Here is a 72,089-nt window from a genome sequence, read left to right as displayed (position 1 = left end):
ATTTGAGTAAAAATACTGTATGTTAGTTTGACCATAAAACCTAGACATTACTATATTACATGTAATCCCGTATGTAAGAGGCATGTGGTGATATGTCACCCCTTCCTTCACTGATGTCGGTATCTGTGTACACACATAACAATCTTTTGCATCCATAGTCTCAACATATTCTGTTAGCAAGCGATAGAAAACGTTATATGAAAGCTCTTTCTTATCGTGCAAGAGTCTCTCATCCAATGCTAGTCTTTTCAATGCGGTTAGTTCAGTGACAGTAACAGGAGCAAGAGTAGAAGCATCAATTCTCTCATTCTCAGTCTTACCATGTGTTCCAAGCACAATTGCCATTATTATTAGTACACATGCAATTATCAAGCCTATACACACATATTTACAATATTTCTTTCTATTGTTTTGCGTCATGATCTGTATAGAATCAGAGAGCTGGAAGCGCCTGTAAAAGAAACTATTTAGCAATTCAGTTACAAAGCTGAGCGAGCGCAATGTTCACACCGTCTTCTTCAAAAAGGCCAGTCACTTATCGGTTAGCAGCATTTGTCTCAATTCGGCAATAACTCAGTCTTTATCAATTCAGCAAGTCTCATCCGGTTTAGCAATGTCTCAGCTGGTTGTTTGTTTCACGTTATATTGTAGCAAGCAATATCATTTATTGCCCTTTCAATCGACAGAGTCCATAAAACTTTTCTTTTCTATTGGTATCTCTTCTTCTTCTTCGTTCTCGATGCTTAGAGATACAAACTCGTCAGTCCAATCGTCATTGACTACATATGCCCATTCAGGACCGGAATATCTCCTGTTTGGTATCCTTTTCCTTTTCAATTTTGCTTCTCTTTTTGATTCTGCTTCGCTGGTACTTTCCTCTTTTGTCAAGTCTTTTTCTTCACTTGAGGATTGTTCCACAACAGTCACTTCCTTTCTTTTCTCTTTCACTTTTGGCCTTTCTCCGTCGTTCAAACTTTCTTTAGTCCTTTCTTTTATTGGTGATATACTTAGTCTCCTCTTTGCACCGTGTCCATTTGATGGACCTGCGATCTTTTCTGTGGAAGCTTTGACTTTTTCGTTCTGTTCTGCCTTGTCCCCTTCTTCTGGGGAATCAATCACGTTCTCTTTTTCCTTTTCTGTATCGTCTGCTTCTGGGAAAGCCCTCCTCTGATCAGGCTCTCCTGCCTTTTCACCTTTTTCGAGCCCTTCGTCACCGTTACTTTCGTCAGGCTCTTTATCACTTTCAGCTGCTTCAGGTGCTTTGTCACCTTCAGCTGCTTCAGGCTCTTTGCTACCCTCAGCTGCTTCAGGTTCTTTGTCACCTTCAGCTGCTTCGTCACTGTCTGAACTTTCTCCTTGGTCTCCCCCAAGCGAGTTGGTCTCTTCGTCGTCAGAGAATATCTCTCTCTCTCCCGTTTCTGCCTGTTCGCTTTCAGTTCGGTTTTGCTCTGTCTCAGCACTCAGCACTGCCTTGTCAGGAACTGGTAGTTTCAGCGCTTCAACTTCCTCATCTGTGGGACACAACACCTTCTTTGTGTGACTGGCGTGAATCCAGTTGGGAACCCCCGCACACTTCACAGCGGTAGTTGTCGTCAGGATCACTTGGAAAGGGCCTTTCCAACGGGGTTCCAGACACGACTTTCTCACGTGCTTCTTTACCACGACCCAGTCACCTGCTTTCAGTGCGTGTCCTGGACCTTGGATCGGTGGCAAGGTGGTCGCTTCCACCTGGTGAGAGAAAGAGCGAACCACGTCAGCCAGACCCTTGCAGTAGTCTAACACCATATCATCTGTAATATTCAAAAGCGCGTTTGCGGGAACTGCAGGAAGTCTCATAGCCCTGCCCATGAGGATTTCGTGCGGAGACAATCCAGTCTTTCTATCAGGGGTGTTTCTCATTGACATTAGCACTAAGGGCAATGCGTCAGGCCATTTCAAATTTGTCGATGCACATATTTTCGCCATTCTTGATTTCAGTGTACCATTCATTTGCTCCACCAGTCCTGAGGCTTCAGGGCGATAGCTACAGTGCAGCTTTTGCTCAATGTTCAGCGCTTCGCAAAGTAACTTTATCACCTTGTTATTGAAGTGACTTCCCCTATCTGATTCTAAAGAGATCGGGAATCCGAAACGTGTTATCAACTCTCTCAACAATAGCTTTGCAACTGTAAGGCTGTCATTTCTACGTGTGGGGTATGCCTCAATCCAATGACTAAAAATGCACACAATCACCAACACATATTTCAGACCTCCATGCACAGGCATCTCAATGAAGTCCATCTGCATACGACTAAATGGCCCGCTTGCCCTACCAATGTGGCTCGCGTTCACAACTGTTCCCTTTCCTGGGTTCATCTGCTGGCAAGTGACACATCGATGGCAAACTGCTTCTGCAGCTTGACGAAATCTGGGGTTAAACCAATCAGTTTTGAACAATCTTATCATGGCATCTCTCCCTAGGTGAGCCTGCCCATGATAGAACCGCGCAAGCTGTGATAAGAGACTGTTTGGCAAAACAAATTTTCCCTCATGTGAAACCCATAGCTCGTCTGGTCTCTTTATACATTGTGATTTAATCCAGGAATCTCTTTCATCCTCTCTGACGCTATTCTGTAATGCTTTTAATTCATCTATTGTGTCTACGACCTTCAAGGCAAATGCTTCAGCTGGTTCGAGTTCTGGCTCACTTATCGAATTCCAATCATCCCTGAGTAATATACAGTTCAAGGCACAAAATCTTGCGACTTGATCCGCATATGCATTTCCCAGAGAAACATAGTCCTGTCCTTTCGTGTGAGCACTGCACTTTACCACTGCAACTTCGGCTGGCACTTGAATGGCGTGTAACAATTCCCTTATCCTCTCCCCGTTCTTCACTGGGGATCCTGAAGAAGTCAGGAAACCTCTCTGGGACCATAGTTGTCCAAAGTCATGCACAATCCCAAACCCGTATTGACTATCAGTGTAAATGGTGACTTTCATCAATGCCGACAGTTGACATGCTCTTGTGAGGGCTACAAGTTCTGCTACTTGTGCAGAATAGACTCCTTGAAGCCATCCCGCTTCCAAGACCCCTGTTACAGTACATACAGCATATCCTGCTTTCAAAATCCCCATCCCGTCTCTTAAACATGAACCATCAACAAAAATAATTTGGTCATTTTCATCAAGCTTAGTATCCTTAATATCAGGTTGAGGTTTTGTGCAAAATTCAGTCACCTGAAGGCAGTCATGCTCGACGTCTTCAGCGTTCTCAATTTCGGCATTTTCTCCAGGGAGCAAGGTTGCTGGATTCAACGTAGTGCACCTTTTCAGCTGCACATTCGGTGAGCCCAGAATTATCGTTTCATATCTTGTGAGTCTTGCTCCGGTCATGTGCTGCGTTCGGGAGCGGGTCAAAAGTATCTCAACTGAGTGAGGGACCATGACTGTTACTGGGTGTCCCATCTCTATTCCTTCACTCTGAGTGAGGCTGATACCAACTGCTGCTACGGCGGGCAAACACCCTGGGAGTGCTGCTGCGACCGGATCCAAAGTAGCTGAAAAATACGCTACTGGTCTGTTTACGCCACCATGGGCTTGAGTCAAGACAGACAAAGAACATGCATCACGTTCATGACAAAACAATGTGAAAGGCTTTGTGTAGTCAGGCATACCTAAAGCTGGAGCCCTGCACATGCATTCTTTCAGTTCAACAAAAGCATCCATCTCATCTCCTTTCAGCTCAATTTGATCCAAGGCATCCTTCTGGGTCAATTTCAGTAAAGGCTTTGCTAGAGTCGAGAAGTTGGGAATCCACTGGCGACAGTAGCCCACCATTCCCAAAAACTTCCTCACCTCCCTCCTTGTCTTTGGTGGACTCATTTGAAGTATACTCGTTATTCTTTCCTTCATTATTCTCCGTGACCCTTTCTCTATCTGGTGACCCAAGTATTTCACTTTCTTCTGACAGAACTGCAATTTGGAAGGAGACACTTTATGTCCATTCCTTCCCAAATGATTCAACAGAGCAATGGTATCGGCTGTGCAGCCACTTTCTGTCTTTGATGCAACCAGTAAGTCATCAATGTACTGTACTAGGGTTGACTCGAATGGCAATTCTAATGCTTCCAAGTCTTTCTTTAGAATCTGATTGAAGATTGACGGTGACTCATAAAACCCTTGAGGAATTCGACACCAACTGTACACTCTGTCTAAGAATTTGAAACAGAAGAGAAATTGGCTGTCCTCATGAAGAGGCACTGAGAAGAATGCTTGTGACAAATCGATGACTGAGAACCACTCAGCATCGCAAGGGACCTGGAACATTATCACAGCTGGATTCGGTACTACTGGGCAGCATTTGACTATGATGTCATTTATTTTCCTCAAGTCCTGCACGAGTCGGACCTTTCCACTCGGCTTTATTAGTCCCATTATTGGTGAATTACATGGACTGCTTATCACTTCTTTCAGTACTCCCTGTTTTACAAATTCGTCAATAAGTTGAGCAACTTTCATGAGGGTGTCTTGTGCCATGTGGTATTGTGGGGTCTGGGGAAAAATTGCATTGGGCTTTACAGTCACTTTCACTGGTTCCACTCCTTTCATCAATCCCACCTCTTTCCCTGTCATATCCCACACTTCCTTTCCGACTGTCTCCCGTAACTCGGCTGGAATATCCTCTTCAGTCATCGGGAAAAGACAAATCAGAGGATACTCTTCATCCACAGTTTCCATCTCGTCCCCCTCTACACTGTCTTCTTCTTCCCCATCACTGCTCGTCTGTATTGTTATTCCTTCGTTCGAACACATGATCAAACAACCCAATTTGCACAATAGGTCTCTCCCTAATAGTGCTATCGGGCTTGAGTCACATACCACAAACTGATGTACCCCTTGATAGTTAGCGATGCTGACTGGTACCAGATCTGTTATTGGGTTCGTCAGATGTCTGTTTGCTACTCCCACCACTTGAACTGTCCTCCCTGAGAGTGGCAAATTTGGTACTTCACTGCTCTTAACAGTTGAACGTGTGGCTCCCGTGTCAACCAAGAACGAGACACGATGACCCATGACTCTTCCCTCTACGTACGGACCCTTTTGATCAACTTCCAAGGATGCTGCAAGCACACAATCTCCTTCTTCTTCTGAGCTTTCACTCTCCCATACATTGTTTATTCCACTCTCACTGTGTAGTGGGAACTGTTGCACGGTGCCATTTGTACTCATTACCTGACCCGAGACCTGTGGAGGAACCATCACTTGCTGCTGACTCATTGGTGCCAAGGGTATTTGCATTTGCTGATTAGGTACCATGGGTAACTGCTGTTGCATTGGCTGCATTTGCGTCATCTGCATACGGGGCATCTGCATCTGCTGCGGCTGCATAGGTTGCAATCCCTGCAACTGATTTATGGTCTGAAAATTTGGGTTTGGACCTCTCATTTTCGGTCCCTTCATTGTCTGAAATGCATTGACATCATTGTTTTGCTGACCAACACCTACACCTGCACCTGCACCTTCCTGCACCACCATCGGGCACTCGCGTTTCCAATGACCTACGATTCCGCACACGTGACACGGCATCACCTTCTTCATTGCCTGCACACCCGTCACAACAGTGTTCAAATCCGGACCATTATTCACAAAACCTCCTCTGCCTCTGCCTCTGGCTTGTGGCTGAAACGCCACGTTTCCCTGCAACTGCGGCTGCGGTTGCGGTACCTGCTGTTGGAACCCTTGCATCCCTTGCAAACCTTGCAAACCTGTCTGAGCTGCCTTAAGCTGCATCATCATCACCTTCTCTTTCAGCTTTTTCTGTTTCACCTCAATTTCGTCGCTACAGTATTTCGCATAATTCAAGACTTCGTCAATCGGTTTAGACTGCCAGCAAATCAAATGCGACTTTATCATCTGACTTATCTCTGGCCTCAGCCCTTCCACAAATCTGAACACAAAATGAAGCATGTCCTTTGCCTCTATTGTTTCCGTGCCACTGTAATTCTTGAACGCCTTCAACAACCTCTCATAGTAACTGTGAATCGATTCTTTAGCCTCTTGGGCAGTTCGATCAATCTTCTGCCAATCCACATTTTTCGCGGGTACCTTCGTCTTCAAATGCTCAATCACCTTATAGTACAAGCTCATCACCATAGGTGATGGTGCACCCGTCTCCCTGTCTCTCTCTGGTTCACTTGTCGGCCAACCTACCGCTCTTTTGCAATCCTCCCACAAATCTGCCGGAACCACAATCTCAAAGAGAGTATTCAGGTCTTCCCAGAGACATTTTGCAAGCTTCACAAACCTGTCAGTCTGCTGATACCATTCAATCGGCTTCTCTCTCAGTTTGGGAAAATCGTCCGTAAAAGACTGAATGTCACTTCTGTGCCATGGTACATGTATTAATTTTCCCCCTGCTGTCTCCCTCATTGGTAACATGGTTACTGTCTCGCTGCTTTGTGGTCTTTTCTCATTGTGCTCTGTAGCGCTGTCCCTCCTCTTTTCCTTTCTCTTTACCCACCTGCTTTCCCACTTGTCTAAACACCTCCACACTTGTGCACTCTGCAACAATTCTCTAAGGTGCGCCTTCATGCCTGCTGACCTCATGTGTTCAAAATCTGTGGCCCCAAAATCCAACCTGTAGCTTCTGCTCAAGTGTTTTGTCTTGTCTATGTCAACCCCGTTTTTGTCGGCTATTTCCTGCAAGCTCTTATGTACCTTGTTCACTTCCTTCGTAATCCTGGGACATAGATACCTCAGCTCCTCTTCCGAGTAGGACTCTAACCTATTCACACCCATAGTCCCTTCCACCAATTCTTGTGCTTCCATATTCAGCCTCATCCTGTTCATATAATCTTCTCCCTTCCCACTGGCTGAGCTTTGTGTGGAATTCAGACTGTTGAACCACTGCGTCAGCTGTTGCGCATTCAACCCCATAAGTGTAGCGTTCACATCAACTGCCATTGATGGTTGCGGCAACCTTTCAGTGTTCGATGTTAGAGGTATTATCAGGGGGGGGCTCGACCTCACCAGTGTTGACTGAGCACACATGGGACTAAACTCCATCAAGGACCCAGATCCATTTGGCTGAGCCGCTATCGGAGTTATCCCTGGAGTGTTTTCTATGCACCTCCTTTCGGTCCCATTCTGCAGCATTGATCCCTGACCGCTCATACCTAAGTTAGGCTGACTATACAAAGGTACCGGTGGACCTACAGTAATGGGTAGTGATATCGCATCTGGGTTTTGTCCATTTCCCATGTTCTGAGGCACGTTAATTCCCTCACCATGGGTCATCATTGTCGGCATGCCCATCTGACTCCCCGTCATCTGAGCATGTGCTGTTCCCCCCTGCATCTGCTTTTGGGGCATCAAAAACTAGGTTGATTCGGCTTGTGTCAATGTTGGGTTGTGACCATTCTGTCCTCCCCTTACGGTTGGATCTAGAATCATTCCTGCACTGTTATCACTGCTGTAGTACCCTGGCATCTGCGGCTGATAATTTATGCTGGTTTCAACATGGGCACATCTGGATATATTCTCCTAACCTGCGGTATCTGCGGGGTGAACAATAAACTCGGGTCCTTAGATCCCGATGACGCTCCTGAACTCTGGGTTTCACTGTTCTGTACCGGTGCCGGAGGGGCAGAACTAGTACTTGGACCTTGTCCATTCTCCGCATAAGGTGGTGGACGGTCGTTCAGCAATTGCATTATTAACTCCTCATCCTCTAACTCCTCTTCTCTTCTCAACTTTTCCTCGTCCTCTCTATCCTTGGAACACTTCATGTCTGTCTTACAGGCAGCCTTCTTACCTGTCTCCTCTTCTTCCTTAGTAATTGCGGGAAACAATTTTATCCCCTGCAATACATCTGACCTCCACACCTTCTGTGCATTATCCCACCTAGCATCCGCTAGTGTCTTTTCTACCTTTCTCATCCTGGTCTCAAACTTCTTCTGCTGTTGCTGTCTGGCCATTAGTTCCCAAATTGCTAGAGCCTCAAACTGGGCTGGCTTTGGAGGCACCTTCATGTCGTACATCGTGAATCTCAAATTCTCTAGGATCCTTATATTGAATGTCCCATGTATCGGGAACGCTACGCTCCCATGTTTCTCTGTCAGTTTGTGCCATTGCTTTAGCCAAAGACACGGAGCTACCCCCTTCTCTTCCATTACAATGTAAGCTGGTGTGCCCTCGGGCGGCGTCTCCTCTCCTACGCTCGCTTTAATGTAAGACTCCCCCTTCATCGCACTCCTAAATGCTTTAAAGAATTTCATTTTCTCGTCTTTTATTTCACAAAGTTTGTAATCAATAGGTGACTTTAATTCCCGGAATACTCTTCGCTTGCCTTTCCCCTTCCAATCGAGTCCCACGGACTGCGTCCAATCCGTGCGCGACCCTTCTCTGCAACCAACCTATCCCAGCGCGGCTCCTAGTGACGTCACACTCACACACACTGCGGCTGACAAAGCCTTGTGGCTAGTCTTCCTTCACTCACCTCCTCTTGTAACAACTTCTTGCATGTATCGCGAGCTACCAAAAAAATAAAACAGATCTGTCGGTTTACTACAGGAAGGGTAACACAATCGCTTCAGGACCTTAGGGACTTTTCACTAGCCTCGGCAGTTATTCCGTCTTTCTCGGTCCCCACGTTCGCAAGCAAATCTGACCCGCAGACCTACTCTCAACTTGTCAATGATCTGTTCTAGTGCACTTAGAATCTTGTCAGAGCCCGAAGCCGAAGTTTCTTTCACTCCCTAACACACGTACCGACTCGTTGACCACGCCCGATCAACCTACTAAACCGCCCAGACCACAACATAGATCAACATACTCCGGAGTCTCTTGACCTCGCAGGGCCCGTCTCAACAACAACAACCACGTGGACCTTTTTATGCACAAAGCGCCACACGCACATGAAGTTCGACGACTTCCCTACTCTCACACTCGGAGTCGCACCTCCGCTATCTCTATGAAGTTCGACGACTTCACTACTTCTACACTCGGAGTCGCACCTCCGCTATCCTCTAAAAAAGAAAAAAAAAAAATCCTCGCAACCTTTTCACACACCCTGCGGCAATAAGCTGTGCAAGCGCAAAACCCTAACTTCACTCATACCATCACTAGTACCGCCAACGCCGATTCCACACCTCCATTCTCTCCATTCGCAAGCTCCGAGATCCCGGGAATGTCGCGGTGGACCTAGCCCATCATCATTCTGTCAATCTATTTTATCCAAGAAAAATCTAATTCAACTTCTCGAGTGGGGTCTCAAAATGCGTAACCGTTAATTCAACACCATGTACTTTAAGAGTACAGGGTCCCAAAAGACGGAACCGTCCTCTGCTACCATCTACTGATAGAGCGGTCCGTACTAATAATTTACCTGTATTCGGACGCTCTTTAGGCCGATGAATCTTTTGACTAAGTGGGACTCTCCGTACTCTAGATCGATCGATTGCATCAAATCAATAATCAATAACGAACATAAGCAATACCTTGATCAACATAACACTTAACAATTAATCCAGAATACATTTCGGCGAACCCTGACCTTTCAGTCAGGAATAACCACACCAGTTTATTCAAAGTTAGTGAATTTTATTTCCCTATATTAACAAAGCTAGCACAATGTAGATGTGTCTCAACACTAAATGATAAACATATATGAACATTAACCCCTTCGCTGCCAGGCCTTTTCCCCCTCCTGTGCCAGGCCTTTTTTTGCCTATTTGGGGCAGTTCGCGCTTAGGCCCTCATAACTTTTTGTCCACATAAGCTAACCAAGCCAAATTTGCGTCCTTTTTTTTCAACATCCTAGGGATTCTAAAGGTACCCAGACTTTGTGGGTTCCCCTGAAGGAGGCCAAGAAATTGGCCAAAATACAGTGAAAATTTCGTTTTTTTTAAAAAAAATTGAAAAAGTGGCTGCAGAAGAAGGCTTGTGGATTTCCCCCCGAAAATGGCATCAACAAAGGGTTTGTAGTGCTAAACTCAGCAGCTTCCTGGCTTTCAGGAACAGGCAGACTTGAATCAGAAAACCCAATTTTTCAACACAATTTTGGCATTTTACTGGGGCATACCCCATTTTTGCAATTTTTTGTGCTTTCAGCCTCCTTCCAGTCAGTGACAGGAATGGGCATGAAACCAATGCTGGATCCCAGAAACCTAACCATTTCTGAAAAGTAGACAAAATTCTGAATTCAGCAAGGGGTCATTTGTGTAGATCCTACAAGGGTTTCCTACAGAAAATAACAGCTGAAAAAAAGAAAAATATTGAAATTGAGGTGAAAAAAACATCAATTTTTCTCTATGTTTTACTCTGTAACTTTTCCCTGCAATGTCAGATTATGGAAAGCAATATACCGTTACGTCTGCTGGACTCCTCTGGTTGCGGGGATATATAGGGCTTGTAGGTTCATCAAGAACCCGAGGAACCCAGAGCCAATAAATGAGCTGCACCCTGCAGTGCGTTTTCATTCTATACCGGGTATACAGCAATTCATTTGCTGAAATATAAAGAGTAAAAAATTGCTATCAAGAAAACCTTTGCATTTCCAAAAAGGGCACAAGATAAGGAGCAGTGGTTATTTGCACATCTCTGAATTCCGGGGTGACCATACAAGCATGTGAATTATAGGGAATTTCTCAAATAGATGTCTTTTTTACACACTCTCCTATATTTGGAAGGAAAAAATGTAGAGAAAGACAAGGGGCAATAGCACTTGTTTTGCTAATCTATGTTCCCCCAAGTCTCCCGATAAAAATGATACCTCACTTGCGTGGGTAGGCCTAGCGCCGGCGACAGGAAACACCCCAAAGCGCAACGTGGACACATCCTAAATTTTGGAAAAAAACAGAGGTGTTTTTTGCGAAGTGCCTACCTGTAGATTTTGGCCTCTAGCTCAGCCGGCACCTAGGGAAACCTACCAAACCTGTGCATTTCTGAAAACTAGAGACCTAGGGGAATCCAAGGAGGGGTGACTTGCGTGGCTCGGACCAGGTTCTGTTACCCAGAATCCTTTGCAAACCTCAAAATTTGGCTAAAAAAACACATGTCCCTCACATTTCTGTGGCAGAAAGTTCTGGAATCTGAGAGGAGCTACAAATTTCCTTCCAACCAGCGTTCCCCCAAGTCTCCCGATAAAAATGATACCTCACTTGCGTGGGTAGGCCTAGCGCCGGCGACAGGAAACACCCCAAAGCGCAACGTGGACACATCCTAAATTTTGGAAAAAAACAGAGGTGTTTTTTGCGAAGTGCCTACCTGTAGATTTTGGCCTCTAGCTCAGCCGGCACCTAGGGAAACCTACCAAACCTGTGCATTTCTGAAAACTAGAGACCTAGGGGAATCCAAGGAGGGGTGACTTGCGGGGCTCGGACCAGGTTCTGTTACCCAGAATCCTTTGCAAACCTCAAAATTTGGCTAAAAAAACACATGTCCCTCACATTTCTGTGGCAGAAAGTTCTGGAATCTGAGAGGAGCTACAAATTTCCTTCCACCCAGCGTTCCCCCAAGTCTCCCGATAACAATGATACCTCACTTGCGTGGGTAGGCCTAGCGCCGGCGACAGGAAACACCCCAAAGCGCAACGTGGACACATCCTAAATTTTGGAAAAAAACAGAGGTGTTTTTTGCGAAGTGCCTACCTGTAGATTTTGGCCTCTAGCTCAGCCGGCAACTAGGGAAACCTACCAAACCTGTGCATTTCTGAAAACTAGAGACCTAGGGGAATCCAAGGAAGGGTGACTTGCGGGGCTCGGACCAGGTTCTGTTACCCAGAATCCTTTGCAAACCTCAAAATTTGGCTAAAAAAACACATGTCCCTCACATTTCTGTGGCAGAAAGTTCTGGAATCTGAGAGGAGCTACAAATTTCCTTCCACCCAGCGTTCCCCCAAGTCTCCCTATAAAAATGATACCTCATTTGCGTGGGTAGGCCTAGCGCCGGCGACAGGAAACACCCCAAAGCGCAACGTGGACACATCCTAAATTTTGGAAAAAAACAGAGGTGTTTTTTGCGAAGTGCCTACCTGTAGATTTTGGCCTCTAGCTCAGCCGGCACCTAGGGAAACCTACCAAACCTGTGCATTTCTGAAAACTAGAGACCTATGGGAATCCAAGGAGGGGTGACTTGCGGGGCTCGGACCAGGTTCTGTTACCCAGAATCCTTTGCAAACCTCAAAATTTGGCTAAAAAAACACATGTCCCTCACATTTCTGTGGCAGAAAGTTCTGGAATCTGAGAGGAGCTACAAATTTCCTTCCACCCAGCGTTCCCCCAAGTCTCCCGATAAAAATGATACCTCACTTGCGTGGGTAGGCCTAGCGCCGGCGACAGGAAACACCCCAAAGCGCAACGTGGACACATCCTAAATTTTGGAAAAAAACAGAGGTGTTTTTTGCGAAGTGCCTACCTGTAGATTTTGGCCTCTAGCTCAGCCGGCAACTAGGGAAACCTACCAAACCTGTGCATTTCTGAAAACTAGAGACCTAGGGGAATCCAAGGAAGGGTGACTTGCGGGGCTCGGACCAGGTTCTGTTACCCAGAATCCTTTGCAAACCTCAAAATTTGGCTAAAAAAACACATGTCCCTCACATTTCTGTGGCAGAAAGTTCTGGAATCTGAGAGGAGCTACAAATTTCCTTCCACCCAGCGTTCCCCCAAGTCTCCCGATAAAAATGATACCTCACTTGCGTGGGTAGGCCTAGCGCCGGCGACAGGAAACACCCCAAAGCGCAACGTGGACACATCCTAAATTTTGGAAAAAAACAGAGGTGTTTTTTGCGAAGTGCCTACCTGTAGATTTTGGCCTCTAGCTCAGCCGGCACCTAGGGAAACCTACCAAACCTGTGCATTTCTGAAAACTAGAGACCTATGGGAATCCAAGGAGGGGTGACTTGCGGGGCTCGGACCAGGTTCTGTTACCCAGAATCCTTTGCAAACCTCAAAATTTGGCTAAAAAAACACATGTCCCTCACATTTCTGTGGCAGAAAGTTCTGGAATCTGAGAGGAGCTACAAATTTCCTTCCACCCAGCGTTCCCCCAAGTCTCCCGATAAAAATGATACCTCACTTGCGTGGGTAGGCCTAGCGCCGGCGACAGGAAACACCCCAAAGCGCAACGTGGACACATCCTAAATTTTGGAAAAAAACAGAGGTGTTTTTTGCGAAGTGCCTACCTGTAGATTTTGGCCTCTAGCTCAGCCGGCACCTAGGGAAACCTACCAAACCTGTGCATTTCTGAAAACTAGAGACCTAGGGGAATCCAAGGAGGGGTGACTTGCGGGGCTCGGACCAGGTTCTGTTACCCAGAATCCTTTGCAAACCTCAAAATTTGGCTAAAAAAACACATGTCCCTCACATTTCTGTGGCAGAAAGTTCTGGAATCTGAGAGGAGCTACAAATTTCCTTCCACCCAGCGTTCCCCTAAGTCTCCCGATAAAAATGATACCTCACTTGCGTGGGTAGGCCTAGCGCCGGCGACAGGAAACACCCCAAAGCGCAACGTGGACACATCCTAAATTTTGGAAAAAAACAGAGGTGTTTTTTGCGAAGTGCCTACCTGTAGATTTTGGCCTCTAGCTCAGCCGGCACCTAGGGAAACCTACCAAACCTGTGCATTTCTGTAAACTAGAGACCTAGGGGAATCCAAGGAGGGGTGACTTGCGGGGTTCGGACCAGGTTCTGTTACCCAGAATCCTTTGCAAACCTCAAAATTTGGCTAAAAATACACATGTTACTCACATTTCTGTGGCAGAAAGTTCTGGAATCTGAGAGGAGCCACACATTTTCTTCTACCCAGCGTTCCCCCAAGTCTCCCGATAAAAATGATACCTCACTTGTGTGGGTAGGACTAGCGCCCACGAAAGGAAAGGGCCCAAAACACAACGTGGACACATCACATTTTTTTATTAAAAGCAGTGCCTACCTGTGGATTTTGGCCTGTAGCTCAGCTGACACCTGAGGAAACCTAGCAAACCAGTGCATTTTTGAAAACCAGAAACCCAGGGGAATCCAAGATGGGGTGACTTGCGGGCCTCTGACCAGGTTATGTTACCCAGAATCCTTTGCAAACATCAAAATTTGGCCCAAAAAACACTTTTTCCTCTCATTTCGGTGACAGAAAGTTCTGGAATCTGAGAGGAGCCACAAATTTCCTTCCACCCAGCATTCCCCTAAGTCTCTCGATAAAAATGGTACATCACTTCTGTAGGTAGGCCTAGCGCCCACAAAAGGAAATGGCCCAAAACACAACTTGGACACAACATATTTTTTCACAGGAAACAGAGGTGTTTTTTGCAAGGTGCCTACCTGTGGTGTTTGGCCTGTAGCTCAGCCGGCCCCGGGGGGGGGGGGGGCAGAAATGCCCTAAAATAAATTTGCCCCCCCAACCCCCACCCTCCCCCGCCGGGAGCGACCCTTGCCTACGGGGTCGCTCCCCCTGCGTGACATTGGCACCAAAAAACAAATCCCCGGTGCCTAGTGGTTTCTGCCCCCTTGGGGGCAGGTTGACCTAAACTCAGCGAATCTGCCCCCAAGGGGGGCAGAAATGGCCTAAATACAATTTGTCCCCCAGGGGAGCGACTTTTGCCTGATGGGTCGCTCCCCATCTCTAAAAAAAAAAAAAAGAAAAAAAAAAAGAAAAAAAAGATTCCCCTGGTGCCTAGAGGTTTCTGCCCCCCCCCCCCCCCCACCGGGGGCAGATCGGCCTAATAATAGGCCGATCTGCCCCCCGGGGGGGCAGAAATGGCCTAAAATAAATTTGCCCCCCCAACACCCACCCCCCCCCGGGAGCGACCCTTGCCTACGGGGTCGCTCCCCCTGCGTGACATTGGCGCCAAAAAACAAATCCCCGGTGCCTAGTGGTTTCTGCCCCCTTGGGGGCAGATTGACCTAAAATTGGCCAATCTGCCCCCAGGGGGGCAGAAATGGTCTATATACAATTTGCCCCCCAGGGGAGCGACCCTTGCCTGATGGGTCGCTCCCCATCTCTAAAAAAAGAAACAACAAAAAAAAAAAACACAAAAAAAAATTGCCCTGGCGCCTAGAGTGTTCTGCCCCCCCCCCCCGGGGGCAGTTCGGCCTAATAATAGGCCGATCTGTCCCTCGGGGGGGCAGAAATGGCCTAAAATAAATTTTCCCCCCCTACCCCCCAACCCCCCCGGGAGCGACCCTTGCCTACGGGGTCGCTCCCCCTGCGTGACATTGGCGCCAAAAAATAAATCCCCGGTGCCTAGTGGTTTCTGCCCCCTTGGGGGCAGATTGACCTAAAATTGGCCAATCTGCCCCCAGGGGGGCAGAAATGGTCTAAATACAATTTGCCCCCCCCAGGGGAGCGACCCTTGCCTGATGGGTCGCTCCCCATCTCTAAAAAAAGAAACAACAACAAAAATAAACACAAAAAAAAAATTGCCCTGGCGCCTAGAGTGTTCTGCCCCCCCCCGGGGGCAGTTCGGCCTAATAATAGGCCGATCTGTCCCCCGGGGGGGCAGAAATGGCCTAAAATAAATTTGCCCCCCCAACCCCCACCCACCCCCCGGGAGCGACCCTTGCCTACGGGGTCGCTCCCCTGCGTGACATTGGCGCCAAAAAACAAATCCCCGGTGCCTAGTGGTTTCTGCCCCCTTGGGGGCAGATTGACCTAAAATTGGCCAATCTGCCCCCAGGGGGGCAGAAATGGTCTAAATACAATTTGCCCCCCCAGGGGAGCGACCCTTGCCTGATGGGTTGCTCCCCATCTCTAAAAAAAGAATCAACAAAAAAATAAAACACAAAAAAAAAATTGCCCTGGCGCCTAGAGGTTTCTTCCCCCCCTGGGGGCAGATCGGCCTAATAATAGGCCGATCTGCCCCCAGGGGGGGCAGAAATGGCCTAAAATAAATTGCCCTCCCCCCCAGGGAGCGACCCTTGCCTAAGGGGTCGCTCCCTTTGCGTGAAATTCACGCAAAGAAAAAATTCCCTGGTGTCTAGTGGTTTCTACCCCCCTTGGGGGCAGATTGGCCTCATCAAAATAGGCCAATCTGCCCCCAAGGGGGGCAGAAATGGGCAAAATATAATTTTCCCCCAAGGGGAGCGACCCTTGCCTAAGGGGTCGCTCCCCACCAAAAAAAAAAAAAATGAAACATAAAAAAAAGAAAAAAAAAAAAAAGTCCCTGGTGCCTAGAGGTTTCTGCCCCCCCTGGGGGCAGATCGGCCTAATAGTAGGCCGATCTGCCCCCAGGGGGGGCAGAAAAGGCCTTCCCGAAAATATGCCCCCCCTGGGAGCGACCCTTGCCCAAGGGGTCGCTCCCTTTTGTCAATAACAATAAAAAAAAAAAAAAATCCCTGGTGTCTAGTGGTTTCTACCCCCCTTGGGGGCAGATTGGCCTCATCAAAATAGGCCAATCTGCCCCCAAGGGGGGCAGAAATGGCCAAAATATAATTTTCCCCCAAGGGGAGCGACCCTTGCCTAAGGGGTCGCTCCCCACCAAAAAAAAAAAAAATGAAACAAAAAAAAAAAAAATGGTCCCTGGTGCCTAAAGGTTTCTGCCCCCCCTGGGGGCAGAAAAGGCCTTCCCAAAAATATGCCCCCCCTGGAAGCGACCCTTGCCCAAAGGGTCGCTCCCTTTTGTCAATAACAATAAAACAAAAAAATTATCCCTGGTGTCTAGTGGTTTCTACCCCCCTTGGGGGCAGATTGGCCTCATCAAAATAGGCCAATCTGCCCCCAAGGGGGGCAGAAATGGCCAAAATATAATTTTCCCCCAAGGGGAGCGACCCTTGCCTAAGGGGTCGCTCCCCACCTCAATAAAAAAAAATGAAAAAAAAAAAAATGGTCCCTGGTGCCTAGAGGTTTCTGCCCCCCCTGGGGGCAGATCGGCCTAATAAGGCCGATCTGCCCCCAGGGGGGGCAGAAAAGGCCTTTTCAAAAAAATGCCCCCCCTGGGAGCGACCCTTGCCCAAGGGGTCGCTCCCTTTTGTCAATTTCAATGAAAAAAAAAAAAATCCCTGGTGTCTAGTGGGGTTTCAAAAGCCGGATTGCAAGCAATCCGGCTTTTGAAACCCTCGGAGGGACTTCAAAGGTAAGGAAATACTTTTCCTTCCCTTTGAAGCCCCTCCGGGCCTCCCAAGTGATTGAAAAAGAAATGCTTTTGCATTTCTTTTTCAATCGCGCTGGAAGCAGAGCTTCCAGCGCGACGAGGGAGGCCCCTGTGACACATCAGCGCGCGCGCTGACGTCACGGGGGGGTGGGGGGGGTCGGGGGTGGAAGGGGAAGGTCTTCCCCTTCCATCCCCGACTTGGGGGGGGAGGGGGGTGCAAGGGGGGCGCGCTAGCGCGCCCCCAAGTTCCCCTGTGCCATGGACGAGATGATCTCGTCCAAGGCACAGGGGAACTGTAGCCTTGGACGAGATCATCTCGTCCAAGGCACAGAAGAGGTTAATAGCTGTCCATAACGGCGAAACAAGTGCAATCTATGTAGCATTTGAATCACAAGACATTCGATAATAGCAATGCAAATCACTAATACGATAATCTGTAATGAACTAATTGCATACATTTAGTCAGCATAACAAGATCTCAAATTGCATCGTGCGACATATGGAATCCTCGTCTAACCTCAAATTAGCATCGGCATGTGGGACTTCATGCAAAAACAATTTAGCAACATTAATTTAGAAAAACTCCTAACTAGGGCTCTTATCAAAAATCAGCAGTTGGTTACCTAAAGGAAACACAATGCAATTTTACAATTTCCTTTCATATTTACCAATTACGATCAGCATACAAGGAAGTCTTCGTCTCACAGGTACCGTTTCTCGATCAGCATGGGTACCGTTTCGATCAGCATAGGACGGGCAAAGGGGCAGGGGTGGACGGGGCAATTGCCTCACGGCGGCAAGGTAAAACTACTACTTCATGCAAGGGATCAAAGTTAAAGTCTCTAGGGCCAGAATCATTAAAGTCTCTTTCTCTCGATTAGAGAAAGCATCAAAGTCTCTTTCAAAATGGCGTCGCAGCAAAGTGGGCCATAATAGCTACGAAGTCTGCAAAATGGCGGGATGTCCAATAATGGCCGTAATGGCGCAATGGCTATAAGGCAATCATAGCGCGTAATGGCTACCTTCTTCTCGTGCACCTGGTTTTTATAGACAATAGTTCAAATCCAGTAGGGTCTTCCATTGGAGGGTTCATAGGTTAGCTTCAAATTGTCCAATCAAAAACGACAGTTCTCAAGCTTTTACTTAAGCATACATTATCCTTGGAGATGGGTACGCAAGTTGCAACATTTTATACCAATTAACTCACTTTCAGAGTCTCCATTGTCCGCACCTGCAGATCGACCTTGGAGTAAAGAGAAAATATGCCAGGCTGGCACGAAACCTTAAGATAAGCATGTGAACGGTCTCAGTGGAAAAGTACAGCTTCAAGCAAAAATACACGTTTAATAGCACATTGGAAAAATACGAGCATCTAAACCGTGAGACCAGGCCACTAGGCCGAAGCCTGCACTAAAGTAATGCTAAGCTAAAACATTTCAAACAAGCAAATCATAGCACACGTTTACGATTATGTCGGATTAGTACAATTCTAATACACCACGTTATATAAAGCACGCTTATAAATGTTGGCAAACTACTCTGAGGGCACATTTTGTCCCCGTACAATCTTTATTAGTTTGGTTAAAGTCACACATGATTATTTCACACTACGTTTACGCGTTAATAAATGTAAAACCTTCATTTTCTGCTTCATCACTCCCCTCTAGCAATAATTGTCTATGGTGGGGCACCCGGTCTCGGCGGGAGCACTGGTACGATATGCACCCTTTCTATGGAGAAGTTGTTGGATAGTCTCATGGGTTGAAGAGTGTTCAGTATGACGTCTTCCAGGAAGAGTTCAGAGCTGGGACCCTCCGCCTCCCATCACCTGAAGTTTGTTACATCTCTCACCTTCCTTCCTGGACTTCCGAACTGGCCGCATTAGCAGCATTCTGTTTCGTTAGATTAAAACTGTATATAGGTTCTGTGGAATGTACTCTTTTCTGTGAATAAAGAAAGAAAAATTTGGGAATCCTACCCTTTGTGTGTGCAAAAAGAAAAACAAGGTTGCGTATGTTGACTCAGTGCTGAAATATTTCATAATGGTTTATAGCATGCTAAAGATACGTATTTACGACCCATTACTGTTCAAGAGGGCAATATAATATAATTTTCCGTATGTACATTGTTGTATGTCTAGGCCTTTAATTTAATTTAATCATCTATGAGTTAACAACACTAAAAATAAATCTAATACAACCAGTGACCCTCCCGTAGTCTGATGATTTTTTTTTCAGATAACTGTTTCCCGGACGACAGCAAGATATAAGAATAAGAGAGATTTCTTTGGAATTTTGAGCCAATTAGTCAAAGCGAGGCCCTATTATTGAGACATAGAAGAATTCACACTTGAATTATTCCATAACTACATGAAATCCCATAAGTATGAGACATCACAGATTCCTCATGTGTCTTGATTGAAGCAATTGAATTTCCAGAAACCACAACAAATTAGTTGAAAGATTTTATAATCATACATTATTCAAACAAAACTTACCATTCTAGCTTTGCCATTCATGGTAAATGGCCTGAATGTTCAACCAACACCGAGGGCACTGAAAGGTGAGTTACTGCTGGAGGAACTCCCCATACATTGGGTAACCTATGAAGTAGATCGAAATGCTTTGATGATTCTAGGACATTTCTTTGTCGCATTCTGGAGCTTATACAAATTATTTTCACAATCAAGGAAGCTAATAACAAATTAAATGATTGTCTTCTCAAAGTTAGGTTTTCCCAATTACAGGATTGGTTGTATCATAATCACAAGCACAAACTAGTACTCTGGCAGAAATGGGGTGTGTCTTTTCTATCCCTGCTGGCTGCTTTAAGAAAAACCTTCTTTTGAGGATGAGAGCCCTCAGCCACGTTATGTGTGGGCTGCTTCATCATAGGGCTCCTCCTCACATTGATTCTGGTCATAACAAAAGTGGGCTACCACCCTTCTAACCAGGAGAGCTCTAGATTAGCTTACGAGTGGTATGAACATTGATTTGTCAACATTGCAGGGGAAGCGGATGTGACATCGAACATCCGTCAACATTAATGACATCCAACGAATTTACAACATATGACCATTGACCCTGAATCTTCCCAAGAAGTGATGTCAATTGACGTAACCTAGTGACATTGAAACGATTGACATTGCTAAAGTACTGTGATAACTCCCTGATTAATATAATAGCTGACACAAACATCTGTGTTAGATACCACCTATACTAGGTGCTGAAATGATTTTCAAAAGTGGTGATAAGCGTTCCCTATATTGTAGGAAGCGAGTGAGCAAGATGACTTCTAAAGGCATTTCTGGTTGGGGGTTCTTCTCTAGAAAAGTTTGAATAAATGTGGTCAAATAGTACATTTTAAGGCACAATTTGTAGATATTTTAGCTAAAAAGTCATGGGCTCCGAAAGAGCACAGATTAAATAGGCAAGTCCTCTCATGAGAAGCCAGTGAAGCCTTAGGCTTCCCAGCAGTTGACCTCGTTTTCGTCAAAATGTACTATGGCTTCACCCATGTGTCAAAAAATAATTCAATTGTGCTAGGCCAACATTTTCTTATGATTGTCCCCTCATGTATGCCACAGGTCTGCTCCCTTATGCCAAGAATTTCCACCAATGTACTAGTGCCACCGTTTTGCCATGGGCTCTCCATGCCAGGCATTTCCTTGAGTAAGCCAATATCAGCACTTTTCTACTGGTCACCCATATGCCAAGAATCACCTCTAGTATGCCTGTAGCAGGGGTACCTCCTATACCAATAATTACCTCCAGTTTGTCAGCACCAGCTTCTGTCCAAGTGAGCCCCTATGCCACGAACATTCTCCTCTTTGCCATTTGCTATGGATTTCCCATATACCTAGTATTATTTCTAATATACCAGTGTGAGTACTTTGTCACAGGTGCTTGTCATGTTAAGAATTGCCTTCAGTATGCCAACATCGGTATTTTGCTATTGGTGCCTCTATAAACCAAAACATTTCCTACGGTAAACCAGAGCAAATGGCAGATTATCAAGCATAACACCACATTTTCACTCATGCTCACTTACATTCACTCTCCCACATTCATTCTCACTCAAATGTTCACACTCACTGGCACTCATTCATTCTCGCTCTTGCCCTTTCACTCCCTCAGTCTCCTTTATTCTCATTTACTCTAATCTTTCATACTCACACATTGTGTTACTCTCAATGTTCTTACTTTCATTCATTCATACATTTTCCCTTTCAGTTGCACACATTGTCACTTATTGTTTCCCACTATCTAATCTACTCTATCTCATACATATTTACCCTTGCTCACCCACTCTCACTTACTTTCAGTCATTCTTTCATTTACTCAATTCTCAGACAACATACATTTAAAATCATTGTTTACTTCCCACAGCTGCGAGCGAAGTTCCCGTTGTTCTTCCATTTTTTATCTTTTTAATGAATAGTGAAAAATACACTATTATTCACTATTTTTGCAATAAAAATAAGTTAGAAAGCAAGGATGGAGAAACCCCAAGCTGCCCCTATGTACTTGGCATTGATTTTGCCATCTCTGAGGCCAGGAGTTCCAAGTGCCAATCTAGGGGTGGCATCTTTGGTCCCTGCACCCATCCCTAAATGAGGTCTATTAATGATGGGGATCTAGTATGGGTTTGCTAACTTGAAAAACAGAGAGGAAAGACGATTTAAATAATGTATCTAAAAATACATACTGATGGACTAATTAATTTATTTTCCGTAGCCAATGTGTAAGATTAAAAGGAAAAGAAAATACTTTAACCCTGCAACAGATTGACATGTTCATGCCATATGTAATCAACACAACAAGGTTTACAGGCTTTCTTCACGACCGAACCCTGTCTGTTGATGTATCCACTAGTTGTGATAAACAATAGAAATCATAACAATGAATCTTTTAATACCTGGGTGGATAACTTTCATCATCCCGCAGGAACTTGAGGGAGAGAGAATATGTAGAGGAACAATACAAGTTGAAAACATTAATAATAACTGTCTATGTGCACTCTAGAACATGGGTACTCACAAACATTTTCCCAGGGGCCACAAAGTTTGGTCTGTTGTGCGACCGAGGGCCGCATTTATGCTAGCAGCATGCGATCAAAGGGAGGAGGGGGCTCTGGTTGGGGAGGGGTTGTGGGGTTATGGTGGCGATAGGGGGCAGCAAAGCATATAGATCTAGTGGCTGGATCACACAATGTGAAACCAGAAAACCTGACATTAACCACAGCTTCCTCACTTTACCAAACTGCGTGATCCTAGGCAACTGTTTTATGTGTAAATGAAATACACTTTTTTAATTTTTAAGAACACTTATCATAGTTGTAGACATTTGGTGCAAGATTTCTTAAAGAATGAAAGAGTTCCTGCAGTTAAAGCGGTGCAGGACAGATTCCTTACTTCCTTTCTTTATCTTCAATCATGTTTAAATAACATGAATAACACTGCTCTAGAACCTCCATGCTCAATTGTACCTTGGTTGTGCCTCTCCACTATTTATTTATAATGAATTAAAAATTACAAAAAGTTATGTATAGAATTATTTAAAATTAATGTAATTATGTGTTTATTTTATAAACAAGGTTACATTTATTCTTAAATTACAAAAGGGTAATACAATATTTTACCATAAATAATATATATTTCCCATTTATATATAATTATTTTAATATGAAATTGAATGTAGATATACTTTTCTGAAAGTCAAACTAAATTCATTTATTTTAATATTATTTTAATTGGTGTTGTATTTTAAGTCCTGTCCCCAATGTTTTATATGGTAGGGTGTTGCAGTACCTGGTTTTGGTCATGTGTGGTGCTGGACTTACTCCAGGTCTAAGTGTGAGTATATCTACTTGCTATTTGGCTATTTGGATGTAGTTTGTCACTAGCAATTGGTTTAACCTTTTGTGGTTAATTGTCTAGCCCACCCTAAGACTTTCCTAATTCCCCACTAAACCCCTCCTTACCCCTCAAAAAACAACTCCATATTTGTGGTATTTCCCATTTTTCACCCATACCCCTCGTCCCTCACATTCACTTCTAAGTAGTAAGCTTTGGTGTGCATTTCTTCATGGAAAAGATCGGAGAGGTGGGTGGGGGTGATTTCAATTTGCACGTTTGTTAATTACATTATGTAGTGATTAAGTGGTGATACTGTGGTACTACATTATGTTCAACAAATTGCCGTTTGTAAATCAGGCACTGACTCCCAAAACTGTACATGTGCACAAATGTGCACTAGGCGCTATCAGACGTGTGTCTACTGCAGTGCAGTGGGCATTAGGCAAATTGTCAAAGGCATTCACGGATGAACAATGTTCATCCGTGGCCATACCAATGGAGACCCCACTCACCATATACATCAGCAGTAGCCCAGCAATATAAAATACGGTATTAAATGAAAACGCCCATGAAACTGGTTTGGGGGAAGCAGAGTCTGTCAACAAACTCTAGGATTAATGCTTTCTTTCACATGTTCTGCCACGAAGCACGAGATTGTGAACTCTAACTTGTAACTTAAGATATGCATTGCCGTTGACTTGATGATTCAACCCTTAACTTGGCCTCCTCAGTCCTTTATATCATTGGTAGTGTATACAACATAACCCTGGTGATAAAAATGCAATAATAATTTAAAACTCTTCTTCATGAACTGATGAGTCTACAGCCATGATAGGGTACAACTTGAAAGCGTATACTTTGTTAATACTTCTGCACCAGCACATTGGCATTTTACTGATACTAAAACTCACACAGAGGTCACTATAGAAAAATGTCTCAATTCCTAATGAAATTCCTTCAATCGGTGATTATTTATTTAATGGTCAGCCATCCTTCGATTGTGGTAAAAAGTGAAAATGTCCCCATGTTTAAGAAATATTTTAATTCCTGAGAACCCCTGCCCCTGAGAATCCGTCGGAGCAATTCAGTCTCACTTGTTTCACTTGCAAACTCGATGGAGTTTGAGAACAACATTTAGCCCACGTTGCTTTCAGAGACCACCATTGTTCAAGACAGACCCTTTTTGTTCATATGAAATCGCATTTGCCATTATTGGCAGATGTTTCATTGTGCACTGGAACATACTATCATTATACAATCAGTTAGATTAAACCTAAATTACACATTATACCTTGTTGTTAAAGGATATTACACACTAATTGTATTAATGTGTTAATTTCTTGAGGGGAATTCTTTGAACTAAGAACTCCCAAGACACCACATTTTCCGAATCCACCGCTTCCTCTTCTGTGACTTACAGATAAAACTTACCTATTGTATTATGTTCTTTGTTTCAATCAATTGTATAGAAAAAATCCTTTTTATTCCAGTTGTTGGGAGATCCCTGAACCATCCATTTGTAGATCATGCAAATGCCCTAAATGACTGACATCAGTCGTCCTCTACGCTCAGTTTTAAGATAACATACTGCTGCAGGAAATAAACTCTTGAATACCTTTTCCTTAATACTATCACTTTTAATAGATCTCTTTTTGCTTTTTATTAAATCTAGGGTCATGCTTAAGATTATGTGCTGGTTGTTTAAATGGTGGAATGGGATAGCACCACAATATTTGTAACGAAATATCTGCTTCTCTAAGCTTTCAAGAACTCTATGGTCAGATTCCCTACACATGATGCATCTGGGTAAAGGCCCTATCTCTTCATCCATATTATCGATGGGAGTAGCTCTGACATCCAGTGATGGAAAATAGGGCAAGATGTACCAGTGCTTAATTTGTAAATAGAAAAGTTCTGGTGCTCAGAGCTCTCCTCTGAAACAACCGGCTGCTGCAGTTAAATGTGTGAGCATGGAATACGGAGGCAGCGTAATCCTGAAGCCATCTCGGGCCTCTTTAATCCATTTAAAGCCACTCCCAGCGCTTCAGCTCACTCTTGCAGCTTTCTGCTTTCTTCCTTTGTGACGTTTTTTCGTGTTTCCCTTTCTCTGTATTTCACATGTGTATCTTTTGCTCGCAGCAAATGCTTGAGGCAGAAGACTAAGCCCCAGCCCCCAAAAATAAGTGCCGGTGCTCAGCACCGGAAACAACAAGCACAAATTAAGCACTGAGATGTACTAAGATACAGGTCACAAAACGTTGTCACAAATTAAGCAGCAACATGTCGCTATTTTTTGTGAAGCAATCTTTGTATTAATAGGTTGTATTACAAATTGTACAGCTGCAGAAAACCGCAGCCTGACCTGCCTAATGAATAATTATTAGGCAAGTCAATATTTGAGACCGTATGTGACTACTTCAAATACTAGGATTGTGGCCTGCAAAGAAGAACAGACCACTATCCTTGTGCTTGCCTTTCTAAACAGTAAGGGGCATGTTTATACTCTGATTGCGCTGTTTGTGCATCATTTATTTGACAAAAATGGTGCAAAGTTAACTCCATATTTATATTTTGACGCTAGACCCATCTAGCTTGAAAATATAGAAGTTAACATAATTTTTTGGATGCGTGAACCCACCTCGCATCAATAGATGCAAGGCAGGCGTTTGCCAGCTAAAAAATGGTGCTAACCCCATGACCCCATATTTATCCCCTGTGCTAAATTGACACACGAGTGGGAGGAGGGGCTCAATAATGGTGCAATGCTTCCATCCCATCCTCTTGTGTCAATCTGATGCAATGATGCAAATTCGGCGGAAATGGAGTATAAATATGCACCTACATTTTTTACATTTTTTTTTAAAGCAGTCCATGTTTCTTAAAGAAGCCAAAGCCAGCAATGCTATTCTGATTCACAAAGTGGATTTAATACATAACTAAAAGCCATTTTGCAGTCACAAATGCTGTGATTTTGCACATTGCGGGTTTGCATAAAAAAATTACTTTATACATCTGGCTCACAATTTTGTAATCCACAAGATTTCAATAGTGCCATGAGGGAACATTTTTGTAAAAGCAGTGTGCATAACGCTGCATCAGATCTGTAACAAATGAAGACTAAGCAAAGGGAATGAGGGCCATTGTCCCTTTTGTGCAGAGGAGTTTACAGATCAAATGCTAACTGCACACATGCAGCATACTGTATATACCAACAGATTAATTTTTATTAATCTGCATTTTTAAAATGTTTTTTCAACCATTTTCAATAGTAGATGAGGAAATCAATTGGTGAACTTGCCCTCCAATGTTTTATTATTTAAATAATTTACTGATTTTCCCACAGTATTGCAGATGAGCCAAAAGCAAGAAGGAGTTTTGATTAAAATCAATGTGGGAAAAAACAAATGTTTACATATAAGGGCATGTTAAGTTAATGGAGTTAGTGGTCACAAAGACTTCACCCCTGCAGTTTGCAGAATCATATTCCTCTGCAGAGCTTATTTTGAGCTGGTGGTTTTTGGTGCGGGCACTGACACATATTTTTAAAGGGCCGGTACTTAACTTAATTTTCTATAAGACATTTATTGAGAGCAAAAGACAGATGGGCAACGTGAAGGAAGAGAAAAACGAAAAAGTGTCACAAAGGGAGAAAGAAGAAAGCTGCAAGAGTGAGCTGAAGGGGAAGGGAAGGGATTTGCTGTAAATAGATTAAAGAGACTCGAGATGGCTTGCGCATTTCAATGCAGCAGTCGTATTTTTCAAAAGAGAGTTTTGGGTTTATTTAGAAACTAAGCACTGTTCTTGTGACTGCAAAAGCCAAAGCTGTAATGTAATAAAGGCACCTTGGAATTTACAAATGCCCTTCTATGTTACAATATTCATTTGTGACCCATTGGGAATATATAGAAAAAGAGGACATGATTTGCAATGGAATGTAACAATGGTTTAAAACAGCACCTGCTGTTCCATATTATCTCCTGAAAGGGTTATTGTATGAATTAGCAAAGTTATCACTGTCTGTGAAGGGTTGCTTTTTTGTGAACTTTAACCTGTGGTACATGGTGGGCGCACACAGCAACAGCAGCCCAGGGGTCATTTCCTGGTCACCACAAAGTCCTTTGGATCATGTAAGTTTTTAGCTGGTTGCGGAGGACGTTCATAGAAAATGCGCCATAGAGCTGCTTGGAATGCAGGGAAGAAGGTCTGATGTCACTTGCAAGCCCCTGATATGCATTCCCAGCCCACACTGGTAGGATTCATAAGAAGAAGCATGTCTTATGAATATTAATGGTCAGAATGCTTTTGCAACCAGGTGATATGTATATCAATCCCAAGATCATAACATTTCTGCTAAGAATTTTGTTTACAATGCTAATTAAAGATTTATAATATCTCTGTAAATTAGTTCCACTCCAGGATATCTTGCCTCTGTCTAAAACCACCAAATGAGAGAAAGGCAGTTGATCATAGTCCACAAAATAACACCAAGGCCCTAATCACAAGCAGATCCTGAAAGCCTGATCTGTATGTAAATGGTTTTGCCATAGATAGGAATACCAAGTAGCGTAGAGTGTTCTGCACTTAGTAATTATCATGTATGATAAACTCTTTCCACATTTCAATTTCGGCAAGTCAAACTTGCTGTAAATATTGAAACATGCAAAATTTGGTGCAATAGGGACCTAGTTCTTGTCATGCCCCCTTTCTGAGTTTATATTCAGAAAGGAAGGAATTAGGTGAACACAGCTAATACCTCACCACCTGGGAAAATTCTTTACCAAGTCTAATAAATTTCTCATGCCCCTCCATGAAACTGGTGACCGGGCTTCAAAAAACAATTTAGAAAAAAATGATCACTTCCTTAATCTCCCTATTTGCATTTGTCAAAACAAATGCATAAGCAGGCAAACATTTACTTGAAGTGTAACTCTACTGCTACCTTAAGGAATTTTGGGGTCCTTGGCAACACATATTTTGGCATCTTTTTTTAAACCATTTTGCCCTATTACATTTGCATATAATTAAACCCCATGTGATGCCAAAAATATTCAGTTATGCATTATACTTTCTGAAACGGGAATCGCAAAAACAGCTACAGTCCACTTTACTGGCAGGCAAGTAGTTCTAAAAACGTTATATTAACTTCAACTTTTAACCAGCCTGTCCTTTGTATTTTAGCAAAGATGTGGCAAGGATAACTCTGTGGATCTTTAGTGAACTAGTGCATGATAATAAAGTAGTATACATATATGTTGCACTTTTAACAGTTTCAAATATAGCATTAGGTGTTAGATAACGTAATTGCAAGTAAGGCCCTCATCATATTACATCAGCCGTAAATCCCGCTTACTGCCGAGGTGACGGCCGCCAACATACTGCCGCGGTGGCGAATATCCATTCGCCATATTATGACACACACACACGAATCACCACGGCGGACATTCAACGGAGGTAAATCATTGGCGGTACAGACCGCCGCGCTCAGAATGGACACCCACATACATAACAACACCACAACACCACATTCGCACATACTAAAGACACACACCTGACACTCATACACACACCACACCCACACACCCACACCACTATAAAACCCACACCCACATTACCCACAACCCGTTACGAATACAAATCATTGCCACCAGACTAACACCAAGACCACTGCGACAACTAGACACACACACCACTTACACCCATACACCCCAACACACTCTCACCAACACCCACCACACAACACCCATGTCCCCACAAAGGCACCCCTGTTTCACTGATGAGGAGTTGAGGGACATGGTGGAGGAAATTGCAGGGTAGAGCCACAGCTGTTTGGAGCACAGGTACAGCAAATATCCATTGCCAGGAAGATGGAGCTCTGGCGGAGAATCGTGACAGCGTGTGCGCCGTGGGACAGCATCCAAGAACAAGGGACGACATCAGGAAGAGGTGGAACGACCTACGGGGAAGGTATGTTCCATAGCAACAAGGCACCAGCTCGCCATACAGAGGACTGGCGGTGGACCCCCACCTCCTCCCCCACTGGTCACAGCATGGGAGGAGCAAGCCTTGGCATTACTGCATCCTGAGAGACTCACTGGAGTAGCCGGAGGACTGGACACCGATAAGTCAATATTTAACACTTATCACCCCCCATACCTGCATGCCATCTCACACCCTCACCCTAACTCCCATCACTCCACCACATCCCACATACTGCACCTACACATATGACTAACCCCAATGCCAAGCCCTGCATGCTATACCAATGCATGGACAGTCCTCCCAGCCCTGCATGGACACCCATTAATAAAGCATGCACAGCATAGAGAAACTAACTATCACACAATACATCACCATACACAAGCAAAAGGTGGCAGAGCAACACCAACGATAGAGGGGAAGACAGGGATGTACAATATGTCACGCACATGAAGCATAACACATCACTTACATCCCCACTGGTACCCCAGCCAATGTCAACGGAGAAGAGGTGCCATGACTATCCAGTCCCCCAACAGAAGATGCCCACAGTGATGACAATAACTCTGGACTTCAGAATCTGGATGACCTACCTGGCCCATCAGGGACCACTGGACAGCCGGTCACCCAAGCCCACTCACAGTCCACCACAGAGCCTCCCCCATCTGTATCCAACACCACAGCACCCTCCCAGCGTACCCACACCTCTGTCCCCAGGACACGTCAATTAGCAGTGTGCCCACCTGTACAGGGACCCCAGTCCACACTTCATACCCAAGACAGTCATGGATCTGGGGTCAGTGGCAGTGGGCACACTGTTCAGGGAGCACAGGCCAAAAGGGACACTAGGAGGCCTGCTGTGCACCAGGGGGAGGACAGGACCAGAGAACCGACTCTCCTGGAGGCACTCTCCAAGATTCTGTGACCCTACCAACATTCCCAGGACATATTGGGCAAGATCCTTGACCACATGCATGAGAACATGGGGCTGCTTGAGGGACAGTATCAGGGGAACAGGGAGGACTTGCAGGCCATTACCACCACCCTGATCTCCATAGCAGGGGTGCTGGCAGACAAGGCCAACATCATGAGGGTGACAACAGCACACCAGCGGGCCCCTACCACTAGCCAGTCCATTGACCAGCCCTCCACTTCCACTACAGCTAGTGGGCAGGAGGCCCCACCACTGGTCCCACATGCCACCAGCACCCCTCCACCTGCAGAAGGTGAACCACCCCGCAAATGTTCCCTGTAACCCAGACAGAAGCCAGATACACTTGCCAAGACCAGCGCCAGGAAATGAGACTCTCCTGATTGTCCCTCTTGTGTTCCACACTGTCACCTTGTCCACTTTGAACTGCCTTTGCTCCCCTTCATATGGCCACCAGGACACAGCACCTGTGCTATAAAAAGACTGGAACAATACCCTGGACTTTCCTCCATCATCACCCCATTCCATTGCACTTTCCCCTCAACTTCTTAGCACTACAATAAACACCTTTGAACACAACTTGACTACTAGTGTTTCATGTTTTGAAAATGTGCATTTATGGAAGCAGTCACATCTAGTGCGAATGAACTGTACACTGTGAGAGCATAAAAATAATCACCTGTGGCTGGCTGTAGTCAGCACATTAGTACACAGTTGTTATATCACCAATATCTGTAAAATGACAAGCCATAGGTGACAGTAAGTTGAGATGCAAAGGAAGTTAATGCTATCATGCTACAGCCACACAGAATACACCGATAGTCATAGGAATGTGCAGTTGCTCTGTCTCACCTGTGTGTCATTGGAAGTTCTGACGGATAACTGATGTTCTGTTGTCTGCATCCTCATCCTCATCCTCAGCCTCTTCATCCTCACTTTCCTCAGAGTCTGTACTCAGTGGCATTTCCAGTCTCCTCCTCCTGCAGAAATGGTACATGGCGTCTGAGGGCCAGGTTGTGCAACATGCAACATGCCACTACTATCTGGCACACCTTCTTGGGTGAGTAGCACAGGGATCCACCTTTCAGATGGAGGCACCTGAACCTGGCCTTCAGAAGGCCAAAGGTCCTCTTGATGATCTGTCTGGTTCACCCGTGTGCCTCATTGTAAAGTTCCTCAGCCCCTGTCCTGGCATTTCTTACAGGGGTCAGCAGCGACAATAGGTTTGGGTAGCAAGAGTCACCTGCAAGTATTGAGGGACCACATTTAGCCTCACACAATCCTATGAGGGAACACATGAAGACATATGCTAACATACAGTGGGTGGGGACCAAGGCTCACCTATTAGCCACACCCTGTGCCTCTGTAGTTGGGCCATCACATTTGGGATGCTGCAATTCCTCAGAACAAAGGCATCATGCACCGAACCTGGATTTAGCATTGATGTGGGAAATGTACTGTCCCGTCAGTCGCCCCAATAATATTGGGGATATGTCCCATTGCATAGAATCCAGCCTTCACAGTGGCCAAATCTTCCACCTAGGGGAAAGAAAGGTTGCTGCACATGTGTCTCACCCGGGCAGACAAGACTCTTGCCAGTACGATTGAGAACATTGGTTGTGACATTCCTGCTGCCACTGTCACTTGGAAAGGACCAGTTGGCAAGAAATGGAGCATTAATAGCACTTGCACAAGAGGGGAAATCCCAGTCGGATGGCGGATAGATAAGTTCAGGTGTGGCTCAAATTAGGACACAGCTCAGTGATTGTGGCCCTCTCCAGTCTATAGGTGAGGATGACGTTCCTGTCCCCCAGTGTAGCCAAGTCCACAAGGGGTCTGTATACAGGAGTTTGTCTCCAACGCCTATTCATCCACAACGGTAGGTGTCTAAGGGACACAAGAGTGAGTAGGCTGTCGCAACTGAAACAATGGAACCACAACTTCAGTGTATTTGGTGCACTTATGTAAAGGGACAGTGTTAATGGTGAGGAATGTGCCAATCTAATCTGTGATGCAGTTAATGTTGATATGGCCGTTGTGCCCCCCAACTGAAATGGCGACCACCTGTCCTTTATGGAGGGACAGGTGGAAGTGAGGTAATTCCGCCGATGTTGGGCATGGTGGCGCAAGGCAGTCTTGCACCGTCGTGCAATTCCTCATTGGATAATATGGGGCTCTATGGAGTACACTGGCGAACGGGAATCTGCGCTGGCAGTGACGGTGTACACCGCCGCGGATGTGACCACCATTTTCTATCTGATTCCTCACTTGTTTCCTGACCTTCAACAGGAGAAGACCTACACTGCGTGTGTTGCTGTGACCTGTGTCTGGAACCCACCATGGCCCGTGTGACCGGGGAAAGGGCCCCTGCCTTCACTTCGGAGGAGTTGAAGCAACTGGTGGATGAGGTCCTACCCCAGTACGGACTGCTGTATGGGCCTCCAGACCAAAAGGTGAGTACACATTGGGCACAATGCATGTGGGAAGGATGCATGGAGATGTGTGTGCAAGCATCGTATCATTGGGGGGGGGGGGAATGTCTTGTGGTGGTGTACATGGTGTGTGCCGGGTGATGTGTATGCCAATGGGGATGGAAACGGGTATTGTTGGCCATTTGTGTGACAGGCTGGATTGTTTTGTTAATGGTGTTCACCTGTCTGTATTGCCTCTGCAAGTCAGCTATATCACTGGCAGTGCAATGCATAGTGTTTAAGGCTGATCCCTGTGTGTGACGGTGCTGTGTATGCCAACTGTGGTGTTTGTGCAATCATTTACCCAGTGTTTTCTTTGTCTCTCTCCCACCTTTTTTATTCTGTTATCCTGTCCTTCTGTGCATTACCATCATCTGGCCGAGGAGCAGGGCCACTGGCGACAGAGGGAGTTGCATCCCACAGGACCCAAGAGGCAGAGTCCACCGACTCCGACGAACCAGTGGGACGGAGGGCGAGGGGAGCACCACGGTGGAGACAGGAGGTGACAACACAGACTCAGATTCCTCCTCCGATGGGAGCTCCCCGGTGGTGGCGGACACCTCTGTGACCACCCCAGCTGCAGGAATAGCTGCCACCCCCTTAACAGAACTGCCCTCCCAGTAGCCCCTCAGCGAGTCGCCCATGCCTGCTCACCCAAGAGGGCATCTCCTTCGCCCCAGGCACCTCAGGCCCTGCCCCAGTGAGTCCTGCTGCCCTGAGTGAGGAGGCTATTGACGTCCTGAGATTCATCTATGTATGGCAATCAACCATTGTTGCAATGCATTCCTGGAGGGCATTCACAGTGGATTGGTGGCCTAACAGAGATCGATTTAGGCTCTGGCCTCCTCTCTGATGGCAGCAATTGTCCCTGTTTCTACTGCTCCCCCCTCCAACTACCACTTCCCAGTCCCAGTCTCCTCAACCCCAACCCATCCAAGGCACACATACTGATGAGTATGCACACAAGATAACACCCATGAGTGGCACAGGCAAACACAGGCACCACACTTCACCCCACAAGCACTCACACAAACACCAGACAATTGCAGACACAACAACATCCACTGCCTCCACTGTCTCTCCCTCCACCTCCTCCTCTTCCACCTCTCTCTCAGTCAGTCCACATTCACACCTGCATGCACCGCACCAACATCCACCACCAGCATCACCACACCAAGCAGCACTCACACCTAACTGGCAGACACCTCCAAAACCTTTCCCACCTTGTCTGCCCCCCTCCCCTAAAGGACACAACCGCAAGCACTCACACACCCAACTGCCATCCACCTCACATCAGCATACTGCCCATGCACCCAAATCCAGCAGACATACACCTCCTACAGCCACTCCCTCAACCTCCACTCCCATCACTTCTCCCTTCTCCCGCCCCACCGTCCCTAAGAAACTTTTCCTTGCCTAATTTGACCTCTTCCCTCACCCCCCCCCCTGTTCTGCCCGTAAGAGCAGGGTCCCAAAGACCCAGCCCAGCACCTCAGCCAAACAGCCCACGCGGCCAGTGGTGGCACCATCTAGTTGTGGTGGGAAGTCAGTGAAGGATCCCACTCCACCAGCCACGAAGGGGAAGGAATCCACACCTCCAGCCACAAAGGGGAAGGATCCTACACCTCTTGCCAAGAGGGGGAAGGAGCCTGCACCTCCAGCCATGAAGGGGAAGGAGCCAGCACCTCCTGCTTTGAAGGGGAAGAAGACCTCAACTCCTGACCGGAAGGCTAAGGAACACGTACAACCTGCCATGGAGGGGAAGAAGCCATCAACCCCTGCCAGGAAGGGTAAGGATTCCACGTCCCATGTCATGGAGAGGACAAAGCCCTCTACTCCAGGGCGACACCTCCACCACCACCAGCAGTCATGGGGCCCCCACTGCCAGCTAAGAAAGTGCAGCCATCACCACCTGCAGAGGCTGCCCAAAAGACACCTCCATCTGCCACCACACTGCAGCCATCACCACCTGCAGAGGCTGACCAGGAGGAACCTCCATCTGCCACCACACCGCAGCCATCACCACCTGCAGAGACTGCCCAGGACGCACCTCCATATGCCACCACACTGCAGGATTCACCATCTGCAGAGGCTGCCCAGGAGGCACCTCCATCTGCCACCACACCGCAGCCATCACCACCAGTGGAAGCCATGTAGGCCACACTCCAGGAGTTGCTGTACGAGGGCCCCCCTCCAGAACCAGTGGGAAAGTCATCCACCAGAGAGACTGTTGCCTTGCACTCCCCAGGACAGAGAACTGGGCCTTGAGTCCCCTCCAGAACCAGTGGGAAAGTCACCCACCTGAGAGACTGTGGCCTTGCACTCCCCAGGACACAGAACTAGGCATGGAGCCCCCTCCAGAACCTGTGGCAAAATCACCCACTCCAGAGACTGTGGCCTTGCACTCCCCAGGACAGAGAACTGGGCATGGAGCCCCCTGCAGAACCAGTGGAAAAGTCACCCACCTGAGAGACTATGGCCTTGCACTCCCCAGGACAGAGAACTGGGCATGTTGCCCCCTTCAGAACCAGTGGAAAGTCACCCACCTGAGAGACTGTGGCCTTGCACTCCCCAGCAGAGAGTAATGGGCATGGAGCCCCCTCCAGAACCAGTGGAAAAGTCACTCACCTTAGAGATTGTGGCCTTGCACTCCCCAGCAGAGAGAAATGGGCATGGAGCCCCCTCCAGAACCAGTGGGCTTGTTCCCGACTTCGGCTGAGGTGCCCCCCCATCCCCCTGAGGTGCCTGCCCACTTGCAAACTGATGCCCCTGCAGGGTTCTATCCGGATGAAGTCAGGATTCAAGTTGGGCCTTGGACTCTGCCCTGTGGCCATGTGGGCCCTTTGAACATTGGACTGGGGTGCGTCCCTATGTGTACATGTGTACATATCTGTTTCACTGACGATTGGTTTGTTTATTAGCTGTTGATATTAATACATTCACCTTGGTGCTTTCCTGTTGTCCTTGCATAATTCTGCTGTGAATCGGGTGCAAATTGTTTTTCGTGTGCAGCTGGACGTGTGTATGGTGTGTGTGTCTGGTGTGTGTTGTGCGTATGTGTGTCACTCTCATTTTCCTCCCTCTCTCCCTTGTGTGCTAGGCAGCTGTACTCACCATTGTTGGCTTCGTCAGTGTTGGCGTTCCGGATGGAGCATAACATAGAAGATCATCGGAAAAACTTGCAGTTCGGGTTCCATGGCGGCGTTGTTCTTCTCTGTATCTCTGATGGTGAGTATTTTCTCTTCTATGATGTGTTTCTGCCAGGCTTTTGATGGTGTTGGTACCGCCCAGGAAAATGTGTCAGATTATAGGGTCTTAATATGGATGGCGGTACTTTGTCTCCCGCCTGTCTGTTGATGGTGACCACCGGCATGCGTGGTGTTTCTGCCCTAGTGAACGGTGTGGTACATTGGCTGTCTATGAGAGTTCTCACCGCCATGGTCATAATTTGCCGGTAATTACCGACAGCCTGTTGGCGGTATTACCGCCACTTTGTCACTCACCACGAGGGTCATAATGAGGGCTTAAATCTCCTTCATAATTGTCTTATTACTGCAGAAGTGAAAATCAAAGCACTGCTCTAAGGATTTCCATTATTTAATTTGGGTAAATCAGGTAATTTTATCCTGAGCTCTCCTCTTCTTGCTCCCTTCTTTTTATGTGTACGCTTCTTTGAGTATACAAAAGACTGTACATCTGTTGGTTAAAAGAAATGACAGGAGGTGAGATACAGGAGATGGGAAGAGTTGAAAGGAGAATGGTGAAACATAGAGAGGTAACATAAAGCAGTGGTCTCCAACCTTTTGGCTCCTGAGGACCCCCTCTGAATCACTATTGGAACCTGTGGACCCCCAACTAGTTTGTATTTCCATTAGTGAAATTCAGGCCATAGCTTTTGTCAGTGGATAAACAGTTTTTATTGGGTTCAGGCATGGGTATTTCTACTGTGAAATTTGGCACCACTCACTGCAGCTCTGAAGACTGTGTAAGAAGGCTGGAAATCTCTGCATATCCCAAGAAGATGGAAGGGGTATGTTTGTTCCCATGTGCCTGCAGGACTGCCCTGTTTACTTAACTGGCATACAGGAATCCATGGATTATTTTCTGTGCTTCTTATTAGATTGTGTTGAAAAATGACCCTCTCTGAAGAGTCACCCCAAACGTTTTTCCCTTTTACCCTCCACTTTTTGCTTTGTTGAATTTGTTATTTTTGGCCAGCCACAAGATCTCATTACAGACATGGGTGAATTTCTTAGACTTTGCTAGCAACGCACTGAAGAGCTAGATGAGGGACCACAAGCTTGATTATTATTCATGGCTATACAACTTTATTTTGAAGGAGCACACGCTTGACATTTGTTTTCCAGAGTTGCGCCAACACCTGGTTTACAGTAAGTTTTCTGACCCCAGAAAGCTTGCTGAGGAGGTAGACATCTGGATCTGCACCAGAGTGTCCAAAAGGTAACCTGGGGATTACTACTAGAAGGGTGGTTAAGGATCCCCGCAGCAGAGTGAGGGATAGATCAAGGGAGACCCAGACAATTCTCAGGGTAATAGGGAAGGAAATGGTTCCCATGTCCCTTCTGAGAAGGAGAGACATTCTGGTGGCCCTGGGCATCCCATTTCCTACTGTGCTGCTTTGATTGTTCTCACCTTGGACACTAGCACTGGGACTGTCTGTCTAAAGAAACCACCCACTGGTGGGCGCTCTGAAGCAGTGGCCAATGTGACCTTCGGGAAAGTAGTCATCAGGGGCATGTCATAGAACATGCCATGAGCTCCCTCAGCTGGGAAGTAGACTCAGAGGGTAAGCTGGTGATCCCTAAGGGTGGGACTTGTCACTTTCACCGGGTGGGAGTGAATAGGGGGTCACTAGGGCTAGTCACACTATGATAGTGGAAAGACAATTTCCTCAGAGCAGTACAATTGTCAGATGTGTAGGGTGACCCCAGCCTATGGGCAGGGCCTTTCCGGCCTGGGGCCATGGTATCCCCGGAGTGGGGTGGGGAGGTGAACTGAGGAGGGTCATAGTTAGTCCCCTTATGCCCATTGCCTGAATTCTGAGGAATGAGTTACCCCCAGTGGCAGGGGAACTGGGAAGGGCGCCTACCAAGGGTACCCTGACTGCTCAGTTGTCTGGAAGTACCACTCCCCAGAGGAGGGTACAGGGGCTCTGATGTTGAGGCAGGGTGAGGGAGGACTCACACCTGTCCCTCATTCAGCCTAAGAGTACAGACTTTGGGTTGAAGGACCAGTTTCAGGCTACCAACCCTGAACTGCTGGAAGGTAGAGTGGGGAAAGGGTGCAAGACACCTGGGACAACTACTCCCACTCTGAGGAACCACAAAGGTCAGAAACCACTGGATGGCCTGGGACCTGGTACTCGACTCTGACAGTAGTCAGTGGCCTCTGTGGGTTGTTGTCCTTGTGTTTGGGACAGAAGTCTTATCCAATGTGTTGAATGGGCCACATCACTTTGTTGCCATAGAGGTACTGCCTGCTTACTAAGTTGCATCTGTGACCACATTAGGGTTAGGTGCTGCACAGATGGGGTCCACAGGTGAGTAGAAGTGTGCCCCATGGGTCAGCTCAGTGGCCCCCAAGAGCATAGACAGAGGGATCCAACTGGGTTTTCAGAGGCACAGAGCTGGCAAGTGCCCCTGCAGTATTGGGCCAGTATCCATATTCTGTCATTCTAAGCATGGAAATCCAACAAGGTATTGGTTAGTCTACCCTGGCTTTAGCCTGGGGATGGGTGTATTAGAAAATGGCCCTCTCTGAAGGATCACCACACACTTTTTGCTTTTTACCGTCCACATTTTGATGAAATAGTTTTTGTTGGCCTTAGGACTCTGAGCACTTTACCACTGCTAACCAGTGTTAAAGTGCATGTGCTTCTCCCCTAGACATGGTAACATTGGTGGATATACAATTGGCATAATAAATTTACTTGTAAGTTCCTTTGTAAAGTGGTATACCATATACACAGACTCTATAAAACAAATGCTGCTAGTGGGTCTCCAGCACTGATTTGGCCACCCACTTAAGTAGCTCTTCCAACATGTCTCAGGCTTGCAACTGCATAGCCTGTGTGTGCAGTTTTACTGCCACTTTGACTTGGTGTTAAAAAACCCTTGCCGAGCCTTAAACTCCCCTTTTATTATTTACAGGTCACCCCTAAAGTAGACCCCAAGTAGCCCATTGAGCAGGGTGCTATATAGCTAAAAGGTAGGACATGCACATTTAAGTTATACATGTCCTGGTAATTAAAAACTCCCAAAGTTGTGTTTCACTACTGTGAGGCCTACCCCTCTCAAAGGATAACCTTGGGATTTCCTTAATACACTTTTAAGCTGTAGTTCCTGATTGAGAAGGAGTAGTTTTGTCATGTTTCATACCATTGGAATGGTAATGACAAATCCTGTTACTGGTAAAGTCGGATTTATCCTTACTATTTTAGAAATGCCACTTTCAGAAAGTGGGCATTTCTATGCTCTTACTCCTCAGTGTGCCTTCAGCCAGTCTCCAATACACGTCTGAGGGTTGGCGACAGCTGCACTTTGTGCATTATCCTAGACAGCCACAAACTCAGGAAAGTTAGGTGTGTCTGAGTGCTCATCTGTGTTCATCTGCATTCTGGTGGCTCTTGCTGGGCAGGAAGAGTCAGAGGGGATGACACTTCACCTGAAAAGGCAGTGCCTGTCCCTACACAAAGGGCTGATTGCCCCCATATTGATAATCTTGAGTCAGGGTTGAGAAGGAAAGGATACTTGTACACTTCAAAGACCCCTCATTGAAGTCACCCCCACTTCAAAGGCACTTTTTGGTATTAGTACTGGGTCCCTGACCTCACCAAATCAGACACCTCTGGACTTACAACTGGACTCTGGCAGAAGAACTGCTGTGCTACACCAAGGATTGTTACTGTGCTGGACTGCTGACCTCGAAGGATAGTTTTTCTGCAGTGCTGTCCTGCTTCCTGCTGCTCTCTGACCTTGCTGAGGTAAAGTTAGACTCTGCCTTGCACCCCAAAATGATCTTGAAGGGATTGTCTCCTGTTACTAGAGACTCAGGATTATAAAGTTTCTACCTCTGCTCCTATGCCTGTTTAACTGGAAGCGGACCCAGATACTTGCTCCAACAAGTATAGACACACCCCCAACTGTGAGGGGTAGAATCAATGCTGTTGAGGAACAGAACCAGCGCATCGCTTTAGGAACCAACACATTGCCATTGCATTGTCATCACATCGGAACCACCACATCGCCACCACTCCTGAAGGAAGATCAATGCATGCCTTCACTGTGTTGAGAAACCCGGCACATCAGCTTTGAAACCAACGTATCACAGCACCTGTGCTTCACCTTCGGAACCAACGCATCACCAGCGCTGCATGAGGAAAATGGCCTCATCTTGTGACTGCAGCCAGGGTTAAGGTACTTTGCTCATTGGGCCCTGCGTGGGTCCAGTAGCTGGCCTGTGCTTCCATCATGGGAAGCATGAACTCTTATCCTTAACCCGGTCCAGCGTGACCTTAAGTAACCCTTAAAGCTATGTTTGCTTCTCAGTGGTAGAACTCTTTTATTCTTCTAAAAATCATATCTCCCCTTCTACTATTTGGATTTTTGTTGGTCTGGTCTTGATTAACTTATAAAATCATACTCTAATTTTCTAAACCAGTGTGGGGTCTTTTTGTGGTGTTTTTATTGTGTTACTGGGTGTGTGTGTTTTGCACAAATACTTTACACATTGCCTCCTTAGATAAGCTTGACTGCTCTCTGCCACGCTACCAAAGGATGAGCACAGGTTACCTTTTTAGTGTGTATCTGACTTGCCCTGACTAGGATTGTGGTTCCTGCATGTACAGTGTGCATACTCTAACAACCAGAAACCTAATTTCTAACAGGTGCCTTATTAAAAAGAGTAACTACTAATACCCTTAATGGTCAAACTTGAAATGGTGGTGTGTGTGGGCAGCAAAAGAAGAGCAGGGAAAGAGAAAACATGAGGATAGTATATGCAAGACAGATAAAATGTTCAAAATGTTGAGAAAGACAGTAGTATTCAGAACTTGGAAGAGCAATCCAATTGTGTTTGCCAATTTGCAGCATTGCAAAAGCAATTTGTACTCTTATTTACCCAACTGGCTGAAATATATTGGTGAAGAAAACCTCAGACTGCCTTGCCAGGAATTTGAATTCATGAACTGCAGGTAGTATACACATGAGAAGAGTGAACACATAACTCACTGAACTGCCTCATAATCTTACTGTATATGCCATAACACTTTGAATAACACTAAGGCAAAACATGGACTGAACTTATGTGGAAATCAGTGGAAAGTAAAGTGAAAACATTACTGCTAAAGTGAAACTATCTGTTACTATAAAAAAAAATCTAGTTAGGATAGTAGATATGAAGACAATACTTGCTTTGTTGCTCTAACATATATTTGAGCAAACTATAACTATAACTGTTATTATGCAGGCCTTAATTCATGTAACTTCTGGATTTCGAGGTATGCGCTATATGTGAAGTTGTCCTCATTTTTGTATAAAGTGAAATTTTTATATCGATTTTGCAAGTGGAAGGCTGGTTTGAGCATAACATGACTTGCAGTGAGACATTTTTTGGCAAGAACAGTCAGTCTACCCTATGTTTAAATTTTCAACTGAAAGTATGCCCTCACCTAGACAAAATATGCAGCATTATGGCAAAAATCCTTCTTACATAATTTTACGCTATTTTCCCCAAAATTAAAAAACAAAATGCAAATTCCTCACATGTCTCGCGATTTCACAATTGTTGATAACGTTTAAGAAAGTGCAAGGTGAATATGCAGTACTTTCTGATGTAAATTCAGGTTTTGCTTTGGTTGAGCATACTGGCAAAATATTTTTCACACAAATATTAGTAAAATAAAGGCATCAACAGGATAAAGTTTCTGGAACAGAGGGAGAAAAGCATATTCCGGTAGTCACATCCAGGAATCTCTTTATTGCTGCGGCATGACAAACACATTTTGGCTCCCAAGAGCTTTATTGATGATACCAAAGCCATTTTCAAGTGTTGAATATGTATACCAATAAGATTCACCTTTTCCCATAAACTAAACAAAACAAAGGACAAAAACTGACTCAGAAATGAAGCACCATCTTTAAACATGAAAAAATGTTCTTCTTTTCTTCTTCTATTATATTTACATCATGCACTATGTATTAACATGTATTTCTAAATCAAAATACATGGTACAATTACACATTATGACATTCTTTTCTCATCTATTCCTTATCCCATGTTACTTTCTTTTTCACATAAACTTTTTATAAAATTGTATTTATACCATTCTTTCACAATAAGTGCAAATATCCCTACTATCAACTTATATACTCTATAGTTAAATAACTATGATTCACCAATTGGAACTTTAAATGTACATCCCATATACAAAGTACTTTCCCTATTGATTTTACATGATTTGATTTTCTTCAGGTCAAATCTGATCTTACTGTCCATTTTGCCACCAGGGGCAAATACACCTTTCTGACCCATTGTGGGTCCTGTTGCTCATAATACCCCAGTGGATGAGTCAGTCTGTCTGTAAAAATCCTTTCTCATCCCATATCTAAAATAAAATAAAAACTACAATTGAATTACATTTCTAACTACATATAGCATCTCATATCGGATATCAGTCACTACTCAGATAATCCTATAAAAAGACATACAGTTTGTCATCCACATTTAACCCATTAGGTTCCTACTGTCCATTTCCAAAATCAACCTGGCCTCCAATCTCCTCAACTTCTGTGCCCTTTTTCTACCGCTTAAGCATTTGGGTATGTGTGCTATACCACAATTTTTGAGTTTTGTTTAATTTCTCTCATGTTCCTGATCAAAATATGTAATCACTGAATTTAATGTGTCATTTTTCCTTATACTCCTTATATTTTGCAGTCTACTCTTATGTAGTTGTAAAGTCGTGCTGCCTATATACTTCTTTGGGCAAGGACAAGTCAGCATTTATACTTCAAAGCTGCATTTGTATGTAATCCTTCCCTGAATGTTCATGTTCTTTCTGCACATTCTCATATGAGGTCATATTCATCCCATGTTTACACTCCTTACACCTGCTGCATTTCACAAAGCCTTTTCTGTGCTTCAACAATGTTCCCTTGATTGCTAATGCTTTGACCTCACTCCTTAGTAGATGATCTCTTATACATCTTACTCTCCTAAAACTGATCATAGGGTGTTTCTGGAACTTTTGTCCTATATTAGGCATACTTCAAGTGCCAGTGTATATTAAGAGCTGCTCCAACTTGCAAGTGCTGACAATTGTATGTCATAATAATCTGTGCTCCGTCTCTGCTAGTTTTTTCATTTTCTTGCTAAACAACTCTTCTTTTCTTTTACACTTTCTTGTTTAAACTGTGACTTCCTACAGGACTTTCATTAGTATAACCTGTCTGTTTGAATCTCATAATCATCTCTTTTTCAGGCTTCTAGTATTTGCTCTCCATGCTCAAAACTCTCCTGACTCTATAAAGCTGTCTGAAAGGTATATTCTTAATTTAGGCTCCCAGTTTTCCATTTTGACTGATTTTTACAGAAAAATACAGACAGAAAATAATGTGCTTTTTTTCTGTATTTATTGGTAAAACTCGAAAAATACAGAAAACAGTACTTCTTCTGAATGACGCTCCATGCTGTCTTTCACGACTTCCCAGCCAACGGCTGAGCAGATATACAGCACTGGGAGTTAAAAAATAGGATTGGATTTTCTTAAGTAAAGATATATGCCAATATATATTTGTATATTATGCTAATATTTACCTGTGGGTTTGTTTTGTTATATTTGGGTGATTAAATTCCTAAAATGTGACCTAAAATTGCAGGTTCATCATTTAAAAATATCCGGAAATATATTACTTTACTGCTCCATTTATTCTCAAAACACAGAATAAATATGGATAAATACAAATAAGATGGCCAAAAAAATATATATGGGCAAATACAGACTGACAACTTTAAAAAAACATAAAACCAGGAGCCCTATTCTTAAGTAATGAGCTAGGGTGAAACTTTTGCACATGTAAAGTGTTGTTCCCCACTGTGGGCTTCCTACAGAGTGTTGTAGTCAAATTTAGCACATCTAGAAATTCCATTTCACTTTCACTAATATTACTTGTGAATATCAGATTCAAATCATTGCTCTTTATCTACTCTACAAACTCTGCTGCTGACACTTGACTCTAATTTTTGAATCGTAACAAAGCATGATGTTACTAGAACATTTTTCCATCTCTGAAACTCCAACCACCTGCTCTTCCCACCAGCCCATGTGCAAATTTGCATAGCTCGGGCAAAGCAGGTTCTCAACTCTGTTCTTCTGAGTTGTACAAGCATTTCCTCATTGAACATAAATATATTTTTTGTCAGGCAGTATTCTACCATCTTCTGGAGCATCATGTTATGTTTGTAGAACTGAACAGGTCTCATGCTCAAAAATTTTTTGATTGCCCTCAAACCGTCTTTGTGGTTTGTGCTCATATATAATACTGTTATATCTAAAGTAACTAGCAGCATGTCCCCTTTCCAGCTGATGTCAAAAATTCTATGCAGAAAATCTGACTTATCTTTTATATATGAAGGAAGGTTTAAGACTAGTGGATTAAGGAAAGAATCTATATACCTGGATACATTGTCAAGCATGCTTCCTGTGCTGCTGTAATAGGGTGTCCAGGTGGATTTACAGACTTTTGGAATAAGGTAAAAAATGGGGAGCTTAAGGTGATCCTGTTTGAAGAACTTGTACTCTTTGTGATTGAATGGATATTGATCCCACCACTCTTTCAGCTGCTGATTAAATTCTTCTTTTGTTTCATGATATTCTACCACAGTTATTCTTCTGTAATGAATACTTTCAACCTGATCTCCTCAAGGAATGGGCGGAACACAATGCAAGAAGCTCCATGGGGATGGTGAAGATTCTGATTACATTTGTGGACATTGAGAGAAATTAATTGATCCTTCAGATTAGGGAACTTAATGATCAGGTATAAAAGGAGGATGATAAAAAGCAAACTAGCAAATTTAAGACAGAGGTGAGAGAAAGGTTAAAGAAGTGCGAGGAAACCATGAAAGCAATGAAAGTTATAACATTTTAGAGGGATCACTTGGACTATGACAAGGGTCAGATTAATACCTTCACAAAAAGATTTGATTCCATAAGGAGACAAAGAGAATCCCTGCCAATCCCAAAGAATTGGAGTGACATTATTTCATCCCGATTTGCTTCAAATAATATTGTGCCCTTGAATTATGCTTTAATCCATGCACTTAATTTCTCACGGCCTACATCATCTGAACAAATCCAATTTATTGGGATAGGGACGGATTCGGTTTTGTAAGATCATCAATTGTTTTGACTGTGAAATTTAATTAAGACTTTCATATAAACTTTTTGTAATTAAGTAATTTTGAATTTGCACATCCGTTCAGGTTTTTGCATATATTAAAATGTAGTCGGTTCGTTTTTGGTTCCCCATAGGCTAACTAAATTTGTTTTGTTGTGATTATTTAAGTGGGTGGAAAGAGAAAGGGGGGGTCCTAAAGCATGTTTTTCCACCAATGCATTTTCCATAGACTTTTTAAAGAGACATAGCAGCAAAATGTTCTAACAGAGTTTAATGAAATTTTGCAGGAATATAGATTATTGTGTGGAAAAGGTCCTTTTTGTTATTTGATCTAAATTGTTTCAGTAGTTTTTGAGTAATAAGTGGCAAAGCATAGTGACATATTGGGCCATGGTTTACCACAGTACCCTTTGCAGCATACCTGGCGATGACAAAACACAACATGTTTGGTTAATGACAGCCCTTGCAAAATGTAAAGGCAGCCATATTGTTTAGATCATACGTTGCCTTTGTTCTGTTTTTTTTAACATGAACTATAGATTATCACTTTTATTTGAATGTAGTGAAGGAAATGAGGCAGTTTAGCAAACTCTGTAGTGGTAGGGAAAGATATTTTTATTGAGTTATATATATATATATATATATATATATATATATACATATGTATATAAAACAAAATCCACTGTATGAAACACCAGTCCACTCCATGACATGCCACTCCACTCTACAACTTGCCACTCCACACCACCCTGACACTTTACTCCACTCTGACACTTTAGTCCACTCTATGACACACCACTCCACTTCACGACATGCCGCTCTACTCTACCGCACTCCAGTCCATGCCACTCCACTCTAATACACTCTCTGACACACCACGCTATGACACGCCACTCCACTCTACTCTATGACATACCACTCCACTTAAACTACTCCACTCTACAACACTATACTCCACTCTATGCACCTCCACCCTATGCCACTCAACGACATGCTACTCCACTCTACTACACACCACTCCAATTCTATGACACACTACTACACTCTGTGCTGTGCCACTCTACTCTACTCCACTCTACTCTACTCCACTCCACAGCTCTCCATTCTATAACATACCATTCCATGACATTTTCCTACACTCTATGCTATGCCATTCTACTCCACTCTACTCCACGCCATTAAAATTTACATGTCAATCCACTCTGATACTTTACTCCAATTCATGCTACACCACTCCACTCTATTTCACTTCCCTCTACTCCACTTCATGACACTTTATGACACTCGGTGCCACTCCACAACACTCCATTCTATGCCACTCCTTGCCGACACCGTACTCCTCTCAATGCCACTCCAATCCACACCTCTTTCTGACATTCTATTCCAATCTATGTCACTCTACAACCCTCTACTCCACTCTATGACACTCTACGCAACTCCCTCCATGCAACTCCCCCCACTTTCTTCCACTCTACTCCAAGACACCCTACTCTACTGAGCTCTACTTCACTACTCTACTCTACACCACTCCACTCTAAGGCACTGTATGTCACAACACTGTATGACACAACACTCCACTATTCTACCACATGCTACCGACTCTAGGTCACTCCACTCTGAACTACTCTACTACACTCTATGCCACTCCACTCTACATCCCTCTACTGCACTCTATGACACTTGACAACATCCCACTCTATGACACCACACTCCACTCTACTCCACAACAATCACTCCATGCTGCACCACTCCACTCTGCTCCAATATATGCCCTTCATCTCTATGTCACTCTCCCCATTCATGCCACTGCACTGTAAGACACGCCACTTTGCAACACTCCCCTCTACTATACGACACTTCACGACACTCCACTCTGTGGTATGCCACTCTATGCAACTCTACTCTATGACATGCCACTCCACTCTACGCCTCTACGCTCTACCCCCTCCACTCTAAGATACTCTAACACGCCACTCTATGAGATGTCAGTTTACCCTACCCTATGACACGCTACTGCTCTACATGCCACTCCACTCATCAACATTCTATTCCACTCTGTGCCCCGCCTCTCTACGCCACTGTACTCCACTCTACAACATTCTACACTGTGTGACACACCACTCTGTTGTACTTCACTCCATGCCACACCACTCTACTCTACGATATGCCACTCCACTGTAAGACGTGCCACTCCACTCCACTCTATGACTCTATAGTCCACTGTACGCTATGCCGCTCCACTCTAATCCACTTCACCCTACTACACTCTACACCACACTATGACACTCCACTCTATGCAGCTCCACGCCATGACACTATACTTAACTCAATGCCACTCCACTCTACAAAACTGTACTCCACTCTATTTCACTCTACGACGCTGTACTCCACTCTATGTCACTCTACAACACAGTACTCCAGTCTATGTCACTCTACGACACTAAACTCCACTCTTTGACACTCTGTGACACCTTATGTAACTCCCTTCATGCCACTCCAAGCCTCTTTACTCCACTCCACTCTGACACACTACTACACTCTACTCCACTACTCCACCATATGCCACTGCCCTCTTAGACACTATACAAAATGCCACTCTATGACACCTCCTCTCTACTCTACAGCACGCCACTCCCCTACTCTACAATGCTCTACTCCACTCTATGCCCTCCACTCTCTGCCACCCTACTTCACTCTATGACATGCCACTCTATGACACACCACGCCACTCCATTCTACACCACTCCACTCTACAACACTGTAATCCACTCTTTTCCCCTCCATTCTATACCACTTTACAACACAGTACAACTCCCCACTGACCTCCACTCCATGACTTGCCACTCCACTCCATTACATGCCACCCCACTAAACTACACAGCACCCCACTCCACTCTATGACACTAAACACCACTCAACAGCATGGGACTCCACTTCACGTCACTCCACTCTACACCCCTCCATTCTAAGACACTGTACAACTTGCCACTTTGTGACATGCCACTCTACTCTACTTTACAACATACTACTCCACTCTATCCCACTCGACTCTAAGACATGCAACTCCACTTCACTCTATGACACTCCACTCCACTCTACGACACTCCACTCTATGACACTCCATGCCACTTCACTCTATGACCCCCCAGTCTACTCTATGACACGCCACTCTATTCTACGAGACACCACTCCACTGTATGTCACTCCAGTCTATGCCACTTCACTCTAAGACCTTCCACTATAAGACACACTACTCTATAACAGACCACTCTACTCTACGACATACCACACCACTCTTTGACACTCCACTCTACAACATTCAACTCCACTCTATCGCCCTTCAATCTACGAAATGCCACTGCACTCCACTCTATGACATACTACTCCACTCAATGACACATTACTCCACTCTACTCCACTCCACTCTACAACACTTTACTCTACTCAATGTCACTCTACGACACTCCACTCTATGATACTCTACCTTATGCCACTCCACTGTACTCCACTGTACTCTGTCACACTATACCCCTTCACTCAATGACATTCTACTCCACTCTATGCAACTCCAGTCTACAGCTCTGTACTCCACTCCCTGCCACTCTCTGCCACTCTTCTCTATTCTATGTCACACTAGACATGCTACACAACTCTATGATACTCTGTGCAGCTCCCTCTGTGCTATTCCCTGATGCTTTGCTCCACTCTCCTCAATAACACACTACTCCACTCTACTCAACTACACCACTCTATGTTTCTCTACTCCGCTGCACGCCACTCCACTATCTTTTCCTTCACTCTAAAACACTGTACAGCATGCCACTCTATGACACGCCCCTCACACACCACTCATTGGTGAAGTCATTGCCAGCTTCACCAGCACACCTTGCACCAATGTGACATATTCTAACGCATTTGAGTCCAACGTTCTACCTAAATCACATTAGCGCCTCCATCCTTCACACTGTCAATATCCATGGACAAATATATTTTCTCTACTGTGGTCAAGTCCTTAGAATGTATCACCGTATTCTACATAACTATTACATCAACTTTCTTCTGCCTGTATTTCCCGGGGTTGATATCTGGGTCCCCAATTCTCGTTTTCTTCCCTCAAAAAACATCTTCAACAATCAATGCACAGAGGCCCATATTTATACTTTTTGACGCAAAACTGCACAAAAGCAGTTTTGTGTCAAAAGTATAGCACCGGCTTGCATCATTCCAGAGCGCCCGTGAGGCATCAAATTTATGGAATGCCGCAAGCCGGCGCAAAGGGTGGGCTAGCGTAAAAAAAATGATGTGAGCCGGGTGTGGGTGGCGGTATGGGAAAAGAGATTATTTGGCCCTTCCTCCCACCCATACGTCATTTTAGCACAGGGGAATAAATATGGGGCTATGGGGATAGCACCATTTTTTAGATGGGAAAGCCTACCTTGTATCTCAACTCTAATATCTCAACTCTAATATTTTGACGTTAGACATGTCTAACGTCAAAATATAAATATGGAGTCAAGTTTGCGCTGCATTTGCATAAAAAATAAATTATGCAAATGTAGTGCAAAAAAAGTATAAATATGGGCCCAAGCATCCCGAATCAGCGATTCGCACGCGTTTCACCCTATCAAGAAACAATTCACACTCAGACATTTTGATTAGATCTTCACTTCTTTTGACTTGAATATCCTCTCTGCTTTATCTCTATGTGTGTTTTTCTTCAAAATATTTGATTGTCACGTCTTTACACTACAGGAGTAATGCCTCTTGCATCTATTTTATTGTAATTAGAATTTTTGGCATAATACTTCAAACTATTGACACACTTTGAACACCTCAATTTTCCTTCACTAGTGTGTGTCCTCTCTCCAAACCGCTCCTTACCCACCATGGACCTATGATCACTCCTCTTCCCTCCATCTACACAGATGTCACTACTCGGTCCATTCCCTTGCATATTCGTCCTACAAACTGCTAAGTAATCATACGTTCAGCAGCTGCTTGCTTCATCCACCTTCATAGGGGGATTCTTAACTAACAAACCTCTTGAAATGTGTTATTATTTCTATATCTCACAAGTTTGTCTCTAAAAGAGATGTACACACTCAGCAAATTCAGATATTCCAACCATATTCCAGAGACTTGACAAAAATTTACTGATCTTTTCCAAACGTTTCCGAACTGTCTAGTATCCTTTCCAAAATTCTTGTGCCTTCCAAGACTACGATGATTCGGAAGAGGAGACACTCGAGCAGATACTCCCATCGGAGATCCCCAACCTCACAAACAATTAGTTGAAAAACTGCAATGTCATCTAGAACATAACAAAGCAGTGATGCAAAAGATCCCTACAAACACAGATAACAGATAGTAACACAGTCCCTCAATACACGTTGAGGGTTAAATTCTGATACTTAACTCCTACAGTGCACATATCGAAATTATGAGTATTGTGAGCAATATTGCATCCCCTGGATACATTTCGGCACAGACAAATCTGATATTTATGGGGGGGGGGGGAGAAATACCTGGTAAATACTGGGGCATGCACGTTTTTGACGGGGTAAGCACCAAAACCCTCTTTATCCCCCATTATTGAGAAAACTCATAAATGGGTGATAATTGTGGCCACTGATAAATTCCAAACCAACGTTTAATTGTATGCAATATATTTCACACCAATTACTGGACAACTCATAAGGAGGGCCTTGGAATTCCTTTTCGTTAAAATAGCCACTGCTCTGTCCTTCCAATACATGTATCAAAAAAGAAAGGCACATAATAAGCTCCGCAGACCTAAGAACCATAACAACGTAAGAGACAAATAAGGTCTGCTATGGGAAAGGCATGGCTATTGTTCAACCAAGAACAGAACAGACAAGTCACCTGAAAGCCAGTCTTAGGACAATCTGGTTAAGTGGCAAACAATGACACCCGAATGTTGCCCCAACATGGGAGTGCATCGCATCGATTTGTTAGAAAGATGTGGAATATGAACTGTATTATACCAAACTAAAAGGCCCCTTAATGCAAAACTAGAAAAAAATGTCATGGTGTACTTATGCCACGACTTAAAAAAAATGCAAATGATTTGTTAGTTTGGTGTGGATCCTTTCTGTTTATTTTTGTATGTTTATGAAATTTGTTGTGTATGGCCCTTTCTGGACACATGTGCACGCACGCGCAGTCAATTGGTCAGGTGCAGGTATAATGCAAAAGACGACCACTTCCGCATTATAGAGGTTTGAATTGTCAATAATTCTTCAGTGTCAGCTTTGTGTTTTTGACACAGCACTTCAACAGATCTCTATCCTGACACTACAAAGAGTCACCCCGATTCACAAAGGTAAACTTATACCAAAAGTTTAAGTTTAGACGAAAAGTCTAAACTTGAACCAAAACTCCGGGTAAAGTAAGACTTTTGGTCTAAGTTTAGACATTTGCTCTAAAGTTTACCTTTGTGAATCGGGCCCAGAGTATTTGTGAAAAATCTTAAGAGACTTGTGCACCCTGTTCGCCTAACCCATTTAATCTATACTTTTCCCACTGATTTTAGGAGTATAATGAAAATAATGACTATTTTTTATGTAGTGCTTACTACGGTACTTCAACGTTTCTAAGCACTGTAAAATGATGGGTGCTGTAATAGTAATCCACAGTTGGTATTGACTTTTTATGGGTAATTTGTTTCGGAGGTGTTTGTATACCAATTATTTTCTTAACTCTTGACCAAGGTCAGCATGCAGCTCTGTCTGCTTGTGAAAGTTTGTCTGACTTTGTCTGACTTTGTCTTCGTTCCTTATTATTACTATGACATCTCCACTCACTTCCAGGGGAGGGGTCTGGGTGACAGTTAGAGAACTCAGATGACAGTTGGGTATAGTTTTTAAAACTCTACTGTCCTAGCAGGTAAGGTGAGAGTGGCTGCCTTTCTTCCCTCCTTCCCACTCCTTGAGGCATATTTACAACAAAGTGTCACATCAGCATTGATGCACCACTTTTCTTGCTTCCTCTTATGGCACCATGGTGCATGTTAGAAATGGGGTCTTTGGTTGGCAGTCAGGTTCCCCGCTGTCCAAGCAAGGACTCTCACTCTAGTCAGGGTAAAGAAGGATCACCCTCAGTTACCCTCCGCTCAACCCCTTGATAGCTTGGTATGAGCGGGCAGGCTTAACTTCAGAAGCAATGTGTAAAGTATTTGTGCCAACACACACAGTAAACCAGTGAAAACAAGACAAAATGACGCAACACAGGTTTAGAAAAATAGGTAATATGTATCAAAACAAAACAAGACCAAAACAACAAAAATCCAACATACACAAGTCAAGATATGAATTTTAAAAGAAAAAGGGTCTTAAATCCCTAGAAAACAGTGAGAACGCTGTTAGGGCACAAAAGTACCTGGGTAGAATCAAAATAAAGCCGCACTGGCGAGTGTGCATCGGAAAAGGCAGCGATGATTCAATTTCTCACTCACAAGCGAGTCCGTGCGTCATTCTTCCTCAGGTCGGGTCGGCATGTGTAATTTCTTCTCTCCCACAAGAGAGTGATGCATCAATCCCGGGCAGGCACCTCGGGTCCAGACAGGCTTTGCGTTCATTTTCCACTCCCAGTGATGTTGCATTGAAATCTGTTTGCACTGTGTGAAGAAAGTGCGCTGCATGGGGGCTTGCATTGTTAACAGCATCCCCTGCGATGTTGCATGTCGTTTCTCCAGCCGTGTTGCGTTGATCTCCCAGCCGTAATGTGGGTGGAGCGTCGATTTTAACCGCAAGGCCAGCAGTGCATCATTTATCAGCTGTGAGGCGGGTGGTGCGTTGAAAGTATCCCCACATGGCGGTCTTTGCATAGATTTCTGTCCTTTTCCACCAGCTGCACCTTTCAAGGGTCCAGAGACAGGTTAGGGCACCACTTGGCAGGCAGGTCTCTCAGCAGAAAGCCCAAGTGCTGGCAAAGAGAACTCTTTATTGTCCCCGAGACTTCAACAACAGGAGGCAAGCTCAGTTCAAGCCATTGGAGATTCCCCACCAGTGGGAAGTCACCCAAAAGTCAGTCTTTGTCCTCTCTCAGGTAGAAGCAGCTAATGCAAGCCAACCCAGCAAAGCACAGTCACAGGCAAAGGGGCAATAGTCCTCCAGCTCTCCAGCTCTTCTCCTTGGCAGAGGTTGCTCTTGGTTCCAGAAGTAATCCGATTTTCGGTGGCTTTGGGTGTTCTTCTTATATCGCTTTCTGCCTTTGAAGTAGGCCTACTTCAAAGAGAATTCTCTATTGTTTTCAAGATCCTGCCTTGCCCAGGCCAGGCCCCAGACACACACCAGCGGGTTGGAGACTGCATTGTGTAAGGGCAGGCACAGCCCTTTCAGGTTTAAGTGACCACTCCTCCCCTCCCCTCAGCCCAGATGGCCCATCAGGATATGCAGGTTACACCCCAGCTCCCTTTGTGTCACTGTCTAGAGGAGAGGTACACACAGCCCAATTGTCAAACTGACCCACAAACAAGCAGAGTCACAGAATGGTTTAAGCAAGAAAATGCCTACTTTCTACAAGTTACATTTTGAAATACACAATCTAAAAAACAACTTCACTAGAAGATGTATTTTTAAATTGTGAATTCAGAGCCCTTAAACTCCACTTGTCTATCTGCTCCCAAAGGGAATCTGTGCTTCAATAATATTTAAAATGGGCCCCACATGCTAACCTATGAGAGAGCTAGTACTTGCAACAGTGAAACCCACATTTAGCAGTATTTCATTGTCAGGACATGTAAAACACATAGGTACATGTTCCACCTTTTACATACACTGCACCCTGCACACGGGGCCTACATTAGGGGTGCCTTACATGTATATAAACGGACGGTTCAGGCCTGGCAAGTGGGTACACTTGTCACATCGAATTGGCAGTTTAAAACTGCACTCACAGACACTGTAGTGGTAAGTCTGAGCCATATTTACAGGGCTATTAATGTGGGTGACAAAACCGGTGCTGCAGGCCCACGAGTAGCATTTGATTTACAGGCCCTGGGCACCTCTAGTGCACTTTACTAGGGACTTACTAGTAAATCAAATATGCCAATCATGGATAAGCCAATGTACACATATAATTTATACAGGGAACACTTACACTTTAGCACTGGTCAGCAGTGGGAAAGTGTCCAGAGCAAACAAAACATCAACAACAGAATCCAGCACACAGAAACAACCTGGGAAGTAGAGGCAAAAAGTTAGGGGAGACGATGCCAATGATACCAAGTATAACAGTGCAAAATACCACAAAAGGGTCAAACATTTGTGGCGCTATTGTAGCTCTCTGCTGCACTAGTACCAAAAATGTTGACGTTAGTCCAGCAAAGCACAGGGAGGGTCATAGGAGATTATGGGTGCGTCATTTTAACACCTACTGGGAATGTGTTAAAAGTGATGCTAAAAATGACGCAGTAAAATCTAGTAAATTTCACTGTGCCATTTTTTTGGGCCTCCCTGGTGGGATCGTCTTTCTTGCATACATTATGCCTGGCGTAGGCAAAATGAGTCGCAAGGGTTTACAGTCATGCAATGCATGCATTGTGCCACTTTGTAAATATGGCATGGGGAAATTGCCTCCTTAGTGCCACATTGGTATAAACAAAAGGAGGCTAGTGTTGCACAAGGAGGCGCAAGGGGCTTGTAAAAACACCCCCATGTTTTTAGGCAGTTGACAGGCATGTTGATTTGGTGGCTGGCTTTATTGTTGTTCAGGTTGCTGCTGGAACTTGTCACTTTAGGACAGATGCAGAAATGCAGGATCTTGCTCTAAGCCGGAAAGGTTGTGGGGGGGGGGGGTTTGCACGGGTCACCTTGGCAGAGGGAACACAGGGGAGCGATGGTTGGGTTACATAGGAACAACGGTAAATGAATGAAAAGGGGATGATGTGAAATGTTTGGATGGTTGTTGGTGGATTGTTTATGTTGGGGGAGGATTAAGGGTGAGGGAGCTAGTTCTCAATTGTACTAATGAAGTAGGGTTTTATTGACATGTTGTAATGTATGAAAATACGTTTTAGGTGCATACCTGTCCTTTTGCTCTTAATTTTCGCCTGTTCATTCTGCGCTTTTTTGCATGAAGCTATAGCGCAGTCCTTAGAAACAGTGCCGAAGAGATTTATATTGAATCTCAGCCAAGGGCACCTTTCAATTAGGAAACAAAATGGCGCATTTGTTAAAGATCGTGTCTTGTGAGACTAAACGGTCTCCTTGTCAGACAAAATGGCGAGTTGTAGATTTGGTCCTTCTAGGGCATGGTTCTGGTGCTTCGAATTTCAACTTTTTGTAAAAATGGTAGGACTGTGGCCTTTTAGGAGCAAGCACAGCACATTCCCAAGCTACAGTGTCAGGGCTTGTTGCAGTCACTTAAATGACTTACCAGAACTGTTCATTGATCAGGCTGAATCGTCGCAGTTTTTAGTGTGGCACAAATTAGTTTCTTGCCAGTATGCTTTACTCCTTCTTCTGAATGCTCATTGATGCCTAACGTGACAGGAATCAAACTAAAAAGGGTTAGTAATCACAATAACAGTCTCTGATTAATGGACTTCTCAACTGCGAGCTTGCATCAGTCTGATGTTTTTGTTTGCTTCATAAATCACAGTCTCTCTTGACTGCTGATGCCTGCAGTGTTAACTCCCAGGGTCCCTTGTTCATCTACCTGGAAACAGCACTTGTAAAAGTGTTAGTGCTCCAGCAACTGAAGATGCACTGTCAGTTTTAAAGGACCATTGCATACATTAAATAGCCTGGTTCATTTGCTCCTCAACCTGTGGATATGAATGGATTGGTGTTGGTGAAGCACAGCTCAAAATAAATGGGCTTTCCTATTACTTGCAGATGGGCCTACCACGCGGAAAAGAAGGAATCTATGGGCCAGATTTAAAAGGCTCTGGCGCCTCCTCGTACCACGTTCATTTACAATAATGTGGCTTTAGGGAGGCCATTCTCCTTTGACATATTTACAAAGCGGTGCAATGATTTCATTGTGTCACTCTGCGCCCCCTTTCACCGCATTATGCATGCGCTATGGGTAATGTATGCAAGTGGGTGTTCCCCCACAGAAAGGCCTGTAAAAATGGCACAGTGAAATTTACAACAATTCAGTGCACCATTTTTAGCGTAATTTATAACGCCTGCTGAGAGCAGGCATTAAAATGACATACCCATTTCTTTCAATGGGCTTCCCTTTACTTTGCAGGATTAGCGCCACAATTTATAGCGCTAATCCTGCAAAGTACCACAATAGCATCATAAATATTTACGCTATTGTCCTAACGGGCGCCATGGTGCACCGTATTGTACTTTGGGCGGGCACATGGTGTCGTTAGGGGGATTCTAGGGGGTGCAAGAAAAGTGGTGCATCACAGCTGATGCACCACTTTCTTGTAAATCTGGCCTTATGTTGGCTTGGCTTGTGTCATATTAATATTCAATGGCTCATACAGCACATGAGGGAGAGTGAGTATGTAGCCCACCAGAAACTGGTTTACGTTTACCAACCCCAACCCACCTCCAACCAACACAATTTAGATAGAACCAAAGGAATTCCACAGACCCCTTAATAACCCAGGAGTGCCTCAGAGACAACAGGGAAGCACTTCACCCAACTGTTAATTGGAACCTGGAGATTCCCAGAATGCTAGGTGAAGACAGAGCCCCAGATCACCCCTAAAGTGCACCAGTAAGCACCCAAGTATTGCCTTACAGAGAAGTGGACAAGACTGATGTTTCCTGAGCATGCAGAGGTTCCTGCTGCATTATGGATGTTATATTGGGGTTGGATACAGTAGGCAAAGGGGTCTTTACCCTTTGCAACTTTCCAATCCAATGTTGCCCGTGTTCTGGGATATGGCAGGCTTCTGGGGCCTAATTACCAGAGTACAATACTATCTCTCCAGCAGTGGTCTATGACTGGGTAGAAGCTAATGCCTTTTCACACAAGGCTTGGTGGTAAAATGTTGGGATGGTTGCAAAGGGGCAATCCCCATGTGCATTCACCAACAGATGGGTGTTGTCAGAACCCCATTCAGAGGGTCACATGGCATGTAGGGGATACAGGGTCCTAACAAGGTGGCTGAGGCCTTTGACTACTGATGCCCAGGACCCACCTACTATGTATCCAGATTACCTTGGTCAAGGACCCCCTTCTACATCTGACTCTCAGTTGGGTAGTGTAGCTCAAGTAGTCAAGGCTTCCTCTGGCGAAGTTCAGATTCATATCAGTGAACTCGACTCATAACTCTACGCGCAGGCAGAGCGACAATAAAGCAATGTCCAGTCAGATACTTGTTTTGTATAAAAGAAGCATTTTAATGCTAACTCTACACATGCAAAGGCAGACAACATTCAAAAAGCAATAACATAATGCCCTTAAGATTGGGGCTGTAGTAGTTGCCAGGCCACTCCCTGTTCTCCAGCCTCTAGTGCTACGGGTTTGGTGTTATTCACCATTCACTGATGGCCACATCGAGGGGATGTAAACTAATAGGTCATACTCAAGAGTTCTATACTCAGACTCTGCTAGCAAGTTCAGTCATTAGAATCTAGAATGTCTATCGGGCCCTAGAGGTCAACTTCTTGGCTTACCCGCTCAAGCAGCAGAGAACCTTGCAGCTGTGCAAATTGGTCCTGCTGTAGATCAGCTGATTTGGACGATGCACAGTCACAGGCAGGCTCCAACTCTCTGCCTCAAGCCATAATACCTGCTGCTTTAGACAGGCAAGGTGCTCCGGCTCCTACAGCCATGCTGTAAGTCACTTCTCCCTTGGCAGAGGTGGAGGGATTGCCTCCTTGATTCGAAAGGGCACAGTTGGTGCAGTCCACACAATGTAGATGGATCCCACCTTGGCCACAGCAGTTTCTCTGTCCTGACTGACTACCCGGACCTCCTGACTACAGCGTCACTGGTGGCCCCTCCTAGCATACTGGGCCGCCACTATGATTTTCACACTTCGGTCACCCCGGTCTGATGTTGGTGTCCACGGCGGCTCCACCTGGCTTACGGTGTCACAGAGGCAATCCAGCACACAGGCTACAGCCCAGTCAGTGCTGGGACAGGTTTCTCATGCCACACTCCTTGATTCATGCTACGGTGGCCCCTCCTGGCATATGGGGTCCCTAGTTTTCTTTAGCACAAAGAAATGGCCCAATCGGTGTGGGGAGCAGGTTTCTCCCACTGTGCTCCCAAATTCAGATCACAGAGGCTACTTCTGTCACCTATTCAGTCTGACACATGGCTATGGCCCGATCGGTGCAGAGATGGATTTTTCACACCTCGCACCAGGGCTCCCCCCTGGACCTTCGTTCCTCCAACCCTCTCCTAATCCTCGCCGGCATACTGATCTTGGCGAACAGGCAGATTCTAGTACTCCAGGGCAGGTGATTTTGGCTTCCTTGGGTGATGTCCCCTCACTAAAAAGTTTAATCCTGAGCCTTCAGCCCTACTCTTTATGATTCCCTTAGCAGCCCAATATCCCTCTTCCTGAGATTTACCCAGGCTCCTTCCTTAATATCTGTCACTGAATCAAAGACCCCTTTGAAATGCACAGGGAGAGCCTGGCTCTCCCATCCTCAAGTGCTTGTCCCACCCAGCTTATAGAAATTCAGCAATACACAATTCTGTCTGTGGGGGAATTCTTCCATTCCTCATGTTTTCACCCAGCCAGCCTGGGCTTCCCAAAATAGTGCATATATTGTACCAGTGCAGGCACTTCTGCACTGATTGTACATCCACAGCACTCTCACTGCCTAAAACTGTTTTCCTCATGTTTTATGCCACCACCAGAATACCCCCATGCAGCACAGACACTTAGGCCCTCATTATGAACACGGCAGTCGAAACCGCTGTGTTCATGCTGGCGGTCAAACTACTGATCGCCAGCATCCCCGGATCCCCGCCGGCCGTATAATGAACATTGCTGTGGGCCGGCAGGCGGAAACATTGTTTCCGCCTGCCGGCCCACAGGAATGCCTGGTCGGGCCTTTGACGGCGTCTCCACATGGAGCTGCCCCCAATGCCCCTATGCGGCGGGTGCAGCTACACCTGTGGCGCAGATCAGTGACCTGCGCGATGGGGCACTGCACAGAGGCCCCGGTGCATGCCCTCCACCAGCCTTTCCCTGGCGGGGAAACCAGCCAGGAAAAGGCTGGAGGCTTAGGGATCATTATCTGAGGGGCATCACCGCTGCCCTGTATGATAATGATTCCGACCGCCGCAAGGCTGCCTGACGGAGGCAGCCTGGCGGTGAGTGAGGGCCACCGATGGCGGCCCTCATAGTGTTCATTATGTGGCGGTGTGGCCCGCCATGCCGGCTGGCGGCTTTTTCCGCCACCGCCGGCATGGCGGGCCACACCGCCATGACCATAATAACCACCTTAGTCTGCGCACTGTTCAGTACTGTAGTCTCTCTGTACTGTACCAGAATGTGTCATTTTAAAACCACACACATTTACCATGAGCACACTGTACCACACTTCAATCTTTTGAGTAATGTATTTCATTTGAGCACACAGGAGCTCAGCACGTTTCCACCATGCACGTGATTCCACATCAAACTGATGTAGGTCAGGGATGAGTTAGGCACACAGCAGAGGGCCTTTTAAAAAGGTGGGTGAACTTGAACGCCTCACTCCAGTGACACAAGGTAAAAAGAACCTGTTCACTACTACTGATCACTACACGGTACACTGCCACCACTTCACTTGTGCTGCTTAACTCCTGGTAAATGCAGTAGCCTTCTGCCACTATGAGGGTAGCGCTTAGGCCCCTTGCCCTGGCCAACAAGACCAGAATCAGTGAGACAGACATATCTCATGGTGCTCATGCATGATCCGTATTCGTCTATGAAAATAAAGTGAGCATTAGGGATCCAAAACAACACAGTTGGGCACTCAGGGCAGGGGCACATATCTCTTTCGATGTAGAGGACTTTTCTGTCCCAACAGGTAGACAGGCAGGTTCTGATTTGCAATGGCATTCACGGGAGTGAGGAAGGTTAAGGGTGGGATGTCTACTCCTGTGTAAAGAGCCAAACTTTTGTATAGTGGCTCAGAGGACATTTAGACAAATGTCAATGTGGAGGGTAAATTGGTCTTCTTGATGATCTATTGAGGCCCATCCAAACAGAAACGTGTTCCACTATGAAATTATTATGCACCGCCATAAAAGACTTACGACACAGTGGAAGTTGTAGCAACAACTATATTCAGGTGTAATGTTCACACGTAAAGAAGGCCACTGAGACATTTTTTGTTCTGACTGGAACCGAGAAATCAAGGCCCATATTTATGGGATTTTGGAGCGGGGCAGCACGGCAAGTCACCTTACTGCACTGATCTGCATCAAAGGGAAAGAGCAGGAAAATTTTGTACCTATGGCATAAGGCACATTCCTGTCCTTTCTGCCTACCCTAGCGATGTTTAGGCAGCCTAATGCCAAAGCATGCACCTTTGCAGCATAATGCAAGGGTGCCTGCGTTGCATGCAGGGTTGTTGTTTTGCAGGAAATGGCACCTTCCTGCAAAAAAACTATAGTGGTAGCTGTGTTCCTCTTTTTATTTTATTTTTTAAATCTACTTTATTATGTTCAGTCTGTGAGAAAATACAGGTGTGTCACCAAATGTAGACATTTACATACTTATTTTATGTACTGGATACAAGCACATTTGCATGTCTTTTGCACACATATCAATGTGATTGCTATTAAACATTCAGCTGAATTTATTTAAAAGCAATATAACAAAGAGGGTTATAGAAAAGTAGAGATAGGTGAAGGGAGAGAAAAAATCGTGATCCGGCGGAAGGCCGCACGGGGGGCATCTATGGTTTCTATTTCTAGTGTTCCTCCTCAGGAGGGGGGGAGGGGAACGTGCTGTATGCATCTCAATGTGATTGGAACCTGGGCTGCCTTTCTTGATGGGCGTGGCGATTCTTAATTTTTTGCGTGTGTATGTTCTATCCTTTTTACCATGTTATTTAGTCGAGCCTATTGCTCAAGGGGGGTCACGTGTCATCTTTACTTTCCAAATTATTGACAAAGGAGTCCCTCGTTTCTATGCCCTTAACTTGCACCCCCCTGTCTAAAAGTGATTGCAGTGTGTGTGCTTCTGCTTTCGCCCAGCGTAACAGATCACTCTGCCATTGACGGGTATTTGGCGCACTAGGTGCCTTCCACTGCATAGCTATTAGGCGTCTGTATAGCACTAGCGCTAAGTCAATGCATCTGTTTTCCGGTTTCTGTCCTTTGTGTGTGTCTCTTATTCCTAATAGGCAAAATTCCTGTGTGGGGGACAGAGGAGTATCAAGCCACTCAGCAATCAGTGACGTTATGTCTCTCCATGCATTCGTAATTGGGGGGCATTCCCATGTCATGTGGAAGAAAGAGGTTTCAGCAACACTGCATCTAGGACATGCCTGCGGCGATAATGGGAACGTGCGAGTTAGCCGATATGGTGAAAGATATGTTTGGTGTAGGTAGTTGAACTGTGTGTATCTAAGGCGGGGGTTGCGTGACACTGTGTATGTCATTATCATAGCTTGGCTCCATGCCTGTTGTGAGAGTGGTGTAGTAAGAGCCTCATCCCATCTATTTTTGGCTTGTTCCTGCTTGTGTTCGGTGTGTGAGGTCAGAGTTTTGTAGAATCCTGATATGGTGATCGGGGTATTCGAGTTATCTATTAGATCATGTAGGATTGGTGCTGTCTTGGGTTCGTCATTTCTGCAGTTCCATGCTGTCCGTACTAATTGTCACAATGCGCTGTATGCTATGAAGCATCCGTGTCCCAGATTATGGGCATTAGCTAGTGCTGCATAAGTTAAGCATATATATCCCCTACTGTTTGTATGCCTTTCTCTGGGCATGCTGTCAGACCGAGTTTCGCTGCCACCTTTTCTACTTTCGGGATGGCCATCAGTGGTATGTTTGGGGAGTACTGCGGTTTCTTATTCCCCATCATTATGAACCTATGCCAAACCCAACGGGCAGTGTTTAATAGAGTGTTGCATGTATGTCCCGTTCAAACAACCAGCGTGATATGTTAGTGTGACCAAGGTCATTGTGCACCATTTGTGCTTCTGCACATGTGGGATTTATGATCAATTTGGTCACCCAGTAAAATTGTGCGGAGGCGTAGTAGAGCTCAAATCGTGGTGCCCCTAGCCCTCCCAGTGTGAGTGGTTGGTGTATCTTTGCTAGAGCAACTCGTTGGCGTCCGTTGCCCCACACCAGGTCTGTCAGAATGCTGGTCAAAATCTTGAAAAAAGAATTGGGGAGTGTCAGTGGTAGTGCCATGAAAAAATATAATAACCACGGCAATACTATCACCTTTGCTATGGCCACTCTACCCATGGGTGAGAGTGGAAGCGAGCACCAGGAAGGGAGCCCCTTATGGATCTGATGGCCTGTCCTAAAGAGCCCTCCTTTAGGACTAGGGGGTTGTGGTAAACGTTTATCCCTAAATATTTAAAAGTGGTGTAACACCATTTCAGGCCACTGGTAGTGGAATCGAGGCGGTGTATGTCTGGCACTGCACGCATCGGGTACAAGCAGGATTTGGACCAATTCACTTTTAATCCGGAGAGTGCTCCAAATTGATCCATTAGCTCTAGTAGGCCCGAGAGGGATTCAGTGTGGTTACGCAGGAATATAAGTGCATCGTCCGCGCAAAGTGATACAATCTGATGTGTACGCCTGTCTAGAATGCCCCATTCTGGGGCTAATGAACGTAGGCGGGCTGCTAGTGGTTCGATAGCAAGAGCAAATAATAATGGGGACAGTGGGCAACCTTGTCTAGTTCTTCTGCCAATACTGAACTTCTCAGAAATAGTGTCGCCTGTCTTGACCCTTGCCAACAGTGCCGAGTATAAGATCTTGATCCATTCTATGTACTTCTTTCCGAAACCCATTCGATTTAGCGTCTCCATCAGGAAGGGCCATCCTAAAGTATAGAATGCTTTCTCGATATCAAATGATACTGCCACATGCTTGTATTCCCCATTTGGGGTGTTTGCCATCATGCATAGGAGGTTTTGTATACTAATAAAAGTATTACGGCCAGGTATAAATCCAGACTGGTCGGGATGTACCAGATCCGATATTAAAGGGAGCAGGCGATTTGCTAATACTTTACTGAGTAGTTTACAATCTGAGTTCAGTAATGACAGTGGTCGGTATGAGCGAACGTCAAGTGGATAGAGGCCCGGCTTAGGTAGTACCGCTATTATCGCCTCGCGTTGAGATTCTGGTAATTGACCATTCTCAAGGGCCTCTTCCAGCATGTCTAGGTAGGGTGTTAGTATTTGTGCCAAGAAAGTACTGTAGTACTCTATGGGAAGGCCGTCACTGGCAGGTGCCTTACAATGTGCCAATTGTTCCAAGGCCTGCTGTATCTCTTCAAGGCCGATCGGGATCTCCAGGGCTTCTGCCTGTGAGGGATACTCCCTGGCTAGTGGGTGTGAGTGCCTCCATACATCTATCAGTCGGCATTCATTCAACCATGATTGTAGGATTTTAGAGTTTTTCCTAACTGGGGCAACTGCAACCAGGGTGTGTTATCTGTCCATATCCATTTGTGGTGTGCAGTTCAGGTCTCCTCCCCACATGCCAGGCAAGCGTGGGATAATGTTCATCAGGAATTCTCCTTGTCTAACATTAGGGGCATATAGTCCTAATATCGCCAGCGGAGCCTCGTCGAGCAAGCCCTCCAGCTGAACGAACCTACATTTTGCTCGTCTGTTGTGCACCGCGTTACCGTGCGAGGAACCCCCAGTGCTATCCAGATCAGGACTCCCCTTGCGAACGTTGATGTCCCGGCTCCGTGCGCTTGCTCACCCCTTTTCTTTTCTATTGTTTGGAGATCCGTTTGAGTGAGATGCATTTCTTGTAATATAGCTATGCGTATATGGTGACGTTTTAAGTATGTGTGTATCCTGCCTCGTTTAATCACACCCGCCATACCCTTCACATTCCAGGTTAGTATATTATATGTGGATTCTCTGTGTGAGATGGCTTGATGCGTCCCTTCTTATGCGCCATTGTTACATGGGTGCCGGGAATCCCACCCCCCTCATATCCACGTCTGCGCACCCCCATGGCTCCCCGTCATCTCCCCATCTATAATTGTGTGTGAGGTGGAATTCTCTTCCAGTAAAGGTGAAAAGAGAAAGGAAAAGAAAAGAGGAGAGAAAGAAATGAAAGAGAGAACATATTGGGGGAAGCCCAATTTTAAACAATTTGGCACAACTGGTGCCTAAATGAGTATCCATACGTGTCTGTTCCATTCTGGGACCGTACAGATGGTGGGGGGACGTGGTTTAATGGAGGACGAGAGTTTTTGGGCGACCCACTTCCTCTGTGTTGTAGCCCTGCGCAGCCACAAAGAGGGAATTTTTTTTTTTAATAAAAAAAAAACAAGTAGGGCTTTGTGTCTTCCCTTGCTAGTTTGTCTGCAGTGTCTGTTGTTGCCGCCGAGTCTGATCTTGCTTGGCGGTGGACATCTTCAACTAATTCTGCAATCATGGCGTCTGTTTTCAGCAGTCCTGGGATTGATAATCTTGCCCCATGTCCGCACCTTGGTCTCATTCAGTATTCCTTTCGACGTCGTGTCATATTTCTCGGGTTGTGGGAACTGACGGGGAGGCCTCATATGTCGTCCGACGTGTGTGGGGTGAGGTACGGGCCACCGATCAGCGAAGAGAGAGGGGAGCTAGATCTGCTGCACAGTGGTCTATTGTTGATGGTTTCTGCTTCGCTTCTGGTGTCCAAGTGCGAGCGTGCAAATGTGCTGGCTTCCTTTAATGCTTGCGCCTGATCGACCGCCATCTGTGATTTTGTTGGGCGTGCAGGTGAAGTTTTCTTTTTCTTTTTTCGGGAGCTGTGGGTGATCCAATCTTCCTGCGCCGTGTCATCTTTGGTTGGGTCACCTAGTCCCTTAGCATGAATCCATGTCCATGCGTCTTCCGGGGTAGGGAATATAAGGACCTTGTCACCGTTGACTACTCGGAGGCAAGCTGGGAACATAAGTGAGTATGTGATTTTATGTTCACGAAGCAACTGCTTAATTTTAACAAACAATGCTCTTTTGTGTTGCACTTCCATAGTGTAGTCTGGGTAGGCTGTGATGTTGCAGTTTTCCAGACTGACAGGGCTTGAGGATCTGAAATATTGTAGTACTTGATCTCTGTCTCTGTAGTTCAAGGATCGTGCTATTAATGGTCGAGGTGGTACTCTTGGTCTTGGAGGTCTACCAGGGATTCTGTGTGTTCTTTCTATCACTGGAGCTTAAGTCGTGTCCTGTATCTGCATTTTGTCTTTTAGCCAATTTTCTAAGAACTCTTTGTCTTTATTTGCTTCAATTCGCTCTAGAATACCGAGAAATCTGATGTTGTTGTGTCTGGATTGGCCCTCTGCGTCCTCGGCTCTGCGCTACAATTGTTTTATTTCAGTATCCATCTGCTGGATTTTAGATTTCATGTTCGCAACCTCTGGGTGGACAGTTTCTAGTGTTGGCTCCATGTTGGCAACCCTTTCCGTTAGTTTACGGTGATTCGCACGAAGCAATGTGACATCCAGAACGACAGAGTCTATCTTCACCTCGAGCGATGTTTTAGTGTCCATGACTGCTTGCAGGAACTTGTCAAATTGTTGGTAATGAGTGTGTAGCATTTCGCTCACTTGGTGAAGTGTCGTGCTCTGGGTGTCCGAGGTGTTAATGGTGGATGGGGCTCCTCCGTCCATGAGGGGTACCGTCATTGTCTGTTTCGGTTTAACCATTGTGGCCTTTTGTGGTAGTCGCTGTTGATTTACCCGCTAGCTCTATTTTTCTTCCAATGCTTGTTACGAGCCAAAGCCCTTCTCTGGTGGGCATGTTTTTCTTGCCTACGATTGAGCCTCTAAGTGTGAGCGTCTCGGGGTCCCCTGTGTGCTTCTTTGCTTTTATGCCTTTGCTGTGAGCCCAAGATCTTCGATTTATTGCTGTCCTGTGTGTGCCCGGGGTTTGGTTCAATTATAGGATTCATTTGTCTACTGTAGTACAGATGTTAATGTTTTATCAATTTGGTGGGACCTCGAGTCGTTGATGACTGGTACTTCCGCTATTTCAGACTGTGTTTTCCGGATACTTCAGTGTGATGTATTGCGGTGCTACTTCATATGATCCCTATGTGAGTTCTCTATCTAGGACCGTCCCGTTGTTATTTTCCTGTGTGATTGTTCGGTCCGTTCATCAGACCGGCTCTCAAGCGCATAGAGTGCACCACTTGGTCTATTTTGTTGCTCCTTGGTGTCTTTGTCTTGCTTCACTGTGTTTCAGCCTTTGTGCAAATTAGACGTAAGGTGTTCATTTAGGGTGTGCAAGGAGATCAAGTTTGCTTCTTGTAGTCTAGTTTCCCTGTGACTGTGACCTTCTTCGCTACCTTATTTATCCGTTTGGTTTCCCTTCTGCTTTCCTCCTTTTTTTTTTCTTTTTTCCCCTTTCCTACCCCTTCTTCACCTCTTTTTTTCAGCTTTCCTTACCTTCTTCCTTTCTTTTTTCCTTTAGTAGTTTTTCACCCTTTCTTCCTCTATTTTCTCTTTTTTTTTGTCCTTCCTTTGTTCGCCCTTCCCTTTCTGACTCCACCCTTCTCCTTGGCTTTTCGCAGTTTCTGCTCTCTTTCTTCTCCCCTCTTCTCAGCCTCTCCTTACCTTCCTTTCTTCTCCTCTTGGTATGGCCTGGCCGAGCGTGGCCGCCCGCTGGGGACCGCAGGTCTTCTTTTCGCATTGTGGCTTGGAGCTTCCGTTATTTGCTTGTTGTGATCGATCGAGAGTCCCGCCGACCCTGCTCAAGCTGCCAGTCTCCGCCGCCGCCTCTGCCCGTTGACTAACACGCCGCGGGGATCCAGATCAAGGGAAAGGAGGCCCGGCCGCAGCCCCGCAGACCGTTGCGTCTGATCCCCGGCGACAGCGGCCCCTTCTCCCACCAGGTCCCAGGTGCGCAGGTGTCGCTCTGTCAGGGTCTCTAGGCCCGGCTGGTTTATTTAGATATTTTAGTGATGCATTGAGTGTTGTGCCGGCCCGCTCGGGCTGTTAGGTTCCGAAGCCTCCGCTGCTCATAAAGAATCTGCAGCGGGGGTCCAGATCGGTCGAACGTTGGCCCAGCCGCGCCTTCTCATATCGCCACGCTGGGGTCCCGGCGGCAGCGGCTTCTCCTCTCACCCGGGCTCCGACATACTGGTGTTGCTCGGTCAGGGTCTCTAGGCCCGGCAAGGCTGGTTAGGCATTTTAACGATGAGCCACGCCGTCTTGAATTTCCTTCCCGTCGGTAGATTTAGTTACCCTCACTCGCTTCTTTTACGGGCGTCCGGTTCCCCCTGGATGTCCGTGGGGGCTCCGCACACCTCGGCCGCGTATTTAAGGCCGCGCAGGGTCAGGATATTTGTCGTTTATGGTGGGCCGTGAGCGGAGCTCTTGCTCAAGCGTCTGCTCCGGCCGCCATCTTGGCCACGCCCCATTTGTTCCTCTTTTTATGTGTGCTACAGAATGCAGCACACATAGAAAGAGGAAAGATCAAGGAGAAATAAAGATATTTCTTCTCGTATCACCTTCCGTGGGGAGGTGCAAGGTTTTGGCGCAAACCCAAGTTTACAATGTCTTGTAAATCTGGGCATGTGTCAAAATCCATGGGTGTTGTGTGGGGACAGCCACTGCAACGCCCATGGAACACTTCCCTAGCACAGAGTAAGGCAACGCAGCAATTTGCGATGTCTGCCTTACTCAATATTTGTGATGCCATTCAAAACCAAACAACACTCGTCTAAGGATTGTATTTGTGCACGAAGGTCTACCTACAGGCCTACATCATGTCCCTTCCTGCACAAAACCAATCCTGAATGCAACGCAGACACCCTTGCACCCTGGTGCAAGGGTGCCTGCGTTGGCACTAGGCAGCCCATTGTGTTCAGGCGCAGGGAGCAAGGACAGGAACGTGCCGGGTGCCTGACATTTATCTTGGTGCAAGGCAGCACAACAAGGTCTCTTGCTCTGCTGCCGTGCACCAAATCCCCTTAAATATGTCCCATAGTTTTGAGAGTTTGATAGGCATATTTATAGGCCCCTAGCTCCACGTTGCGCCACTTCAACGTCATTTATTTTTACATTAATGTGGCCCAACAAGGCCAAAATCTCTGCATCACATTTACAGAGTGGTGCAATGCATGTATTGCGACACTCTGTAACCCTTTGCACTGCATTATGCCTGCACCAGGCATAATGTATGCAAGGGGGTGTTCCCCCGTTAGGGGAGCCAATAAAATGGTGCAAGGAAATCTATGGGATTTCCTTGCGCCATTTATTATGGCACTGTTAACGCCTGCTCCATAGCAGGTGTTAAAAGAGGGCTTCCATTCTTTAGAAAATTGACACTATTGCCCCCTACCCTGCGCCAGGGTGCATCAAATTCTAAATACGGCACACACATGGTGGCAGTAGGGAGGTGCTAAGCGGCACAGGGAAAGTGGTGCTGAGCTCGGTAAAATGACTTCTGACATCAAGTAGCAGTGGTCGGTGTCACCCCCGACACTGCACTACCCTGTAATAAAGGCAATGGAAGGCAGCCCTATCTCTGAAGGAGAATATCCATTTGTCATCAGGAGTTATTGACATTGTCAAAAATAATGGCAGATGATTCGCACATTTTTAGTTCTTTAGGGGCATATTTATACTCTGTTTGCGCCGAATGTGCGTCAAACATTTTGACGCACATTAGGCGCAAACCTTGCCCCATATTTAAACTTTGGCGCCCGAGCCAGCGGACGTCAAAATTCCTCTGTGTGAGTCATTTTTTGGATGCAGGAAACTGCCTTGCGTTAATGACATGCAAGGTAGGCGTTACTGCCCAAAACATGAATTTAAATCCTATGTGCCTTATTTATACTTCTGCGGCATTTTGACGCACAGGAGAGGGCGGGCCTTAAAAAACGGTGCACAGCCTAATGTGCGCCGTTTTTTAACGCCTGTGTCAGGGCAGCCGTTAAGGCATCTGTGGGCTCACTTCCATGGTCTCTGACCATGGAAGGAGTCCAGAGGAGCCCTTCCCTGCCCCCAGAGACACCCCCTGCCACCCTCGCCCACCCCTGGAGGACACCCATGGATGGGGGGACCCATTCCAGGTAAGTACAGGTAAGTTGAGGTAAGTATTTTTAATTTTTTTTTAAAGTGGCATTGGTGGGCCTGATTTGGGCCCCCCCACATGCCACTGTGCCCAATGGCCATGCCCAGGGGACAGAAGTCCCCTGGGCATGGCCATTGGGCAAGGGGGCGACTCCTGTCTTTGCTAAGACAGGAGTTATTTCAATGGGGGTTGTGCGTCAAAAATTGGCGCAAGTCCGGTTTGAGGCATGATTTTTGCCTCAAACCTGACTTGCACCATTGTTTGACGCACAACCCCCATTTTTCCCTACGCCGGCGCTGCCTGGTTTGAGTCTTTTTTTTTTTACTCTGACCAGTCCGCAGAGCCAGCTAACATCATTCCTTATATAAGGAGCCAGCATGGTGCGTAGGAATGACGTTAGTCGGCTGTAAAAAATTCTACGCAAACCAGCGCCGGCGCTGGTTTGCGTCAAAAAGTATAAATATGAGCCTTAGTTCACTAGTACAGTGACATCAACACCATGAAAAGCCATCATGCAAATCTTGATGGTCTCTCACACAAATGGGATATGGAGAGTTCCTAACAGTTTACCCCACTACATCGTGGGCACAATATCATGAGTCATTATGTTCCAGGCACATCGTTACATAACTACATTTACATTGAGATTTACTACACCGCCTGGGACTTTTACTTCCCAGGTAAATACAAGAAAGTATTAAGATCAACTTTTTAATGTTCATAACCACTTCTATTAGAAATAAATGTTTGCTGCATTAAAATAGTGAAGTTAAATAAACTAAAATAAGTTATAAATAAGTTAAATTGGTACATAAAGTATTATAGATAACCTTAAATTAATTCAATAACAAAGAAAAATAGGAGTATGGGAAAGGGAACATAAAAGCAAAACATATTACACACATATATATGTGTGTGTGTGTGTGTGTACATATATATGCGGACAAAACAACACACACATATGTATAGATTACATGTTTTGGTGCTTTCGTCGCAGTGGTACAAAAACCATATATCACAGGGAACCGTGAAATATGGAAAATGTTTCACAGTTGTCTGTGAAATGTGGATTTCATCATCATGTCTGCCGCAGTCTGGGGAGCTTTAATGTTGTCAGCTATACTAGGATTATGCAGCATGGAGGGCTACATGATGTAGCCAGGTGATCTTCAGTCAGAGGCAAAAATGCAAATTGTGTAGTACATTCTGCACAAATAAAGTAAATCCATAATAATGAGGTAAATGCTATGAGGTAACTGTGTCCAGAATGTGGTAAAAGGTACTGTACATTGCCATCTGATTGATGATGGCAAATTAACCACACAAAAGATCATGGGGAGAATGCTTGCAATTCATCTAACCATTGGCAATTATTCAGGGTAGCACCTCAACCCATTATTCTTTTGCCAACCATACAACATTAGCTTGGACCCACATATAGACAAATCAATCTTGACCCTGCTCCTCATAGGAATAGTTAAGCCTGAATTGGCAGACCAGGTCCTTATACAAATGGAACACTAGCAACCTAGGACCCGTTTTGCCATGAGAAGAGCTCAGGAGTCAAGCATAGCTTTTTCCCAGTGGCACAATGAGCTCGAGACTCAGGTCTGGGTATACCCTTGCCACTTAGGGCGGTACATTAAACACACAAAAGGTGATGGGAGGAATGCGTGCAATTTGTCTAACCACGGGCATTCAATTGGGGTAGCATCCCAAACCCATCTTTCTTTTGCCCAAAATGCCAACTCAGATTGGACCCAGCCATATGCAAATCAGTCTTGACCTTGCTCCTCATGGGAATAGTCCTGCCCGAAAAGCGTTCCTAAGTTGTCGAATAGTTGTTTACATGTTGAAAGTAGCTGGGAGGAAGTGAGAGGTATTTTCCTCATATCAGTTATGCTGTACTGTAGTAGTAAAGTGTAATTTTACATATTTATATATCTGAAATAAACACTCACTCTGGATTAGAAGCATGTGATCAAAGCCCTTGGCCGAACCACGTAAGGAGATGCTGCTGGAATAAATTATACACTTTATTTTGCGTCTGATCCTGAGTGAGAGTTTATTTGTTTAGTTGAACTCTTCTTTCTTGTGGCATGACAGTCCATCTCTGTACGATTCACTGAAAAAAACAGAGCTGAAAGTAACGTTATAGTTATCCGAATATGTAATTGACAACATTAACGTTCTGAACAAAAAAACACAGACATTTCCCAGTTATAGTTAGCAGAGTTAACTATAAGTTGCGCAACTGCCATGCACTGCTTCTGACCTCAAATATTACATCACTAATGACATGATCTGACTTAATTTATGACATTACTAACGACATCTCAAATTACATCATTGATGACATCACAGTTGACATCATCCAAGCTTCTACTGTACGCATTGCTCTATAAACAAGTATTCAAGTAAAGCTAATATGTAAGTGCAAAATGGCTCAGAATTGAATACCAGCCAAAGAGAAGGCTCCCTGGAGCCTATAATTAATTAATGTGGCTCTCGCCAATATTTTTTTTTGTTTTTCAATGTAGTGGGAGTCCTGTGGGATTGTGGCAATTTTTGCCATTTTTTTTCTGTTTGGCCCCAGTAGGTGTACCTCTAGGCCCCCACTCCACATGAGGCCTAGAAGGCCAGAATATCCATACCTGTCACCTTATGTCTTTTTTTAAAAGTTCAGGAGAAGGGACTAAATCCCCGAGTCCTGTAATGGCTGCCAGCAAAATATTTCTGATGTTACTGGCAGCCAATTAGAGCACTCATTCATGTGGGTTTCAAACTGAGCAAATAGGCTCAAGGAGAAAAAAGCTTAGCTTAGCATTCGCCTGCAGTGTGCTTGCACTGTGCTTGTGAAATCTCATGTAATTATAAATAGATACATCTTAAAAAGGGGCTTAGACCCCCCCCCTTACTTACCTATACGTAGCATTGGCTGGGGCCAACTTGGTCTACTACGTCATATTACTTACCATTGGCTGGCTCCCACGAAGGCTTCTATGTCATTCGGCCGCCTTCATCCTGTTGTGGAGGTTTGACCAAGTACTGCTTCCGGTGGCCAGTATCCGTATGTCTGGGAAGGTACCTTTATTTTATTTTCAAGAGTGGCTCTCCATCCAAGAGCATTGTTTTGCAGACTGTCTCTACGCCTGCATTTGTTTATGCTTGCCCTGTCCCCCCCACTACCTCCCTCGTGTCACTTCCTGC

This window comes from Pleurodeles waltl, chromosome 11, assembly GCF_031143425.1.
Source record: "Pleurodeles waltl isolate 20211129_DDA chromosome 11, aPleWal1.hap1.20221129, whole genome shotgun sequence".
Lineage (NCBI taxonomy): Eukaryota > Metazoa > Chordata > Amphibia > Caudata > Salamandridae > Pleurodeles > Pleurodeles waltl.
Note: the sequence above shows the minus strand (reverse complement) of the source record.